We start from the raw sequence: 60948 nt of genomic DNA, 5'->3' as shown, positions 1-60948 counted from the left end.
ATCATCTCCTCAGACGCCTCTTCTTCCAATTTACCACTACAAATACGAACTAATTTAGTACAGAGTATGAAACATCACAATCAAAAACTTACTATTAGAAAAAATACAACTTACTTGAATGCCGCCCGCAAAGAAGGGATACTAATGTCATTCTTCGATGCAACCTTCGACCTCTTGAGGGACCTTTCCTTCATCAGGTTGGGTCCCAACAGTTCTTCAACGTCCTTTGTGAAGTCTCCGTACTCCACACCCGTCACAGCCCGTCCAGTAATAGGTAGTCCCCAGAGACAACTGACATCCTGCAGAGACACTGTAATCTCTCCAACGGGCAGGTGGAATGTGTGTGTCTCTGGCCGCCACCTCTCGACTAACGCAGATAGAAGAGCGACATCTGCGACAATGGGGGTTAGCTGTGAGACATGCCACAGACCTAAACTCTTCAACGCGGGAGCATAACGCTCGTCGTAGAGGATACTCATCTTATTGTTCCGCGTCCCCGTCAAGGTATGAGTTTGCATTTAATTTCAAAACATACAAACATATAACTTACCTATTTTTATCTAAATGAAAATTAAAATAATTTGCATTTCTCAAAACGTAAACTTACATATGCGTTTCTGATCTTGTGCTCCTCGAATTTATACCAGCAAAGAGGGCTGATACTCTCTTTCGTCATATTTGGAAATATGTTTCGGGCCAGTGATAAATCAAACTGTAAATCATCTTGCGTACGGTTTTCATTGGTACCGCTGGTTGACGCCATACTAATATCAAATTTATCAATTTTGTCAATTTTGGCCTCTTTATTTAATTTCAAACAGTACAAATATCTATGGTAATTCAATAGTATATCACCATTCTTGGATGAATCGGTAAAAAATCATACAATCTACGCTGATTCAGAAAAAAAAAATTCCAAATTGGTCCATTTCCACTCTACTTTTGGTCTAAATACAACACTGTAATAATAATACTAATATATTACAATTTTTGGACATTTCTAAATTTGTCGATTTCTAAATTGGTACATTTCTAAATTCTAAATTCTAAATATAATTTATAAATTCTAAATACAATTCACAATTCTAAATTGGTCTAAATACACAAATAATTTGGTATCCAACTTAACTAAACTAAACTACTATTTTGATTTAATTTACAATATACTACAACATACGATTTTGGTCTAATTTACACAAGTATCTACAAAATTTTTAAAAAAATGGTCTAATTTACAATATAATACTATTTTGGTACCTACCTAAATTATACTACTTAAACTAAACTAAACTAGTTAATTAAATTAAACTAAACTAAACTAATTAATTATACTTAAACTAAACTACTTAATTACATTAAACTACTTAATTACATTAAACTACTTAAATAAATTAAACTACTTAAAATAAAAAATAACATTTACCTTTTTTCCCGTCAGGTGCGCAGACAGAGGAGAGTTCGGCTTGGTAAAAATGCCACTGTCATTCCTTTTATCCGGATGCACCACGTTCGCCAAACCATTTTGCGAACGGGTCATCGGGAGCGGGTCGGGCGGTAGCGGGTCAGGCAGGCGGGTCATGTCGGAAACGGGTTCGCGGGTCGGTCCGCAAAATGGTTTTGTGAATGGGTCGGTCCGCAAAATGGTTTTGTGAACGGATCAGTCCGAACGGGTCAGTCGGAAACGGGTCGGTTCGCAGAATGATTTTGTGAACGGGTCTGAAAACGGGTCATTCGGGAACGGGTCGGTGCGCAAATTCAATTTGCGAACGTGGCGGAATCTTAAATTTATGAAATCCGGTGGTATTTATTTTATTTCGATTTATTTGGGTGGTATTAAAAAAAAAACAGCGAGAAGAAGATAGCAAAGGGGGAATTTCACGTATACCCCTCAAAAACTTCAAAATTACATATTTTCCCCTCTAAACTTCAAATACTCACAAATTTAGGGTTTAGGGTCTTTTATATTAAAACTCATTCTAAATTTATAAAATATCCATTTTACCCTTTTATTAAAAGCATATAAAATCCATCAAACTCAAAATTGAATATGAACAATTTTTCTACCGTCCAAACTGCTTTTAAATATGCGTACGCAAAATCAGCACGAATCCTAAATTCATACAGACAAATATAACTTGTTAAATATGCGTGCTTAATTAAGTTAACTTGCTAATATTCTCTTTCTTAACTTTTACAGCTGTCAACGGAACCATATATAAAGCAAAACCTTATATAGACCACAAGGCCCACAACTAGGGGTGGCAATGAGCTGTTAAAGAGCGAGCCAGGTCACATTTATACTCGGTTTGTTGGTGTATCAAGCTGAGCGAACGAGTTTGAATTTTAGATCCCGAGCTAAAACTATTGCTCAAGACCGACTCGTGGCTTGTCTGAGCGAGCCGAGCTAGCTTGTTACTAGGTTGGTAGATTTATAAATTTGTATATTTTCTTTCCTGCTATATCTTAAATTTTCATAACACATCTTATCAATAATTGCTAAAACAAAATAATATTTATATGACTAATTATTGAGGAATACTCTTAATTCAATTGTAATTAAACAAATCAACTACTATAAATTAACTTTACAGCGAAATTCATACAGACAAATATATCAAAATCCTAAATTCATACAAACATATTCACAGAATAAATTCATGCATATCAATCAAACAAATTCATACAAATTAACTTAATTGCTTATAATTAATTTACACATATTCCATACAAAATTACCAATCAACTTAAACACAGTCCAAAGTGCAATTACCATAACACTGCCTATAACATCCATAGACTATAATAGCCCCAATCTGAAGTGAATGGATCCGATTAAACTATGTATATTAAATAACTCGTTAACGACCGAGCTGGTTCGTACCGAGTATGTAGCGAGTATGTAGCGAGCGAGCTAATTTTAACTCGATCCACTAACGAACGAGCTGTTATTGATCGAGTCATAGACGAACACCAAGCGGGCCCCGAGCCACGAGCTTTTTTGCCAGTCCTATCCACAACCGAGTAAATTCACCATGGACGTGTTCGTTTGTTACGGACTTATACGAGATGAGATTTGATGGAATGAAAACTCATTATTGAAAAAGTGGGAACTTATAGGCACGGCGCATAGGATTGATTATGGAAATGTGCTGAAATGAGTGTTTGGTTGTACCGTGAAATTAGTTATGAAAAATCTTTATTTATTATTAAAATATATATCTATTTCAATTTCTTATTTATTGAGAAAAAAAATTGCTGACTTGTCTGTTTATTTTATTCTAATTGAAAGAATATTTAGGTAATTATATTTTTTTAATTAGTAACAAATAATTAAATAATATTTTCTTGTGCGATAATAGTGTTTCTGCATTTTTCAATCAATTAATTCTTTAACTTTATGTCTTATTAACATTTTAATGAGCAATTTTAATTAACAATAAAAATAACAGCATATTTAATGCTACATCAAATAAGAGAAGAAATTACAGGACATCAAATTTAATTAACATGTTATAATTTAGGGAAGCGCTATTTTCAGGGTTTGTTTTAAAATTTTGAGGGCACAATTTAATTTTTTTATCCTTATACCATTTTTGCTCCTAATTAATATTTTCCTGATTTTTTTGTTTTAAACTTAATTATTTGTTTCCAAAGATAACTATCTATTTAATAGAATAGCTGCCCACCGATTTAGCCCCATTTTTATGGAAATAAATAAATTGTGTCGTTTTTTTTCCAAATTTTATTTTCTATGACATTCATATGGTGTTAACTATATATAATCTATCATGAAATCTAATATAATAGGGTAAATTTCGCTGTAGGTCACTAAACTTTGTTATTTGTCACAAATTGGTCACTGAAGTTTGATTTGTCCCTTTTAAGTCACTCAACTTTGTTATTTGTCCCAATCAAGTCTCTCTATATTTTTTCATCCAAAATTTTAACGGAATATACTACTTCCGTTAGTATTTTGGATGGAATATGCTCATTCCGTTAATATTTTGGATGAAATGAGTATATTCCGTTAATTTTTTGGACGGAATATAAATATTCCGTTAAAATTTTGGATGGAAAAGTATAGAGAGACTTGATTGGAACAAATAACAAAGTTGAGTGACTCAAAAGAGACAAATCAAACTTGAGTGACCAATTCGTGACAAATAACCAAATTTAGTGACCTACAGCGAAATTTACCCAATATAATAGTACCAAATAATTCAAGAACTTTCATAACAAACAAATCATCATGCACTTGCGTACAAGAATTAAACCGAAAAAAACCAGAACCGGACACCTGTACGGTTTGATTCTTCTAAAAGATCGCTTAAGTGATTGAATCGGTAAAAAACGATTTAATCGATTGGTTTTTTATAAAACTGCCGAACAAGACCGCCGTAAAAATCCGGTTCAAAACTGATTTCACGTAACTTACAGAAATCGCGTATTTCTCCCATGATTTCCTAAATTTCTTGTCATTTCTAAAATCGTTAAGATCGAAAGCACTGAGAATTGAAATCTCCTTCCCTCTACGACCTCTGAATTCTCAATTTGGATGGGTCCTTTCTTGACCTATCTCAATTCTCAAGGATTAAGAAGTGGCGACAATTATCAAATACTGTAAGTTTATTTAATCCCTAAATTCGAATCTGTAAAATATGTGAAAGGCTTCAATTTTTGAGTTAATTTTACTGTATTGATTCGTGCCTTTTAAGTGTTCGATGAAATGCCCAAATGAAATAGAATTTTATTTTTTTGAGATCTTACTGCTTTGTGGGAACCACTATTTAGAAATTAATTGTGAATTTGATGTGCATATTTTTTACCACATACATATTGATTTGCTGAAAGTAAATGTCAATGTTATTTTGTTATATAAATGAACCTTAAATATCAACTCGATATCATTCAAGTCTAATACTAGAACGTGCAGGATCACAGTTTGTAACATATCATGGTGGTTTAGCACTAGTTAGTTAGATAACCCACATTGATTAATCATTATGTTGGTTTCTCATGGGTTAGTTTGATTAAAACTATGTTGATACATGGTGAAATAGTGCCTCCAAACTACGCTAACAAAATTTAAGAGTTCCCTCCTGCAAAACTTTGTGCTCCAAAACCTCAGCCAGTACCGTACCGCCCTTAATGGTTACATGGTTTCACTGTCTCCAAATCCACCAAGAAGTACACAACGTCATATTAACCCTAACATCAGTATTCAAACTTCCCCTTGAGCGAAACTGTCACACCCCAAATCCCCGGGGTCTGACAGCCTGCCGCGTGTATCTATCAGGTGTCACATATACACGCAAGGCAGTGGATCTTTTATATGCATTACCAATATCCTCATTCGCTGCGTCCGTGTAATGAACCTGAAAATAATCGGGAGGGTGGGGGTGAGAATAAATCCTCAGTGCGAAATTTGCCACAGTTTAGATTATTGGACTTGCAATCAAACTCTATATTCAAAGATGAAACCCAAACAATAACAGTTCAAATAGATATATATAATCATAAATAACAGAATGCCAATGCTCGACAACAGTTTAATCAACCTGAAACACAGTTTACGGAATTTCCAAGATGAATTTCCAACACAACATATATTTTGGCTTAACTCGATTCATAACTCAGTTCATTAGGGCTTGTAGCAATTACAGATGTTCTTTCGAGCTGAACCATTATCAAACCCACATCTGTAGGGTTACTGACACCTACAGATGGCCAACCGCTGGACCCTTTATCTGACACCCATCTGCAATCGCTTGGCTTAACAGTTTATTAAGGTCTGGTTTGAATCATATAAAGAAAATCCTCTCTGGAATCATTCCAATAGTCGTAATATTCAATTGACCTTTCAAATGCATTAACACGTAGGAAAATGCCACCGAGCCATAGACGTTACACATGTCACCCACGATTTCCAATCACACATCTCATAACATAACCACCCTCCCTCGTCCCAACCGGTACTGGGAATATCGAGGGCCGTTCACCTAAGGCCATTTAGGATCCTGGGAATCCAAGTCAGCATACAGCCCGACTTGGAAAATTCATTGGATCCAAGTGCTTAACTTCGTAAATCCATTCACATACATTCACATATTCAATCCAATCGTGGTGACTTTCAATCAATATCAGATCACAATAGATCAACATAACCTATAACCATACCAGCATGCAAATCATTCAATTCAGATCAATTCGAGTTTACTTTGATTGGGCTATGCAAATGCTTTACACAATTCAGTGATGCAATCAATGATATTCAACATAACAAACGAATACACAGTTTAATTCCTGAAAATAAAGTATCAAACAAGTCCAAGAATCTCGCACCTTATTATGACGAGCGTACCGCTTAATTTAAAGATCAGGCGTCTCGAATTGCCTCGCGAAATCTGGCTCGACTGAGCCTACACCTATATTATACGATTACTTGGTTTAGTTCGGTTACATTCTCAAAACTTAAATTCCAAAAGCCGTCTTTCAATTCGTCAATTCTTTTATACCTTTCGGCTCATTTATAATTATTTTAATTCAAATCCAATTTAATAAGGCCCAAAACAATCAATCATTTCAATTCGATTCAAGTATATCCCAAGGTTTGTATTTTGCACAAAACAACCCTCAATTTAATTTATTTACATTTCAGAGCCATATAGGACTTCATAATATCAAGCCATGCATATAATATGTCACACCTATAATCACCCTCAATCTGGATTTAATTTAATAACAATACATCATTATAAATAAGAACACGGTTTATCAGTTATTATTTTATTTGTTTCCTTTATATTTATTTTAATCTAATAGTCTAAAATCACGTCCAATTAATCCACTCCAATTCATATTCACTCTGACAATCCATATATGTACAGTCCAGATCATTTTAAATTAAAACAGTCCAACTCTAATCTAAATTTTGAGATGCATAATTCATTTTTGAACTATGTTATATTTCAATTTCAACAATTCAGTCCATGTAACTTCAAATAATTAATAAACTAATAACACAATTAAACTGATACCAACACTTAGAATATTTAAGGTGTTCAATACCAATTCAATATAATTTCACATATGGCCGGCCACCATTTCAAACAAATCATTTCTTACATTTTAGCCCCTTTAATTCATACAAATCACCATGGTTCTATATTTTACAATTCCGACCATTAATAAAATCATTTTACAATATAACCCCTTATACTTAATTTATTCGAGCAATTCGATCGAGTCGGGAAAATCAACAACCCGTACTCGAAAATTAACAAATTCACATCCTACGACATTAATCAATTCGTCCAGACACAATTCAAGAAGTTTATAATTTAATTTAAAATTTAACCGAAAGAGAGGATGTCAAAGGAGAACGGTCGATTTCGAGGGTTTCGTCTCGCTCCGCCTTGCAGCTGTCTCACTTGAGCACGAGCAAGCACCATAGCCGCACCAAGGGAGCACCGGGACAGCACCAAGCCGAACCCTAATTTCTAGGGTTTCGGATCCTAGGCGGGTCTGGCGGGTCGGACCGAGAAGAGAAGGAGAGGGAGATGGGGTTGGTGCGGCTCGCCGGCGACGGGAGGGGGCGGAGGGGCGGAGCCCCTCTCTTTTTTTTCCTTTCTTTGGCGTAACAGAGAGGAGGGGCGGACAGGGGGGGGGGGTCTGTTGTGGGGGGTTCGCCAACAGAGAGGGAAAGAGAGGAAGGAGAGTGGGGAGTATTAAATGGGTTGCTTTAAGATCCGTGCTGAGTTGAAATCCAAAGGCCAAATCAATTCAGAGTATAATATAGTTTATGAATTTGAATTTTAAAGGTTATGATGATCTAAATATTTGTTTTAAATCGAATCGAACGGTTCTGACAATTTCTGATTTTTAATATATGGTCTCAATTGGTTATTTTTAAGACGTTCTATGTTACAAAAATTAGAATCAAGTCTCGTAAAATTCATTATATATTCGTTATAATATTTCAGGTGTTAAATTCTAAATTTCAGATTCGAATAAATCGATTCCCTTTATATAAATTTTATATATTCCATTAAATCTCTAAAATTCCTAAATGAACAATTTTATAAATTCACAAATCCAATTGTACGAATAATTTCGTATAATTATGCTCTTATTTGGAATTCAATTTATTGATTTATTTACACGAATCTAATTAAATCAATTTCTTCTTTCCTAAAACTTAAAAAGAATTGTAACGGATTTTCTAACTTTCTAATTTACCGAATAATTATAATTTTATTCCTAGTGCTATATTTTATCTTATTTCTAAATCTCTAAATTTTATTATACATTATTTATATTACGAAATTTTAGTTTCGTTTTAGTCGGTCAGAAAATTTCTGAACGATCATTAAGTTAATTAAACTTTTTATTTAAGCCAAATGATCGATTTATCAATTTAACCAAGTTTTAAAATTTCGGAATGTAACAGAAACTCTATCAGCGAGTCTGATCAGATTTCATGTACCAACATAGTACCCGGTACCCCTGCTCGTACAAGTTCCCTTGTCAGTAGTGTAATTCCCAGCTTTAATTTTCATATGCAATAAATATAACTTTAATTTTTCTCAAGTTTCATATGCTATTGATCTCTGATTTTGCTAGTTACATACATTTTTGAAGAACCTAATCATTATGTTGTGCAGAGATCATGTCGGCAATTAATCTTGAAGTCAAAGAGAACGTTGATTTAGCAGTGTCCAAGTAAATGATTGATGCTGGGATTCCTTTCAATGCTTGTAACTCCAAGCATTATCAGCCCATGTGTGAGAGAAATTGGAGTGTGTTTGAGTTCATTCACTAAAAAAAAAGGAACAAAATTGATGCTACTGGTTTTGGATCAAAGATACTGGTATTCTCCCTTTCCGGTATTTAGCATTCATGCTACTGGTACTGAGCATGTGAAATTACATACACTTGAAAATGCTAATTCTTAATTTTTTTTAATTTGTTGATTGTGTATATTTTGAAAACAGTGCTTGGAGAGCACATATCAAGTTTTTAAATTTTTTACGTTTGGATGAAACAAGAAAGTTTTTTACGCTTGGAGAGCACAATTTCAAAAGTATATCGGATCGATTTCAAACGACATATCCAAACCGTTGAAATCCATGTACTTTATGAGTAATGCATGTATATGCAAAATTTTGAAAGTTTCGAGTTTATTTGCTACAAGGTCAAGCGGTCAAAGAAATGATAAAAATTGAATATATAAAATAACTTATAAATTAACTTATAAAAGATTTATTTCTTTGATCGCTTGATCTTGTAGAAAATAAACTCGAAACTTTTAAAATTTTGCATGTACAATATGCATTACAAATGAAGCACATGAATTTTAACGGTTTGAATTCGACATTTAAAGTCGATCCAATTTACTTTTGGAGTTGTGTTCATCAAACCCTTTTATTAATGGATGAAGGAGTTAATTAATTTTGAACCGCTTCCAACTCAGTTAAACAATGTACTTACAATTTATAATTTAATTTAGTAATATAATTTTCAGTTAGGAATAAAATTCATTTTATTTAAATGATCTAGATTGAAGAAACAGTTCTAATCAATAAATAGTGAAAATGATGATGATAGTTACAATAAAACAAAAGAAGTATGAACATTTTTATTTGAGAAAATATTGACGAGACAGACAGAAAACAAAAGCCATAAATGTTGGCATGTTCCTGAGCAGTTACAAAACAAAAAAGATCAATCATGACAGTGTATTTCGGACGGAAATAAATCTGCTGCAATCTGAATTTCAAGAATAGTAATTATGAAATTTCTGTTTTTTCAAATCCAACCATTCAACTTTTTTTGTACACGTATTTCTAAACAACTGATTTTTCTGTGCATGCATCTCAAATCAAATAAACAATTAAATTTGAACAAGCAGAAATTGCAGGCTATTATTCATATGTAAGGATCGCAATAGATTCGGATCCTTGTCCGAAATGGATCTGAATCTGCTGCCATCCTTACATATGAACAGTAGCAATTAATGTAGAGTAACAATTAAAAAAAAAGAAAGTGATAGATTTTGACTAGCAATTAATACAGAGTAACAACTAAGAAACGTTGCCTCAACGGAACTAACGTTGTGGGTCTATATATAAATGACAATAGGTGGAGGTGGATCGGAGAGGTGAGGGGGAGGGGCGTGGAAGAAGTAGATCGGAGAGGAAATGTTACTCTAGTGGTTAACTGTTTTTCTTCGTAAGTTCAAGAGAACAACTACGGGTGCATATTCTCTTACACCCCTACCAATTAATGCACTCAACTACGGGTGCGTATTCTCTGAGATATCTCAACTTTTGCGTGACCGACGTGTCCGGTGCCTATTCAGGGTGATGTAGGGGTCAGTATTATGTGTGCTTTGAGATTCGTGCATAGAGTATTTAAAGTTTTAAACGGTTGGGATTTTCCAAAAAGTCACGCAAAGTTTGAGATATCTCAGAGGATACGAATTCCTCAACTACTAACCCCAAATATATTACTATATATACTAAATAAGTCCTTAAACGGCCAAAATATATATATCCACCGATACTGAGCTGGTCCCTTACCACTCTTAACATATGGATTATTGTCCTTCGTTTCCTCTTCTGCTATTCTCTCTTTTTTCCTGTGTCCTCATTCTTCTCCTTTTCAAGTCCAAAACAAACTACTCAAAACCTAGTCTAAGGTTCCCTCCAGGTCCATGGCCTCTCCCTATTATTGGGAACATCCACAATATTATCGGGTCACTCCCCCATCGTGCCATGCGAGACTTATCAAGGCAGTTCGGACCACTTATGCTACTTCACCTCGGGGAGACCCTGACCATTGTAGTCTCTTCACGAGATGCCGCCAGAGAAATCATGAAAACCCATGACATCAATTTTGCATCACGTCCGATCGGCGCTACCATGGATATCCTAACTTTTGGTGGGAAGGGTGTTATTTTTCCTCCGTATGGGGAATACTGGCGACAGGTGCGCAAAATATGTGTTCTGGAGTTACTAAGCACAAGACGGGTCCAGTCATACAAGTCAATACGGGAAGAAGAAGTTTGCAATCTGATAAAATATATCTTTTCATGTTCATCTCCTTGCGAACCTGTCAACCTTAGCAAGAGGCTAGCATCACTGTTAAATGATATTATTACAAGGGCCATTATTGGAAGCAAGTGCACGAATAAAGATGTGTTTTTGCGAGAGCTTGACAACTTAGTGAAGCTTGCCTCAGGCTTCAATTTAAATGATTTGTTTCCGTCATCTTTGCTAGCAAGATTGGTAAGCACAGCAGCAAAAAAGGCAGAGAGGTCCCAACAGACAAAAAGTCGCTTCTTAGATGAGATAATTGAGCAGCGCAGAGAGAGAAAGACTGCCAGAGAGGGAGAGGTGGAGGATTTGCTAGATGTGTTGCTGAGGTTGCATGATGAGGACACGCCTACTAATCATCTTGACATGGAAACTGTCAAAGCTGTGATCCTGGTGAGCCCTATATATTACTCGTCTAAAAGCATGCATACAGCATACATAGAATAAACCTGATTTAAATTAATTCAATACTAACATTTATTTGCATATATACAAACTTCTACTCAAATAAAATATTCATATGCAAACTGGAGTTGGCTATTTTCAAATTTGGTACTTTTACAATACTTTGTGAAAACCGCATAATGAAATAAAATTGATTTTTTAATACTAAAACTTCGGGTAAATTAGGCAAGAATATTTAATTTAGGAATCACTTGATCAGGAAGTTTATTTTAGTATATCACAAATACTATGGTAAACAAGATCCAAGTCCGGAAATTTCTTCGATGGTTCAGAGTGGTAGTATTGAAAATTTTAGCTGACATAACTGAAATTGACCGAAATTGTATGCATCGTAATTAAACTTTGCAGGTACATGTACCAGATCACCAGTAGGTCATCCTATCTATCACATTTGTTAACATTTTTCTTCAATTTTCAGGATCTTTTTGCAGCAGGTACTGAGACTTCATCAACAACAATAGAATGGGCAATGTCAGAGCTCCTTAGGAATCCCACAACTATGAAAAAGGCACAGTTGGAAGTACGCGAACTTCTCAAGGGAAGCACACAAGTATCTGAGGCAGATCTAGACAACCTAAATTATTTGCATTTAGTTATCAAAGAAACACTAAGGCTGCACCCACCTGCTCCTCTTCTTCTCCCAAGACAGTGCCGAGAGGCATGTCGCATCTTTGATTATGATATAGCCGAGGGAATGACCGTGTTAATAAATGTTTGGGCAATAGGTATGTTTGTTATAAAGTACTGTGCAACCAATACATTTTTCAAAAAGGCCTTAATTACCAGACCATATATAAGTCTTCTAGCAATTATTTAGCTGATATGGTAGGCACCCTCATAATGTCATACTCAATTCTTTACTTGTGATGCCTCAATTTAGAGATTGTAAACAATTTCCAAAGTACTTTAAACATATTGGAAAGTATTAAAGGTAATGTAATCAAAATCTTATATTATATTTATACACTTCTTACAGGCCGAGATCCAAAATACTGGGAAGATCCAGAGGAATTTAAACCAGAAAGATTTATGAACAGCAGCACCGATTTTAAAGGAAATGATTTCGAGTTTTTACCTTTTGGATCAGGCCGAAGGATGTGTGCCGGTGTATCCTTAGGCCTTGTCAGTACAGCATTGCCTCTTGCTAGCCTCCTTTATCATTTTGATTGGAAACTTCCTGATGGATTGAAACCAGATGAAATTAACATGTCAGAGTCATTTGGTATCACCGCTAGAAGGAAAACACCACTTCTGTTGTATGCAGTGCCGCACAAAACAAATATTGGGATACACGGGTTAGGGTCAGCTCGTTAGATGGAACGAGAGCTCTTTTCTTTTGGTTGTTTCACGATGTGTTTTAAGCGGCGCACACAACGTGGTTGATGAAATGTTGAACGAAATTTTTGTTTTCTAAAGTTGTACTTGTACGAAAGTATAATTATCATTGCTCACTGCAAATATTTGCTACCAGACGCCATGACGTATGGTTTATTATGAAATAAGAGTTCTTTTAAAGAAATTGTCGAACAGCTCTTGGCAAAAGCTAATTATGACAATGAATTCACTCATAAAACACTTAACTAAAATAACCAATGAAAGAGATATGAAATCTATACAGAACATGCACAAAAACATGGTGCTTTCAAGTGTTTTTTCATAACAAATTTGGGTTTGATGCGCTTTTATATTTGTGAACACGACTCTTAGAACAGAGCACGCACAAATTTGCTTCCTATGGGAATCCGACCCAAACTTTTCTCTTATGTTGCATTCACGTACCTTTGAGTTGAAGCAAAATAACTAGATATCTGACAATGGTGGCATGGTTTGATTAATTATTGGATTTAAAATGCTCCGTCCAGTTGAGAAATAATTCCTTGTGGTAAATTAAAAGTCTTTGTCAATCTCTCAAATCTCGTTTGGAAATCCTTCAGAAAGTGGCCTTTCGAGTTTCGACCGAAGCAATTGACGGGTCCGGATCCCCTAAAGCAACCCAACTTTGAGTTTTGAATCAAGACCGTCTGATTAAAATCCATCGTTTGAGATCTTCTCGGGATTCGGATTCATTTCTTGGGATGTGTGCGCTCCACTTCGGATGAATTATCACTAGAGTTTGGTAAATACCCCCGGGGACCCAACCCGGACCGGTCCGCCCGTGCCCGTGCCCGGACCGGACCGTGCCCGTGCCACGGGTATGCACGGGTACACGGGCACACGGGCACGGGTATTAAACGGGCCGGACCCGGTTTTTTCGAAAAATGCCCGTGAGAACCCGGACCCCCGTACCCGTAACCCGTACCCGTGACGCCCGTGCCCGTGAGACCGTGCGCCCGTGCCCGTGAGCCCGTGGCAGAATTTTTTTTTTTTTTTTTTTTTTTTTTTTGGGTCTAAATTTCGAAATTTGAACTCAAATTCTCCCCCCATTCCTCCCATGCCCCACATCCCCACTTTCTACCCGGACCCCTACCCATTTTTTTTTTTTTTTTTTTTTTTAAAATTCAAATTTTAATCCCTCCAAACAAAATTCTATAAATATACACTCATTCCTTACAAATTTTCACATCTCTCTCAATATTTTCATCTCTCATTCGCTCAATCTCAATCTCAATATTTTTATTATTCTCCAATTTTAATTTTATTGTTAAAAAAAATAGTTGTTAATTTAACAAATACGCAAACACAAACACGCAAACGGAAAGGGAATTCGAAGGTATTCTCGAAGATTTTCCCACGAAATTAAAAAGGTAACATTAACTTTTGTTAGATTACATTTTGTTAGATTAAATTTTGCTAGATTAAATTTTGTTAGATTGAAATATTGAATGTTAGATTTTTTTTTGTAGAAAAAATTTAGAATTTAAATTGAATGTTAGATTTAGTTTATGTTAGATTTATTGAATGTTAAGTAATTAGATTTGTTATATTTATTGAATGTTAGATTTATTAAATTTGTTAAGTAATTAGATTTATAAGATTTATTTTATGTTAGATTTGTTAGATTTATTTAGTTTATATTAGATTTGTTAGATGTGTAGTAATTATATTTGTTTTGAATATGTGATGTTAGATTTTATTTTTGAAATTCGGATTTATTTTTAATAGGTTAATAAAAGATGTTAGATTTATTTTGTTGAATATGTGAAGTAATTAGATTTGTTTTGAATAGGTTAGATTTTATTTTTGAAATTCGGATTTATTTTTAATAGGTTAAATAAAGATGTTAGATTTGTTTTTTTGAATATGTGAAGTAATTACACTTGTTTTGAATAGGTTATATTTTATATTTTGAAATTCGAATTTATTTTTAATAGGTTAAATAAAGATGTTAGATTTATTTTTTTGAATATATGAAGTAATTTGATTTGTTTTGAATAGGTTAGATTTTATTTTTGAAATTCGGATTTATTTTTAATAGGTTAATAAAAGATGTTAGATTTATTTTGTTGAATATGTGAAGTAATTAGATTTGTTTTGAATAGGTTAGATTTTATTTTTGAAATTCGGATTTATTTTTAATAGGTCAAATAAAGATGTTAGATTTGTTTTTTTGAATATGTGAAGTAATTACACTTGTTTTGAATAGGTTATATTTTATATTTTGAAATTCGGATTTATTTTTAATAGGTTAAATAAAGATGTTAGATTTGTTTTTTTGAATATGTGAAGTAATTACACTTGTTTTGAATAGGTTATATTTTATATTTTGAAATTCGGATTTATTTTTAATAGGTTAAATAAAGATGTTAGATTTATTTTTTTGAATATGTGAAGTAATTTGATTTGTTTTGAATAGGTTAGATTTTATTTTTGAAATTCGGATTTATTTTTAATAGGTTAAATAAAGATGTTAGATTTTTTTTTTTTTAATATGTGAAGTAATTAGACTTGTTTTGAATAGGTTATATTTTATATTTTGAAATTCGGATTTATTTTTAATAGGTTAAATAAAGATGTTAGATTTAATTTTTATGGTTATTTTTTAAATTATAAATTTCTAAATATTTCAATTAGTTTTTAAATTGTTCATTTTTACGAAAAATTACTAACAAAAAAAAAGTTAGAACTCTGCCTATGTTATTTTACATAGCCGGTCCCAAGCCCGAAATAAAAGAGGAGGGTAACTTTCATTTTTTAATCTATTGTTTTAAAATAAGAGCTTAATTATTTTTAAAATAATTGATTTAAGAAATTTTTGATTTATATTTTATTATAACAAAAATTATTGAGTTCAAATATACAACCATGTCAAATGAGTTTAAATTGGTATGAATTTATATTTATAATTTATTGGTTTTCAAAAAAAAAAAAACAGAAAAAAAAAACAGCAAAAAAAAAAAGCAAAATAAAACAGAAAAAAAAGCAAAAAAAACAGCAAAATAAAACAGAAAAAACAGAACAAAAAAAAAAAAAAAACGAAAAAACAGAACAAAAAAACAGAACGAAAAAAAAAACAGAACAAAAAAAAATAGAACCGAAAAATCGAACAGAAAAACTGAAAAAAAACAGAAACAAAAAACAGAAAAAAAAAACAGAACCAAAAAAACAGAACCAAAAAAACAGAACAAAAAAACCGAAAAAAAAACCAAAAGAAAAAAACCAGAACAGAAAAACAGAAACAAAAAACAGAAAAAAAAAAAAAAAAAAACCGGTCCGGACCCGGACCGGACCGGACCGCCCGGCCCCCGGTACCCGGACCGTCCTGCCCCCGAACCCGTGACGGGCACGGGTATTAAACGGGCAGGGCAGAATTTTTGAAAAAAAAACCCGTGACGCCCGGCCCGTTGTACCCGTGTGCCCGTGACGCCCGTGACCGTGGCTACCCGTGCCCGTGCCCGGGTTTTGCCCGGACCGCCCGGCCCGGCCCGTTTACCAATCACTAATTATCACTGATTCGAATAGGACGGTCCTGATCTAAAACCCAACTTTTGAGTTACTTCACTGAATCTGAATCCCAGGATTGAGTGCTTGTCAAACTTCCAACTGAGCGATCAAAACTCAGTTGCCTATATAGATATACAGATATGTTTTAATATTTGTGTCAGATTAAAACTGACGACTCAGATTTTATTCTACTCAGGTATTGCACTGGTCTGAATTCCATAAAAACAGATGTTATAAAAACAAAAGTATTTCTAAAATGATGTTAAATTGTTAAACATGAGGGTTTCAATACCTCATATCTTTCATATCATATTATACATCTTTTTTTATATCTTTGTTTTCAAAGTTATAACTGTCGATACAAACAGCTCAATATGATATTCATATTAAAATATACTGGGATGAAATTTCTAATTTTTGAAACAAATAAATTAAGATAGGTACAAATCACCATTTCTAAACCGTTCAAAAACAATGATTTTCTATCTATTTTTAAAAAATAACTTCAAAAATTAAAAATTTCATTACCGAATATATTTTTAATATGGATATCATGTTGAGTGATCCGGATTGACAGTTAGAATTTTGAATACAAAATATAGAAAATGAGTTATATGATAAAGTATGAAAGACATAAGGTACTGGAACCACTTCACTGTCAAAATATATTTTTTGTATAATTTTAATTTCATTTTTTTCTTTTCTATTTTTATTGAAAGATCCTCATATTATGAAAGTGGATCTTTTTAAAGGAACTTTGTAAAGAGGTGGTTGGGACTTGCGTGATATTTCATCTTTTGTACAGGAAAACTATGCATACACATAACATAATCAAAAGTTGAGTTAATTTACTATTTCAAATTTGAATTAGTTTACTTTTCTCACTAATTCAAGTCTTTTATACAAACACACCCATAAAAAACATCAATTGTAATACAATGCAACGGAGTATGCTACATAGTATAGTAACAAATGAATTATTCATATTCGATTCCGCAAAAAAAAAAAATTTGTGATTTAGAAATAATTCGAGTATAATTAAGGAAAGATTCGAAATTATTTTAATCAGAGATCTCAGTTTTACAAGGAAGCAAAAAAAAAAAAGAACCAAGAAAAGATTATGGAAGAAATTCAGAAAAAAATTGGTAAATCACAAATTATTGCAAATAATTTGGTTAAAATTCGGTCAACCAAATAATTCGGTGTTCGATTTTCCATTACCCAAAAAACAAATTATTCGTGAATAATTTGCATATCTTGGGACTATGCTATATTGAGCAATATGAAGATAACAAGACAAAGAGATGAAGATAGTAACACATTGTGTAGATTTTTTCTCAAAAAGTTTTATCTCATTTGAATTTCGAAAATATTACCTCTTATGTTAGAGACAATGTGTCTTTACTATTAGATCAAATACTAGTTCTTGACACAATGTGGAGATGAATACAAAAATAATTGTAATATTCTAACAAATATATGTAGCAGCGCAGGAAATGTTAAAATTCAGAGTTAAGGAGAGAGGATTTAGAGATAAGACAGTTTTTTAATCGGTACTAAGAAGGTTCTGTTCCGCAGAATTAGTGAAGATTAGAAGACAAAGGAGACTAAATGAGCTCCATCCAACCGGTACATTGAAAATACAAATGAAATTAATAGAGCCATGAGTTGCAAAGGCCCAACTATGACCCATTAATAATCTTAAAACAAAATGACTCTGCCACATGAGTCCATATTTAATAAAACGGATCAAAAATCAGGAATTGGACTCCTGGACTCTGGAAGGAAGGCTTATCCAAACATTGTGTTGTATGGGTTAGGTGGAATTTTCAAAAAGTTGAAATTTTGTTCCTATTACGTGTTCGGCTGCATGGGTTTGTACCCAAATTATTTTCTTGAGCAGGACAAACACAGTGTTGTCAATTGCTTCCGTCGAAAGGGGCACTTTCTCCATGATTTCCATACAAGATTTGAGAGATTCACAAAGATTATTCCCACAATGAATTACTTCTCAACTGCACGGAGCATTTGAATTCCCGTAATTAATAAAAAAATGTCACCTTTGTTAGATAGCCAGGTATTTTGCTTCATCTCAAGGTACGGGAATGCAACTCAAAATTGGGAAACCCAAGAAAGTACCATGTTTTTCTGTATATACTATATTGATTTCATCTCTCTTTCATTGGTTATTTTAGTTGGCACCGGGTGAGTGCTTAAAGTCATGTTATGAGTGAATTCATTGTCATAATTTGCTTTTGCCCAGAAGCTGTTCGACAATTTCCTTATGAGAACTCTTATTTCATAACAAACCAAATGGCACTCCTAGGAAAATCATCAACAAATATTACTCCTGCTATTTTTTTTTTTTTTTTTTTTTTTAGGAATTTAAGTTAACTTTAGAAACAAAAATATCATTTAAACATTTCATCAAACATGTTGTGTGCGCCACTTAAAACACATCGAGAAACAACCAAACGAAAAGATCTCTAGTTCTATCTAATGAGCCGGCGTAACTCATGTATCCCCAATATTTGTTTTGTCTGGCACTGCATACAATAGAAGTGGCGTTTTCCTTCTAGTGGTCACACCAAATGACTCTGACATGTCAATTTCTTCTGGTTTCAATCCATCGGGAAGTTTCCAATCAAAATGATAAAGGAGGCTAGCAAGAGGCAATGCTGTATTGACAAGGCCTAAGGACACACCGGCACACATCCTTCGGCCTGATCCAAAAGGTAAAAACTCGAAATCATTTCCTTTAAAATCGGTGCCGTTGTTCATAAATCTTTCTGGCTTAAATTCCTCAGGATCTTCCCAGTATTTTGGATCTCGGCCTGTAAGAAGTGTATAAATATAATATAAGATTTTAGTTACATTACCTTTAATACTTTCCAATTTGTTTAAATTACTTTGGAAATTGTTTACAACCTCTAAATTGAGGCATTACAAGTAAAGAATTAAGTATGACATCATGAGGGTTCCTACCATATCAGCTAAATAATTGCTAGAAAACTTATATATGGTCTGGTAATTAAGGCCTTTTTGAAAAATGTATTGGTTGCACAGTACTTTAAAAACAAACATACCTATTGCCCAAACATTTATTAACACAGTCATTCCCTCGGCTATATCATAATCAAGGATGCGACATGCCTCTCGGCACTGTCTTGGGAGAAGAAGAGGAACAGGTGGGTGCAGCCTCAGTGTTTCTTTGATGACTAAATGCAAGTAATTTAGGTTGTCTAGATCTGCCTCAGATACTTGTGTGCTTCCCTTGAGAAGTTCGCGTACTTCCGACTGTACCTTTTTCATAGTTGTGGGATTCCTAAGGAGCTCTGACATTGCCCATTCTATTGTTGTTGATGAAGTCTCAGTACCTGCTCCAAAAAGATTCTGAAAATTGAACAAAAATGTTAACAAATGTGATATATAGGATGACCTACTGGTGATTTTGTACATGTACCTGCAAAGTTTAATTTCCATGCATACAATTTTGGTCAATTTCAGTTATGTCAGCTGAAATTTTCAATATTTCCACTCTGAACCATCGCAGAAATTTCAGGACTTTGATCTTGTTTACCATAGTAACTGTGATAAACTAAAATAAACTTCTTGATCAAGTGATTCCTAAATTAAATATTTTTTCCTAATTTACCCGAAGTTTTAGTATTAAAAAATCAATTTTATATCATTATGCGGTTTTCACAAAGTATTGTAAAAATACTAAATTTGAAAATAGCCAACTCCAGTTTGCATATGAAAATTTTATTTGAGTAAAAGTTTGTATATATGCAAATAAATGTCAGTATTGAATTAATTTAAATCAGGTTTATTATATGTATGCTGTATGCATGCTTTTAGACGAGTAATATATATATAGCTCTCACCAGGATCACAGCTTTGACAGTTTCCATGTCAAGAGGATTAGTTGCCGTGTCTTCATCGTGCAACCTCAGCAAAACACCTAGCAAATCCTCCACCTCTCCCTCTCTGGTAATCTTTCTCTCTCTGTGCTGCTCAATTATCTCATCTAAGAAGCGATATCTTGCCTGGTTGGACCTCTCAGCCTTTTTCGCTGCTGTGCTTACCAATCTTGCTAGCAACGATGATGGAAACAAATCATTTAAATTGAAGCCTGCGGCAAGCTTCACTACATTGTCAATCTCTCGCAAAAACACATCTTGATTCTTGCACTTGCTTCCAATAATGGCCCTTGTAATAATATCATTTAACAGTGATGCTAGCCTCTTGCTAAAGTTGACAGGTTCGCAATGAGCTGAACATGAAAAGATATACTTTATCAGATTGGAAACTTCTTCCTCCCGTATTAACTTGTATGACTGGACCCGTCTTGTGCTTAGTAACTCCAGAACACATATTTTGCGCACCTGTCGCCAGTATTCCCCATAGGGAGCAAAAACAACACCCTTCCCACCAAAACTTAGGATATCCATGGTAGGGGTGATAGCACGTGACGCAAAATTGATGTCATGGGTTTTCATGATTTCTCTGGCGGCATCTCGTGAAGAGACTACAATGGTCAGGGTCTCCCCGAGGTGAAGTAGCATAAGTTGTCCGAACTGCCTTGATAAGTCTCGCATCGCACGATGCGGGAGTGACCCGATAATATTGTGGATGTTCCCAATAATAGGGAGAGGCCATGGCCCTGGAGGGAACCTTAGACTAGGTTTTGAGTGGTTTGTTTTGGACTTGAAAAGGAGAAGAATGAAGACACAGAGAAAAAGAGAGAATAGCAGAAGAGGAAACGAAGGATAATAATCCATATGTTAAGAGTGGTAAGAGACCAGCTCAGTATCGGTGGATATATGTTAATAGTGTGGCCGTTTAAGGATCTATTTAGTATACTAGTATCATATCCGTGCGTTGCAACGGGGACATATTATAAGAAACAAATATATCAATAAAAATAATAATTATCTAAAAATTAAAACACATGTTAATAGAAAATTTATATGATTATGTATTTTTAATTAATTTTAATCGTAATCTTTGATAACAATTTGATGATGTGATGATTCTTTATTTTTAAGTATCAATTAACAAATAATAGCTCGGTTCGAATCTAATATCAAATATCATACAACAATTCAATATCAACATATAATATGATATAAAAAAACATATATAAAAAGTGTTATCGTTTGTATGTATAGGATATATATACACACACACATATTATAAGAAAAATATATATTCACACACACATTTCAATTTATATTTTTCTTTATTTCCAATTTAGAATACACACACGCACACACACATACACACATTGATATATTATATATTGGAGATATATTCTAAATTGCCCACACCAATATGTATAGAAACAAAGAAAGAAAAATAAGGAAATTAAAAAAATATATGATTTTCATTGTGATTCATATAAAAACGAAGAAGTAAGGAAACAATAAATAAGAAAATGAAAGGTTTGAGTCTTCTCAATTGAAGAGGAGAAATATGGAAATAAAGGAATAAGGAAACAAATAAATATATCGCTAAATTTCAGAATTTGTTCATTTTAAATTGTAACGTATTGTGTGGCAGCACATGTGGTGGGTATGTTTTTAACTAAATTTAGACTTCTATACATAAAAGAGATACATTTAATCAAAAGAAGACAAATTATATAATTGGAGAGTTGAGATCAAATCCGAAGTTTCATCTCTCAATCGTAGCCGTTGGCGGATCGGACACCCAACGTGCTTAATAATAGAATGGAGATATAGAAATATATTTGGAGATAGTAGTTGAGTGCATTAATTGGTAGGGGTATTAGAGCATCTACATCCATGAAACTCTTGGAGTTTCTAAATAACTGTTAACTAATTTTTAAAAATTTTGTCTCTGAAAGTTTCTAAACCTCCACATCCCTGAAACTAAAATTAGAGTTTCTTAATTGCCACATCAGCAAATAAATTACAAGAGAAAAGAATTTCAGCCAATTATTTGGCCACGTCATAGTTTATAAACAGTTTCTTATTAAGAAACTTTGGAGCAAAGTTGCTAAATAAGAAACTCATCTGCATCTCTAAAACTAGTTTAGAAACTGCCACATCAGATTAGAAACTCCAAGAGTTTCAGGGATGTAGATGCTCTTAGACTGTCCGTGAAATGTTTTACCTGATCTCTATTAACACCGTATACACTAAAAATGGATATGAGGAAGTTCTCTAGCTAACTTATCTAGAAAAGCAGTTGTTCCATTTATGTTAACCACTAGAGTAATATTTTCTCTCCGATCGACCTCTTCCACCCCTCCCGGTCCCCACCTCTCCAATCCACCTCCACCTATTATCATTTATATATAGACCCACAACGTTTTTGGTCCGTCCGAAATACACTCATGATTGATCTTTTTTGTTTTGTAACTGCTCATAAACATGCCAACATTTATGGCTTTCGTTTTCTGTCTGTTTCGTCATTATTTTCTCAAAGAAAAATGTTCATACTTATTTTGTTTTATTATAACTATCATCATCATTTGTACTATTTTTTTATTGGAACTGTCTTCATCAATCTAGATCATTTAAAAAGGCATTATTATGACGTTAAAGCGTATATATTTAGGATATACATCAATCTAGATTATTTTTGACGTATTTTTTATGGGATAACTCTTATATCAGAAATTTACTGAAATCAGCGGTTTTCAAACTAGCTTAATATATAGTAAAAAAATTCCAAAAAATGTAAAATTTGGTCTCCAAGTAGATTATAATATAGATTAAACATCTAACAGTTTGGATTTGTTGTTTGGACATCACACGGCTAAATATAGCCCCGGCAGCACCTCTGCTGAAATGCTGTCAGCAGCAATTTAGACAAACCCTATATATACACACACACATGTGTACAGTAGCTCAATGATCTCTTTCATCACCCTATATATCTATGTCCGGAAGACGGGAACTTTAAAACTTCCTTCAATATCTAGTGTTATTAATATTAAACTTGTATGTCATGTTATATATATATATGAGGAGTGTTCAAATGCCTCCATGTTTTTGTGCCTCCATCATGCCTCCATCTCTCTCCATTATTTTCAAAGTTCAAACAGTCGATCCGAACCGCTCAACCTAACCTCCATACTAAAATATGTTTGGAGACCAAATTTTATAGTTTTAGGATATTTTTTACTATTTTCTTATATAGGTACAAAATCAGTAAATTTGAACCATCTAAAAACAATATTTTTTTACCTATCTAAAAAAAATAGTAAAAAAATTCCTAAAAATATAAAATTTGGTTTCCAAACATATTTTAGTATGGAGGTTAGATTGAGCGGTTCGGATCGACTGTTTGAACTTTGAAAATGATGGAGAGAGATGGAGGCACAAAAACATGGAGGCATTTGAACCCTCCTCTCTCTCTCTATATATATATAGAGATATATATAGAGAGAGAGAGAGAGAGAGAGAGAGAGATGAGCTATGGTACATTGCAATGTATAACCACTTTTGTACATTGGACTATAAATCACGTGATTCAAAGTCCAAATAACCGATCCAAACCGTTCATCTTGTTTTTCATATTAATATATGTTTGGAGACCAAATTTTACATATTTTGGAATTTGTTTACTATTTTTTTAGATTTATTGAAAATCGCTGTTTTTAGACAGATCTGGACCATAAAAAAAACGACAATTTTCAATAAATCTAAAACAATAGTAAAAAAATTCAAAAAAAAATGTAAAATTTGGTTTCCAAACACATATTAATATGGACAACAAGATGAACGGTTTGAATCGGTTATTTGAACTTTGAAACACGTGATTTATAGTTCAATGTATAAAAATGACTATGCATTGCAATGTACCATAGCCCATCTCTCTTTCTCTCTATATATAGAGTGAGTCTATGGTACTATGCATATCACGGGTTGTTACCGTGCTACGGCTCTATATTCGAGTTTTCAAATCCTAACGGTCGATCCGAACCGTTCATCTTGTTCTCCATATTAATATGTGTTTGGAGACCAAATTTTACACTTTTTGAAAAAATTTTACTATTTTTTTAGATATTTAGAAAATCACTTGATCTGAAAATTCTGGAGGTCTCCAAACACATATTAATATGGAGAACAAGATGAACGGTTCGGATCGACCGTTAAAATTTGAAAATTCAAATATAGAGCCATAGCACGGTAACAAATCGTAATATGCATAGTACCATAGACTCACTCCTATATATATATATATATATATATGAGTAAGGCTTGGGTGCTATGGATAACATAGAGGTCTCTATGCTACAGCTCAATATTCGAGTTTTCAAAATCCAAACGGTCGATCCGAACCGTTCATCTTATTCTCCATATTAATATCTGCTTGGAGACCAAATTTTATAATTTTCTGAAATTTTTTACTATTTATTAAGCCACTTTGAAAATCGCTAATCCAACGGTTTTACTGTTTTGTGCAGCCACCGTTGGATCAACAATTTTGTAAAATACTTAATAAATAGTAAAAAAATTCAGAAAAATGTAAAATTTGGTCTCCAAGCAGATATTAATATGGAGAATAAGATGAACGGTTCGGATCGACCGTTTGGATTTTGAAAACTCGAATATTGAGCCGTAGCATAGAGGCCTCTATGCTATCCATAGCACCCAAGCCTTACTCTATATATATATATATATATATATATATATTATCTCTTTGATGTTATTTTGTTCATCACAACCTATATATGCTTCTTTTTTTTTTAGACTATGATAGTGGCTATCAGATTGACACAAATCTATATATATCAAAGTTGAATACTTTCTTCAAACTTCATAATTATGACGTTACTTGTATTTTTATCTTTCGACCTAATTTTTGTTGATTTATTTTTTATCGGATAACTCTTATATCATATTTCCTTTTCTCGTTTAAAATATATGTGTTTAATATGGTTAAAGTATAATATAACTCTTAAAAACATTTTTGTCATTTTTTCCCTTTTGTTAAATACTGCGCAGTTATCATTATATTTTGAAAAAAAAAAAACTATGTATTTGTATTCAGAATATACTGTAACAAATTTTTTTTTTTTTATTTAACTAAAAGTTGGATAAAGATCAATCTTGGTTGGACAGATCTATTAGATAGGGTCCATTAAAGGAGATTCAAATGAAACTTGGCAGCCATTGCAAAGCTTTAATTATTAAAAAAAACAAGAAGAAGATTAAAATGAAATCACGACACGTATGGTTATCCTTGTTATATGTAGTGTAGTTGCCGAGATTTTTGACTTGGATAAAATTCTTATTTGGATGTACTTGAGAAAAATTCAATCTTCGAAAGGGACATCAATCGAAGTGGGAAAAAAGAAACAAAATGCTGTGACCTTTTGGCTCTTTCGCCCAGCGAGAAAAAAAGGGCGATAGAGTAACCTATCTGCCATGCCTCCCACACCACCCCTCTCCACCTCCTCTACCCCTCCATTTCAATCCTTTCATATTCTTCTAGAGCTCAATCCGATACATGGGTATAGTCTCTACCCATTTCGATCGGAGCTAGGCGGTGAGTTGATCTGGCTGTTGGAGCATCGTGGTGAGTAGATCCGACCGTAGAAGCGCTACGGTGAGTAGATCGGATCTTCGGAGTGTGGCGGTGAGTAGATAGGATAGTATGAGCACCGTGGTGAGTAGATCGGACCTTCGGAATGTGGTGGTGAGTAGATAAGACCGTCGGAGTGCGGCGGCTATCGGACAAAAATAAATCCAACGTGAAGAGGGTTAGATAATTATGTATTAGAATATTTAAGAGTGTACATAAGTAGGATTAAATGATTAGAGTAATTTAAGTAAATTAATGAGAATAAAGAAGTTTAGATTTAGAAATTAGAGTTATTTGACTCGTTGGAAATACATCTTTTATCAATTAATTTATTAGCTGGCATCTAAAGTCACTAACCTTAAAAAAAAAAAAAACATCAATCGAAATGTTTGCATACAGGTTATATATTCTCATAGAAATAATAAAATTAAAGTGAGGGAGACTGCATGACGTTAATATGTATATTACGTATTGTTTAGTGTTTAAGTTTCGAAAATGTTAAATCACGTTATTTAAAACACTGAAAAATATTATTTTTTATTTATTTAAAAAATAATAAGAAAATCGATAAAAACATAAAATTTGATAAATATGTTTTAAGATTATGTTTAATATTCCAAACTACTGCATATTTAAACTTTAAAAATAAAGATATAAACTCACGACATGAATCGATCCATAATATGCATATTATATATATAGTTTCAGTCATAGAAAGTTTACCTGCATATACTTGTGGCCCATCCCTTGCTGCTGCTAGATCTCCCAAGAAATAACCTCTGCCTCGTCCGAAATATGTATATATCTAGTATCTTTTGCAGGGGCGGTTGGGTGGAGCTCATTTAGCCTCCTTAATTTGTCCTCTAATCTTCACTAATTTTGCGGAACAGAACCTTTCTAGTATGGATTAAATAACTTTCTTATCTCTAAATCCTCTCCCCTTCCTTAACTCCGAATCTTAATATTTTCTGCGCTGCTACATGTATTTATTAGAATATTATAATTATTTTTGTATTCATTTTCAAATTATGTTAAGAACTAGTATTTTCAAAATTCGAATGAGATAAATCTTTTTGAGAAAAAAACCTACACAATGTGTTACTATATATCTTCATCTCTTTGTCTTTGATATCTTCGCATTGCTCATGTAGCATAGTCACAAGATTTGCAAATAATTCATTTTTTTATGATGGCGAACCGAACGCCAAATTGTTCGGTTGATTGAATAATTCGCGATTTCGAATTTGTTTTTTATTATCTTTTTTGGGAGCAGTACTGAAAACTTTGATTCGGATAATTCTAAATCATTTCCGAATTATTTTTGAATCACAGATTTTTAATCCTGAATAATTCATTTGTCACTATGTTATGTAGCATGCTCCGTTGCATTGTATTACAATTGCTGTTTTTTTATGGGTGTGTTTGGATAAAGAGAATAGAACTAATTCAAATTTAAAATAGTGAGTTAACTTAACTTTTGGTCATATTAAGTTAATTATGCATATTTTTCCTGTACAAAAGATGAAATATCACGCAACCACCTCTTTACAAAGTTCCATAAGAAATATCCACTTTCATAATATGAGGATCTTTCATCTAAAATAGAAAAGAAAAAAAAATGAAATTAAAATTATACAAAAAAATATTTTGACAATGTAACATCATTTTACAAATACTTTTGTTTTTATAACATCTGTTTTTAGGGAATTCAGACCAGTACAATATCTGACTGAGTATAATGAAATCTTAGTTGTCAATTTTAATCTGACACGAATATCAAAACAGATCTGCATATCGGATCCGTATCCTCCCAGGTACCTGACTCAACACAATTGAAACGGACGGCTCAGATTTACTATCAGCCGGTCGAGATTCAGAATGACAGTGGGTGCAGGATTATTTGTTCTTTGAGATGCGTGCCAATCCATTTTCGGACCGTCCGATTCAATTCTACTCAGGGGATACGAATTCCTGTATATCTATATAGGCAACTGCGTTCTGATCGCTCGGTTGGAAGTTTGACAAGCACTCAATCCGGTACCTGGGACTGGGTGGATACGGATTCCACTTGATGATGCTGGAATTTTGTTGCGCATGACAAACAGAGTGCTGTCAATTAATTGCAAGTTGGAATTTTGTTGCGCAGGACAAACATAGTGATGTCAATTAATTGCTGCGGTCAAAAGGTCACTTTCTCAAGGATTTCCAAACGAGATTTGAGAGATTGACAAAGACTTTTTTCCACAAGGAATTATTTCTCAACTGCACCTGCACGGAGCATTTTAAATCCAATAATTAATCAAACAATGCCACCATTGTCCGATAGCTAGTTAATTATTTTGCTTCAACTCAAAGGTACGTGAATGCAACATAAGAGAAAAGTTTGGGTCGGATGTCCATAGGAAGCAAATTTGTGGGTGATCTGTTCTAAGAGTCGTGTTCACAAATATTAAAGCGCATCATCGAACCCAAATTTGTTATGAAAAAACACTTGAAAGTACCATGATTAGGTGCGCTTTCTGTATAGATTTCATCTCTCTTTCATTGGTTATTTTAGTTAAGTGTTTTATGAGTGAATTCATTGTCATAATTAGCTTTTAACCAGAGCTGTTCGATAATATGCTTAAAAGAACTCTTATTTCATAATAAACCATACGTCATGGCATCTAGTAGCAAATTGCACTGAGCAATGATAATTATACTTTTGTACAAGCACTCCTATATATTGCAAATTTCTAAGAAAATAGATACCCGTCCTGCTCTATTTAATTTTAAGAGGACAAGTAAACTTTAGAAAACAAAAATTTCGTTCAGCGTTTCATCAACCACGTTGTGTGCGCCGCTTAAAACACATCGTGAAACAACCAAAAGAGAAGAGCTCTTGTCCTATCTAATGAGCCAACGCTAACTCATGTATCCCCAATATCTGTTTTGTGTGGCACTGCATACAACACAAGCGGCGTTTTCCTTCTAGCGGTGATACCAAATGACTCTGACATGTCGATTTCATCTGGTTTCAATCCATTAGGAAGTTTCCAATCAAAATGATAAAGGAGACTAGCAAGAGGCAATGCTGTATTGACAAGGCCCAAGGACACACCAGCACACATCCTTCGGCCTGATCCAAAAGGTAAAAACTCGAAATCATTTCCTTTAAAATCAGTGCCGCTGTTCATAAATCTTTCTGGCTTAAATTCCTCTGGATCTTCCCAGTATTTTGGATCTCGGCCTGTAAGAAGTGTATAAATATAATATAAGTTTTTGATTACATTACATTTAATACTTTCCAATTTTTTTGAAGTACTTTGGAAATTGTTTACAATCTCTAAATTGAGGCATCACAAGTAAAGAATTAAGTATGACATCATGAGGGTCCCTACCATATCAGCTAAATAATTGCTAGAAAACTTATACATGGTCTGGTAATTAAGGGCTTTTTGAAAAATGTATTGGTTGCACAGTACTTTAAAACAAACATACCTATTGCCCAAACATTTATTAACACAGTCATTCCCTCGGCTATATCATAATTAAAGATGCGACATGCCTCTCGGCACTGTCTTGGGAGAAGAAGAGGAAAAGGTGGGTGCAGCCTCAGTGTTTCTTTGATGACTAAATGCAAGTAATTTATGTTATCTAGATCTGCCTCAGATACTTGTGTGCTTCCCTTGAGAAGTTCACGTACTTCGGACTGTGCCTTTTTCATAGATGTGGGATTCCTAAGGAGCTCTGACATTGCCCATTCTATTGTTGTTGATGAAGTCTCAGTACCTCCTCCAAAAAGATCCTGAAAATTGAAGAAAAATGTTAACCAATGACCTACTGGTGATTTTGTACATGTACCTGCAAAGTTTAGCATGCATACAATTTCGGTCAATTTCAGTTATGTCATCTGAAATTTTCAATACTACCACTCTGAACCATCGCAGAAATTTCAGGACATGGATCTTGTTCATAGTATTTGTGATATACTAAAATAAACTTCTTGATCAAGTGATTCCTAAATTAAATATTGTTGCCGAATTTACCCGAAAGTTTTAGTATTAAAAAATCAATTTTATTTTATTATGCGGTTTTCACCGCTTGGGTGCGTTTGGTTGGAGCAAGAATAGCACTAATCCGAGAATATAGCACTATTCTTTCAAGCTATTCGACATTTGGATGGAGCAAGAATAGCACTAATCCGAGAATATAGCACTAACCCACTATTCTTTGTTTGTCTTATATGGATTAGCTCACTATTCTACTAACCCAACCAAAAGTTGAGTTAGCTACTATTCTCAAATTTGCAATCAGCTCTATTCTTGCACTATTCCTAGTTTCACCCAAACGCACATAAAAGTACGAAATTTGAAAATAGCCAACTCCAGTTTGCATATGAATATTTTATTTGAGTAAAAGTTTGTATATATGCAAATAAATGTTAGTATTGAATTAATTTAAATCAGGTTTATTATATGTATGCTGTATGCATGCTTTTAGATGAGTAATATATAGGGCTCACCAGGATCACAGCTTTGATGGTTTCCATGTCAAGAGGATTCGTAGGCCTGTCCTCGTCATGTAACCTCAGCAAAACACCCAGCAAATCCTCCACCTCACCCTCTCCCATGGCAATCTTTCTCTCTCTGCGATGCTCAATTACCTCATCTAAGAAGCTACATCTTGCCTGTTGGCACCTCTCTGCCTTTTTCACTGCTGTGCTTACCAATCTTGCTAAGAAAGATGATGGAAACAAATCATTTAAATTGAAGCCTGAGGCAAGCTTCACTAGGTTGTCAAGCTCTCGCAAAAACACATCTTGATTCTTGCACTTGCTTCCAATAATGGCCCTTGTAATAATATCATTTAACAGTGATGCTAGCCTCTTGCTAAGGTTGACAGGTTCGCAATGAGATGAACATGAAAAGATATATTTTATCAGATTGCAAACTTCTTCCTCCCGTATTGACTTGTATGACTGGACCCGTCTTGTGCTTAGTAATTCCAGAACACATATTTTGCGCACCTGTCGCCAGTATTCCCCGTAGGGAGTAATAACAACACCCTTCCCACCAAAAGTTAGGATATCATTGGTAGGGGTGATAGCACGTGATGCAAAATTGATGTCATGGGTTTTCATGATTTCTCTGGCGGCATCTTGTGAAGAGACTACAATGGTCAGGGTCTCCCCGAGGTGAAGTAGCATAAGTTTTCCAAACTGCCTTGATAAGTCTCGCATCGCACGATGCGGGAGTGACCCAATAATATTGTGGATGTTCCCAATAATAGGGAGAGGCCATGGCCCTGGAGGGAACCTTAGACTAGGTTTTGAGTGGTTTGTTTTGGATTTTGAAAGGAGAAGAATGAGGACACAGAGAAAAAGAGAGAATAGCAGAAGAGGAAACGAAGGATAATAATCCATATGTGAAGAGTGGTAAGAGACCAGCTCAGTATCGGTGGATATATATAGTTTGGCCGTTTAAGGACCTATTTAGTATATATAGAAATATATTTGGACATAGTAGTTGAGTGCATTATTTGGTAGGGGTGTCAGACTGTCAGCGGAATGTTTTACCTGATCTCTATTAACTCATGGTTTGGAAACTCGGCCGAGTCAACTCGGAATCGGATGGGACCGGGCCGAGTTTTACCCGAGTCTCGCGCCTATGCGTGTTTTTCAGCAAAACTCGGATGAACAGTGCTTGACTCGGCCGAATCTAGCCGAGTTACACCGAATTTACTCCGAGTTGAGCCAATTCTCACTAACCTGGACTGAGTCTCAGCCGGCGGCTGTACTGTCGTAGGTCGAGAAGTGATTGAAGCTGTGCTGTCGCAGGAGAAGTGATTGAAGAAGACGAAGGCGCAGGAGAAGTGATTGAAGAAGGCGCGGCGCAGGCGCTGTAAGAGGAAGACGGGGCGGAGGGTTTGGGGGGTGGGGTTACGCTGTAAGTGAGAGGGACGGAGGGGGGTGGACTGGAGAGGAAGGTGAAAGAGGGCTGGACCCGAAATTTTGATTAAATAGAGTTAATTGCCTTCCCTCCTTGCTCAATCAAATGGATCACAGGGTTCCAATTTTCGTGCTAGATGCATATCAAACGGATGAAACAATTCCAAAATATTATAGAGGTTCTAATTGATATGAATTGGGTGAGTTAATTGGATTTCAATTGAAATTGATTTGAAAATTCGTTACTAACTATTCGAACTTTATCATTTTAATTTATAATCCAATTAATTCAATATTAAATTATATATATCCAATTAATTATTTATTAATCAATCTAACCGACTAAATTTGAAATTTATTTTTTTATAATACGAATTTTTGCAAATGACCTGCGTGAGTATTCTAAATTATAGTTCTTAGATCTTTATAACTCGTAAAATTCTAATTATAATCACATCATAATAATTCATCATTTAATTATAGATTTAATATTTGTTTCAAACAGACGTTTCGATCCTATTTAGATTTTTTTTAAAAATTATTTGTGATGTATACTTAGTTAGTACATTGATCAATTATTATCTAATTAATAAAATTTTAATTAGTCGTAATTTGCAAATCGTTCGTTAATTATTTGTTTAAATTTTTCAGGTTATAACAGTATTTATTTTAATAGGTCGTAATTTGCAAATCATTCGTTAATTGGGGGTCTCAATCGGAGCAAGAGTCCCATTCGAATTTTACAATCCGCCCCTCCTCATGTTTGCTAAATGTTTTACTCAATTTTACTGTGTAATATTTTGTCTTAATTAACATAGTTTTTTTTTACAAATTATTTTTATTAATTTTTTCCTACTATTTGGCTACAAAACAAGCTTCTATCAAAAAAACCCGACTTACTGATCCGATTCTTCCGATTCCAAGTTTCAGAACCATGCTATTAACACCATATACACTAAAATGGATATGAGCAAGTTCTCTTGCTAACTTATCAAGAAAAAGAGTTGTTCCATTTATGTTAACCACTAGAATAATATTTCCTCTCCGATCCACCTCATCCACCTCTTATAAGTCTTTATCTTCGATACAACAATACTCTTTTCTTTCGTCTCTACCGACTCAAGCAGAGAGGAGACTGAGGGAGAGGGGAGGGAGTAAAGCCGATTGGAGCTAATGTGAGCACGGTATCATCGGAACTCGGAGTGTGCAGTTCACCATTGCGGTCGAAGCACGGCCGTGAACAAATTTGGTAGTCAGAGTGTGGTAGCTCGGACGAAAACGGATCAGGTCATGAAGAGAGATGGAGAATAAGGTAATAGAGTGATTAAGAGTGTAAATAAGTAGGAATAGATAAATATGATAGTTTAGAGGGATTGATGAGAATAAATTAGTAGATCTAGAAATTAGAATCATTTGATCCGTTGTAATAATGTTTTTTTTATTAATGTAATTATTAGTAAGTATTTAAAGTCACTAACTTTAAAAAAAAAATCTTTTATTTGTACATAGCTTTTTGTATCATTAATCATTTACAACTTTAATTGATCAAAAGTTCTATCAGTAGTTATTTAATGATATTTTAGTTTCATGGTTAACTGTTTGTAAAAGTAAATTACAGGGAGGTTTGGGTTTAATTGATATAAAACGTCTTAACCAGTCTTTGCTTGCTAAATGGTGAGTGAGGTTTAAAGATCCTAATATTACTTGTAAATGGAAATCAATAGTTCTGACTAAGTATGGCCACATAGGTTTTTCTTCCACTTGCTCTCCTTTTTGGAGGGGTATCTTAAAGGGTGCCCATGTAGTCAATACTGGGCTAGCCAGATCTTTGGATAATGGTCTTACCATTTTATTTTGGAAAGATCGATGGTGTTCCGAACATATTTTAGCTTGTTTATATCCAACTCTCTTTCTTATAGCTCAAGATCCTGATTTATTGGTTAGTGAGGCTTTAGAACATGATTTCTTAGATATCTCTTTCACACGCCAACTAACAGGTGTCACTTTTCATGAGTGGCATAATCTGCTTTCTCATTTAAATAATTGTAGACTTAACCCCCTTTTAAATGACACTTTATTATGGAGGTGGTCTTCTATAGGTAAGTTCACAGTTCATTCTTATTATATGTGGCTTGAATATGGAGGTATTCCCAATTTTGAATTTACATCTATTTAGTCATCTAAAATTCCTCTGAAGATCAAAATTTTTCTCTATCTTCTCAAAAGAAATAAACTGCTGACCAAAGAAAATCTTACTCATAGAGGTTGGATAGGTAATACATCATGTCATTTTTGTGGTTCGTTCGAATCTACTGATAATTTATTTGTGCATTGCCCCTTCTCTTTTCAAATATGGAGTTGGATTGCTCAACATAATAACTTTCTGTTTGAGGGTTCGACTATGGATGATATATGGTTTCTGAATGCCTCTATTCCCCTTAAGGATAAACCTTTGGTAGAGCTTGTTCGAGGAGCTGTGCTTTGGTGTTTATGGCTTATAAGAAATAAGCTTTGTTTCCAACAATCTCGTATGCCTACTTTAAAGGCCGTTGGCTCCAAAATTATTACTTTAGCTACATTATGGTGTAAGACCTTAAATAATGGTTCTTTGCTTAACCTATCTTTAATTATGCCTTTCGACACTAATGACTTGCCTTCTCAGGATTTGATTATAGTAGGCCCAAGGTCAACGGTTCAAGAGGGGGATCCAACGCTAGAGGTAGAGCACCCTATGCTGGCACAGGAAGATTTAATCCATATGCTTAGGTTAGAGTTCCTCAATGATTAGTTTGTGATTTTTTTTTCCGATCTCTTGCTATTAGATGCTTACATTAGCATGGTTTTGTTGTGTTGAATATTTGGCTAGGCATGATACTGTGTATTGCCTATGTCGTTTTTTTTCATATTGTATGCGTTTCTCTCTCCAGTTTGGTTGGAGATTGAAGCCAAAACAATTTTATGATTTCTAATGAAATCGGTGGCTCACCACTTTTTCAAAAAAAAAAAAAAAATCATGTTAAAATAGATATCTGACTTTATTCATTTTGATAAGTATTATTTTATCATCCTCTCTGTTACTTTTTTTTATGATGCATGATCGACGCTATAAATTTGTTTGTGTATATACAAACTAATATTTCTAATTTGGGAACTATTAATTGTGCGCTTAATACATGAAATATAAATTAAGCTTATCTTCAGCGGATGATAACAAAAGTTTCTTGGTGTGATATATCAATGTAAGAATTTCTACAGAAAAAAGTGATGAACCATACGATCGACAAACCTTTCAACAAGCGTATCACCAGGTGTTCATTCTTTTGGTATTAATTTATTAATTCGTACTTTTTGGACCATTATCAGACAAAAACAATAGTAGCTCGATCTCTTTCGTGAAACTTCCTTCAATATCTAGTGTTATTAATATTAAACTTGTATGTCACGTTATCTATATATATATTATCTCTTTGACGTAATTTTGTTCATATCACAATATATATATATATAGATGGGCTATGGTGCATTGCAATGCATGGATGAATTTGTGCATTTGATCATAAATCTAAAATTTAAATGACCGATTCAAACCGTTCATCTTGTTCTCCATATTAATATGTGCTTGGAGACCAAATTTTATATTTTTCTGAATTTTTTTACTATTTATTAAGTATTTTACAAAATTGTTGATCCAACGGTGGCTGCTGATTTTACTGTTTTGTTAAGCCACCGTTGGATCAACAATTTTGTAAAATACTTAATAAATAGTAAAAAAATTCAGAAAAATGTAAAATTTGGTGTCCAAGCATATATTAATATGGAGAACAAAATGAACGTTTTGGTTCGGTCATTTGAATTTTGAATTTTAGATTTATGATCCAATGCACAAACCCCTCCATGCATTGCAATGCACCATAGCTCATCTCTCTCTCTCTCTCTCTCTATATATATATATATATATAGTTAGGCTGGGTGCTATGGATAGCATAGTGGCCTCTATGCTACGGCTCAATATTCGAGTTTTCAAAATCCAAACAGTCGATCCGAACCGTTCATCTTATTCTCCATATTAATATCTGCTTGGAGACCAAATTTTATAATTTTCTGAATTTTTTTACTATTTATTAAGCCACTTTGAAAATCGCTAATCCAACGGTTTTACTGTTTTGTGCAGCCACCGTTGGATCAAAAAATTTGTAAAATACTTAATAAATAGTAAAAAAATTCAGAAAAATGTAAAATTTGGTCTCCAAGCAGATATTAATATGGAGAATAAGATGAACGGTTCGGATCAACCGTTTGGATTTTGAAAACTCGAATATTGAGCCGTAGCATAGAGGCCACTATGCTATCCATAACACTCCAGCCTAACTCTCTCTCTCTCTATATATATATATATATATATTTTTTTTTTTTGAAATCTGATAGTGGCTATCAGACACAATTAATCTATATATGTCGAAGTTGAAAACTTCCTTCAAACTTCATAATTATGACGTTACTGTATTTTTATCTTTCGACTTAATTTTTGTTGATTTATTTTTTATCGCATAACTCTTATATCATATTTTCCTTTTCTCATTCAAAATATCTGTGTTTAATATGTTTAAAGTATAATATAACTCTTAAATACTTTTTTGTCTTTTTCTTTTTCTTTATGTTAAATACTGGGCAATTATCATTGTATATATTTTTTATATTTTAAAAAAAAACTATTTATTTGTGTTCAGAATATACTGTAACAATTTTTTTTATTTATTTAACTTAAAATTGGATAAAGATCAATCTTGCTTGGACTGATCTATTAGGGTCTATTAAAAGAGATTAAAATGAAATCACGACACGTGTGGTTATCCTTATTACATGTAGTGTAGTCGCCGAGATTTTTGACTTGGAAAAATTCTTATTTGGATGTACTTGAGAGAAATTTTATCTTCGATCGAAAGGGACATCAATCGAAGTGTTTGCTTACAGGTTATATATTCTCATAGGAATAATAAAAAGTGAGGGAAACTCTATGACGTTAATACGTATTACGTATTGTTTAGTGTTTAAGGTCCAAAAATATTTAAGCTATGAAAAATAACAATTTTTTATTTATTTAAAAAATAATAAAAAAAATATATATATAAAAACATAAAATTTGATAAATATATTTTAAGATCATGTTTAATATTCCGATCTACTACATGTTTAAACTTTAAAAATAAAGATATAAACTCATGAGTCGATCCATAATATGCATATTAATTACCATAGTTTCACTCATAAAAAGTTTACCTGAATACACTTGTGGCCCATCCTTGCTGCTGCTAGCTAGATCTCCCAAGAAATAACCTCTGCCTAGTCCGAAATATATCTAGTATCTTTTGCGGCCATTTTTATTAATAACCCAAAAAAAAAGGTTTTTTACAAAAGTAACCCCAAAATCTGAGTTTTTCCAAATATAACCAAACCGCCAGGAATGCTGGCGGTCCACTTCTATAGCAGACCGCCAGGGACATGGGCGGTCTGCTAGGGACCAAACCGCCAGTGTTCTGGGCGGTCCGCTTTTTTTTTTTTTTTTTTTTTTTAGAGATCTGATTTTTTTTCTTAATATTTTCATTTGTGAAGTTTTAGTTTTTTTTTGCTTAGAGTATTTGCCAAAAAATAAAACATTTGATATATTTATAAGTGATGTCGTAACTCTTTATAACTTTCAATTGATTTGTCAGTTGGATATCACGAGTCTAAAGATAACACTAATTAAGGACTTGGCCTTGATTCAAAAAATTTCAAGCTCTGACAGCTTGTTGATCTTCTTCTCTATATTTATGGTACTAAAACAATAGTTTAGAGATACCGAGGCGTGTGCAGCCGGACAGGGAGCTCAAAGGCAAAGCAGCTGCTAGGTTCAGTCCCTCGGGGAAGAAGCATAAGAGATGATTGCAGTTTTTTTATGATGTATTTATTATGATTGCATTTTATGATGTATTTTGGACTGTAGTATTATTATGATTGCAGTTTTATTTTATATTTCATGTTGGTTTTATGTTTTTTCTGCTTTACATTGAAACGGTCTTATGAAATTACAACGTATCTGTTTCGTCAAATTATAACTAATCAAGTGTTAAAACTAAGCAATTCCATCGAAACGGTCTTATACCTGTAGCAATCACCTCAAAATCGTCCAAAATTATCCAAAATTGAAACAGTCTGCTATTTTTTTTTGACAAATCAAATCAAATTACATCAAAGTTATAAAGAGTTATGACATCACTTATAAATATAGTCTAACATAGTTTAACAAGTGAAGTTCACGAATACAAAATCAGCTGCTAGGGACCAGACCGCTGGTATCCCTGGCGGTCCACTAGCTGTCTAAAATAAGCATTTTCTCTCTCCAGCACACACTGCAAAGAAGGAGAAAGAGAGAGCGTAGGCGATTGTTTGGGCGATTTCAGACGATTTTCTAGGCTACTAGATCTACAGGTAATTTTTTTTTTCATTCCTTTGTAATTATTTTATAATTAGTATATGTTTACTGTACAATTAGTCTATGTTTGTGGTTCTGTTGAACAGGATGGACAATAGCGAAAAAGGCACCCATGCTGCCAAATGTCACTGTAATGCAGTACTTCTTTTGAAAAGAGTTGGTGTCAAATGTCCCATTGAAAATCCACCCCTTTCAGACGATGACTTTGTTGAAAATCCATATGGATATGGTCTGAAAAAAAAAATTCATGAAGACCCTCCAACCCCAGACTTTGTTCCATGTACTCATACTAGTAAGGCGAGCACATCGTCAGGTGTCACGAATCAGAAGCCGGCGGCTAAGAATACTGCTGTTAAGAATCCGGCTCCTAAGAAGTCAGTTGGTAAGAAGCCGACTGCTAAGAAATAGGATTTTAAATTCGTCAATTTAGTTTTTCCGTTGTGAGATGTTTCTTAATGTATTTTATCATCTTGTCAGACAATTTATCATTTATCTCTGAATTAATTATTGAATATGCTAGATAATATAACTGTAGTTCTAAAGTAGTCTAACATAGTCTAACAAGTAAAGTTCACGGATACAATTAAAGTTCAATTATACAACTGAAGTTCACCAATATTCATAACTTAGTTCAAACCAAACAGAATAAGTTCACCCAAGCAAAATAATAAGTTCATCTTTCACGACATCGGAATAAACCCAATAGACGAGAAGATTTTCTGGTGCCAGCTGCAGGTGCTGCAGTACTTGTAGACCCTTGGCTACTAGATGATTGGGTCGCAAGAGGTGGTTGTGGTCTACCAGTTGCTTCAGCAACAACTCTCGCATTTTCTCTTTCATTGTGTTTGTTTATGGCATCTGAACATAACAACAAAATCCAGTTATTAATATAATAAAATCATAAATTAATTCCGAAAAATGCTACATACCTGCCCTGCGCCTGTTAGAAACGGAACGGCGAGCCTGATTTCCCGATGGCCTCCTACCACCCATCTCGTCTATGGTCATTATAGCACGTTTGTGTCTCCTCCTCCCCTTCCTTATCCATCCTTTTGAAGGGAGTATTCTATCACCGACATACGCAGGTCACTCATGCTGGTTGGGATAAGAATGGAAAGATCCACCCCAAGTAGAAGCAAGGTAATCGTTACGATACATGTCAGCGACATAGTGATCCTCGCAGAAGTTTCTCACTCGGCATACCGCCATCACGTGACTACAAGGTATTCCAGATAGTTGGGGTCCTTGGCATGTACAGGTCACTGTTCGCTTCTCAGAGTGTGCTTACAAAGTTTCAGGTACAACAAGTTGTACCAGTTTAAACCTTGAATTTACTCTCGTCTAAGGTTGCAAGTGCACAACCCTATCCGTGTAGTATATTAAGGTATCGATCCTCAGGGACAGTTTAATTCGATTCTAAATTTCTACAAATCCGAGTTAAGTACTAGAAGTGTGAAGGGTTTGGTTTGAATTCGTTTCAATTTCCTAATTTCGGGTGTCAATTCAATTAACAGTAAATGAAAGCAATTAAAAGTTTTGGTTTTGAACAATGATAAAAGGCGTTCCTAGGGTTTCAGGTTTCATCCCAAACTTTGCCTTCTCTGGACCTATCATGCGACTCGCATCATCTCTGATGCGACCCGTATGATGCGACTCGCATCATCTCTGATGCGGGTCGCATGGCCCTCGAGCAGAGCTGACATGTGTTCGTATCTAAGTTGATTTCTTGTGCGAGGCTTCAACCTGTGGCTCTCGCCTACTGGTATCTAACCTAAATTGATTGTCTGGTTAACTAGAGGTATCTACAACCTTTCGATAATAGAAATTTCACCTCTCGGCTACTATTGATCTTAGATCTACCTCAAATGCTCAATCACAATTACAAGATACATCAAGGCCAAATTACTAGAATAGATGCTATAGACATCTAACAGTAGACAATCAAGAATCAATCAAGAAATCACAATCAAGCAAACAATGAATACTCAAACAACAATCACACAAGTTCAAACTTAGATCAAAACATCATTCAACTCAAAGACAAGGTTTAGAGACTACATCCTAACCCTAAGAACTAGAGATCTACTCAAGCATAGCAAAAGAAAGCATAAAAGAGAGAGAGAATAGGCAGATCATGATGAAGCTCAAAGATCCAAGGTGGATTGGAGAGGATCTTGCAATCTTCTCTTCTTCTCCAAGCGATCTCCAATCTCTCTCTTCTCTCTTGATCTTTTCTCTCTCCTTGAGGCTTTGAATCTTTAAATTTCGGAACTCCCTCTCTGGTAGCAGGGGTGGCCTATTTATAGGCTTTTTAAAACGAGTGCTTCAATTCTGGGCCTTTGCTGTCTGCTCTGGAAACTCGCGATGCGACCTGCATCAGGTCTGATGCAACCTGCATCAGGTATGACGCAACCTGCATCGACTCTGATGAGGGTCGCATCGGCTCTGATGAGGGTCGCATCGGCTCTGATGAGGGTCGCATCGGATGTGATGAGGGTCGCATCGGATGTCTCAGATTTCAGTAACTTCCCTGATTTTGCCCGTTTTCGCCTGATTCCTGCAAAGTAAGAACCAAAACATAGCAGTACCACATTCTATGGATATTCAATGTAAAAGGCACCATTTGTTGGTTCAAAACATAGATTTTTGTATGGAAACAAGTCGAAATAATAGGTCTAATAAAGTGATATCAAATTCCCCCAAGCTTAACCTTTGCTTGTCCTCAAGCAGAGATCTGTTCTTTGTTACCGGGTTGGACTCTAAATGCAAGTTAAGTTCCTAAATGTGAAAATTTACATGAATTGCTTAAATCAAGAACCTCGAGAATCTTTATGGTATGATTTGGATTTTCCTTGATCAATTTTGATTCACCCCACAAATTGACTAATCAAACTTCAAGTTCTAGAATGTTTTAATACTTGCAAAGCTGAATACTCGAATTGATCAATCTATCATTCTTTTACTAAAATCAAGCTCTCATTTGTGGAGATTTTCCCTTTTTCTCCCCCAAGCTTGGAACAAGCTTAGGTTAGCAAGTCGCGGACTTCGTGTGTTGATATATGCAAGAGTTATTTTTCTTTTCTAAATTTGGGAGACGAGCTCAAAGGCGCCCAACAGGACTTATTGCCAGTACTCTTATTTTCTCCATCTTTTCTTTCTTTTCTTTTTTTTTTTTTAATTTGGGAGACGAGCTCAAAGGCGCCCAATAGGACTTATTGCCAGTACTCTTATTTTCTCCATCTTTTTATTATTTTTTTATTCTTTTGCTTTTGCACATACCATGAATACACACATCCATTGGTATTCATTCATACCAATGAATATCCAAATTTTTCTTTATTTAAAATCCCCATTGTCCTATTTAAAAGGCACAGTTCAGTTTCAAAAATTGATTTTTGATACAATTCAAGTTTTCATCCTTTCAAGTTCTCAAAACATCCCTTCCTAATCAGTTCTTTGATCAATTATGAGGTTAGTTCTAATTTTTCAAAGTCATCCAAATCACAACCAAAATTGTTCAAACAAGTCCTTAACCCAAGCAATCACACAAATTTATCACCTAAAAATGCAAATTTTGGAAAAATAAACATGACTTAAATGCAGATACAGTTTTCTTCTATTCACCCCCCCAAGCTTGAATGAAGCATTGTCCTCAATGCTTGAATTCACACAAGAAAAGGTAAATAGAAGAAAATATGGAAACTAACCAGACATGGAGTGGGGGGTGAGGCGGGGGCGTCTCACTGATTGGTGGGAGGTGGATCGGGTGGTTTTTGGTGGAGCGCCTTGTCGAATGTGTCGGAGGGATACACCATTCTTTCCTCATAAGGGTCGGGTGGTTTTTTCTTTCTAACACACCAAGGAACATAATGCATCGACCAGGTTGGTTGTGCATGGCCCGTATGATGGTCTGCATGGTCCGTGTGTCTGTGATCATCCGCTGGTAAGGTCTTGTGCATGCATGTGGCTAGGTTCGTGCCCATCAGCTTCTCGATAAAGTTCGCGATCACATTTTGCTGAGTTTGGAAATCCTCAAAGTGTCCAGCAGTGCAATACGGTGGCAAATCTGAGTGGAGCGTCGTGTTCTCAAACATTTGCAAAAGAAAAATCCACCCCATATCTTTCAAATCTTTGATCGACCACCCGATCGCGCTTATGTGAGCTTTCAATTTCCCCAAGAGTGTGGCAGTCCGATCAGGGTTGAGATCTGCATTTAAGATCACAGGACAACTTTTATCTGGATCTAGGAACTCATACCTGAAATTTACTGGAAGAGGCTTGAGTTCAGGAGTGAGTTTCTCTGTTTGGTCCTTGACGCGGGTCGCATCATGGTCTAAGCGGGTCGCATCGGGTGTACTCGACTCACATTCTGACCTTGCATCTGCTCCATCCGACTCGCTTCGACCAGCTTCAAGGCCTTCAGACCATGGCATGCGACTCGCATGAGGTTGATGCGGGTCGCATCCAAGTTGTCCCAGGTCAGCTGCTTTCACATCTGCTCCATACACTGATTCCAACTCGCTTGTTTTAACCTGCAACTCAGATAGATAATCAGGGTAATTTTTAATTGAGCTCCCGTATCCCTCGCGAAGTTGTCCCTTAGCCAATTGATCCTCCATGTTGATTGTGCAGCATGCTTCTGGTTCAGCTAATCGTCGGGGAAAGGGTACCGGTGGTCTGTAAGGTGCAGGTTTCTCAACCCCTTTCCCTTTCTCTTTGTCAGACTCTTTTGATGCGGGTCGCGTGGTACCATTGCAGGTCGCGTCCACAGGTTCTTCAGGTGGTGTTCCTGGTCGCATTGGCTCGATGCGACCAGGATTCACAGGTTCCTCCGAGGTTGATGCGGGTCGCATGGTGGTGGTGCGGGTCGCATCAGTTGGGATCTGATCAGTTGGGAAAGCTGGTTCATCGTACTGGGTCCCACTCCTCAGTGTGATCGCCTTAGCTTCTCCTCTGGGGTTTGGTTATGGCTGCGCGGGCAGCTTTCCAAGTTGTGGTTGGCTCGAGGTGACGATGTGACTCAGTTGCTCCAACAATTTGCTTTGGGCGGCCATTTGAGTTGCCATCGATTGCATTTGCTCCCACATCATTTGGTTCATCTTCCCTTGCTCATGTGTGAAGTTGCTCACAACGGGATCAATGTACGGCTCGGGTGGATCGGATTGGAATGAGCAGTTGTTTGAGTTGTCGAATGGTGCATTGTTGTAGAAGTTGACCTGTTCGGGTTCCTCATCCCATTCCGCCAGTGGGCAATACTCGTAAGAGTGCCTCCCATCCCCACATATGACACATGGCTGTGGTTGATGGTTACCGACTGCCTTCATGCTCATTTTGATTAAAGCCTCCTCCAGCTCGGCAGCTCTAGCAGATAGAGCTGCGATCTGATCAACCCTGTATCGACCACCTCCTCCTCCTCGAGAATTGTCGTGGCCGGACCACTGTTGGTATGTTGCCATAGCGTCTTGAACTTCTCTGTCTCTTCCACGCGAGTCGCGTCGGTCGTGATGCGGGGCGCGTCGAGAGGTGGTTGTGCAAGAAGAGCTGTGTTCCTGTGGTAAGAGAAAAATAAAAGAAAAAGATACAAATTAAAATCTAGATTAACTTGGATAAGCAAAAATCTAGAAAAGAATTGATAGCCGTCCCCGGCAACGGCGCCAAAAACTTGTTCGCTTCTCAGAGTGTGCTTACAAAGTTTCAGGTACAACAAGTTGTACCAGTTTAAACCTTGAATTTACTCTCGTCTAAGGTTGCAAGTGCACAACCCTATCCGTGTAGTATATTAAGGTATCGATCCTCAGGGACAGTTTAATTCGATTCTAAATTTCTACAAATCCGAGTTAAGTACTAGAAGTGTGAAGGGTTTGGTTTGAATTCGTTTCAATTTCCTAATTTCGGGTGTCAATTCAATTAACAGTAAATGAAAGCAATTAAAAGTTTTGGTTTTGAACAATGATAAAAGGCGTTCCTAGGGTTTCAGGTTTCATCCCAAACTTTGCCTTCTCTGGACCTATCATGCGACTCGCATCATCTCTGATGCGACCCGTATGATGCGACTCGCATCATCTCTGATGCGGGTCGCATGGCCCTCGAGCAGAGCTGACATGTGTTCGTATCTAAGTTGATTTCTTGTGCGAGGCTTCAACCTGTGGCTCTCGCCTACTGGTATCTAACCTAAATTGATTGTCTGGTTAACTAGAGGTATCTACAACCTTTCGATAATAGAAATTTCACCTCTCGGCTACTATTGATCTTAGATCTACCTCAAATGCTCAATCACAATTACAAGATACATCAAGGCCAAATTACTAGAATAGATGCTATAGACATCTAACAGTAGACAATCAAGAATCAATCAAGAAATCACAATCAAGCAAACAATGAATACTCAAACAACAATCACACAAGTTCAAACTTAGATCAAAACATCATTCAACTCAAAGACAAGGTTTAGAGACTACATCCTAACCCTAAGAACTAGAGATCTACTCAAGCATAGCAAAAGAAAGCATAAAAGAGAGAGAGAATAGGCAGATCATGATGAAGCTCAAAGATCCAAGGTGGATTGGAGAGGATCTTGCAATCTTCTCTTCTTCTCCAAGCGATCTCCAATCTCTCTCTTCTCTCTTGATCTTTTCTCTCTCCTTGAGGCTTTGAATCTTTAAATTTCGGAACTCCCTCTCTGGTAGCAGGGGTGGCCTATTTATAGGCTTTTTAAAACGAGTGCTTCAATTCTGGGCCTTTGCTGTCTGCTCTGGAAACTCGCGATGCGACCTGCATCAGGTCTGATGCAACCTGCATCAGGTCTGACGCAACCTGCATCGACTCTGATGAGGGTCGCATCGGCTCTGATGAGGGTCGCATCGGCTCTGATGAGGGTCGCATCGGATGTGATGAGGGTCGCATCGGATGTCTCAGATTTCAGTAACTTCCCTGATTTTGCCCGTTTTCGCCTGATTCCTGCAAAGTAAGAACCAAAACATAGCAGTACCACATTCTATGGATATTCAATGTAAAAGGCACCATTTGTTGGTTCAAAACATAGATTTTTGTATGGAAACAAGTCGAAATAATAGGTCTAATAAAGTGATATCAAATTCCCCCAAGCTTAACCTTTGCTTGTCCTCAAGCAGAGATCTGTTCTTTGTTACCGGGTTGGACTCTAAATGCAAGTTAAGTTCCTAAATGTGAAAATTTACATGAATTGCTTAAATCAAGAACCTCGAGAATCTTTATGGTATGATTTGGATTTTCCTTGATCAATTTTGATTCACCCCACAAATTGACTAATCAAACTTCAAGTTCTAGAATGTTTTAATACTTGCAAAGCTGAATACTCGAATTGATCAATCTATCATTCTTTTACTAAAATCAAGCTCTCATTTGTGGAGATTTTCCCTTTTTCTCCCCCAAGCTTGGAACAAGCTTAGGTTAGCAAGTCGCGGACTTCGTGTGTTGATATATGCAAGAGTTATTTTTCTTTTCTAAATTTGGGAGACGAGCTCAAAGGCGCCCAACAGGACTTATTGCCAGTACTCTTATTTTCTCCATCTTTTCTTTCTTTTCTTTTTTTTTTTTTAATTTGGGAGACGAGCTCAAAGGCGCCCAATAGGACTTATTGCCAGTACTCTTATTTTCTCCATCTTTTTATTATTTTTTTATTCTTTTGCTTTTGCACATACCATGAATACACACATCCATTGGTATTCATTCATACCAATGAATATCCAAATTTTTCTTTATTTAAAATCCCCATTGTCCTATTTAAAAGGCACAGTTCAGTTTCAAAAATTGATTTTTGATACAATTCAAGTTTTCATCCTTTCAAGTTCTCAAAACATCCCTTCCTAATCAGTTCTTTGATCAATTATGAGGTTAGTTCTAATTTTTCAAAGTCATCCAAATCACAACCAAAATTGTTCAAACAAGTCCTTAACCCAAGCAATCACACAAATTTATCACCTAAAAATGCAAATTTTGGAAAAATAAACATGACTTAAATGCAGATACAGTTTTCTTCTATTCACCCCCCCAAGCTTGAATGAAGCATTGTCCTCAATGCTTGAATTCACACAAGAAAAGGTAAATAGAAGAAAATATGGAAACTAACCAGACATGGAGTGGGGGGTGAGGCGGGGGCGTCTCACTGATTGGTGGGAGGTGGATCGGGTGGTTTTTGGTGGAGCGCCTTGTCGAATGTGTCGGAGGGATACACCATTCTTTCCTCATAAGGGTCGGGTGGTTTTTTCTTTCTAACACACCAAGGAACATAATGCATCGACCAGGTTGGTTGTGCATGGCCCGTATGATGGTCTGCATGGTCCGTGTGTCTGTGATCATCCGCTGGTAAGGTCTTGTGCATGCATGTGGCTAGGTTCGTGCCCATCAGCTTCTCGATAAAGTTCGCGATCACATTTTGCTGAGTTTGGAAATCCTCAAAGTGTCCAGCAGTGCAATACGGTGGCAAATCTGAGTGGAGCGTCGTGTTCTCAAACATTTGCAAAAGAAAAATCCACCCCATATCTTTCAAATCTTTGATCGACCACCCGATCGCGCTTATGTGAGCTTTCAATTTCCCCAAGAGTGTGGCAGTCCGATCAGGGTTGAGATCTGCATTTAAGATCACAGGACAACTTTTATCTGGATCTAGGAACTCATACCTGAAATTTACTGGAAGAGGCTTGAGTTCAGGAGTGAGTTTCTCTGTTTGGTCCTTGACGCGGGTCGCATCATGGTCTAAGCGGGTCGCATCGGGTGTACTCGACTCACATTCTGACCTTGCATCTGCTCCATCCGACTCGCTTCGACCAGCTTCAAGGCCTTCAGACCATGGCATGCGACTCGCATGAGGTTGATGCGGGTCGCATCCAAGTTGTCCCAGGTCAGCTGCTTTCACATCTGCTCCATACACTGATTCCAACTCGCTTGTTTTAACCTGCAACTCAGATAGATAATCAGGGTAATTTTTAATTGAGCTCCCGTATCCCTCGCGAAGTTGTCCCTTAGCCAATTGATCCTCCATGTTGATTGTGCAGCATGCTTCTGGTTCAGCTAATCGTCGGGGAAAGGGTACCGGTGGTCTGTAAGGTGCAGGTTTCTCAACCCCTTTCCCTTTCTCTTTGTCAGACTCTTTTGATGCGGGTCGCGTGGTACCATTGCAGGTCGCGTCCACAGGTTCTTCAGGTGGTGTTCCTGGTCGCATTGGCTCGATGCGACCAGGATTCACAGGTTCCTCCGAGGTTGATGCGGGTCGCATGGTGGTGGTGCGGGTCGCATCAGTTGGGATCTGATCAGTTGGGAAAGCTGGTTCATCGTACTGGGTCCCACTCCTCAGTGTGATCGCCTTAGCTTCTCCTCTGGGGTTTGGTTCTGGCTGCGCGGGCAGCTTTCCAAGTTGTGGTTGGCTCGAGGTGACGATGTGACTCAGTTGCTCCAACAATTTGCTTTGGGCGGCCATTTGAGTTGCCATCGATTGCATTTGCTCCCACATCATTTGGTTCATCTTCCCTTGCTCATGTGTGAAGTTGCTCACAACGGGATCAATGTACGGCTCGGGTGGATCGGATTGGAATGAGCAGTTGTTTGAGTTGTCGAATGGTGCATTGTTGTAGAAGTTGACCTGTTCGGGTTCCTCATCCCATTCCGCCAGTGGGCAATACTCGTAAGAGTGCCTCCCATCCCCACATATGACACATGGCTGTGGTTGATGGTTACCGACTGCCTTCATGCTCATTTTGATTAAAGCCTCCTCCAGCTCGGCAGCTCTAGCAGATAGAGCTGCGATCTGATCAACCCTGTATCGACCACCTCCTCCTCCTCGAGAATTGTCGTGGCCGGACCACTGTTGGTATGTTGCCATAGCGTCTTGAACTTCTCTGTCTCTTCCACGCGAGTCGCGTCGGTCGTGATGCGGGGCGCGTCGAGAGGTGGTTGTGCAAGAAGAGCTGTGTTCCTGTGGTAAGAGAAAAATAAAAGAAAAAGATACAAATTAAAATCTAGATTAACTTGGATAAGCAAAAATCTAGAAAAGAATTGATAGCCGTCCCCGGCAACGGCGCCAAAAACTTGTTCGCTTCTCAGAGTGTGCTTACAAAGTTTCAGGTACAACAAGTTGTACCAATTTAAACCTTGAATTTACTCTCGTCTAAGGTTGCAAGTGCACAACCCTATCCGTGTAGTATATTAAGGTATCGATCCTCAGGGACGGTTTAATTCGATTCTAAATTTCTACAAATCCGAGTTAAGTACTAGAAGTGTGAAGGGTTTGGTTTGAATTCGTTTCAATTTCCTAATTTCGGGTGTCAATTCAATTAACAGTAAATGAAAGCAATTAAAAGTTTTGGTTTTGAACAATGATAAAAGGCGTTCCTAGGGTTTCAGGTTTCATCCCAAACTTTGCCTTCTCTGGACCTATCATGCGACTCGCATCATCTCTGATGCGACCCGTATGATGCGACTCGCATCATCTCTGATGCGGGTCGCATGGCCCTCGAGCAGAGCTGACATGTGTTCGTATCTAAGTTGATTTCTTGTGCGAGGCTTCAACCTGTGGCTCTCGCCTACTGGTATCTAACCTAAATTGATTGTCTGGTTAACTAGAGGTATCTACAACCTTTCGATAATAGAAATTTCACCTCTCGGCTACTATTGATCTTAGATCTACCTCAAATGCTCAATCACAATTACAAGATACATCAAGGCCAAATTACTAGAATAGATGCTATAGACATCTAACAGTAGACAATCAAGAATCAATCAAGAAATCACAATCAAGCAAACAATGAATACTCAAACAACAATCACACAAGTTCAAACTTAGATCAAAACATCATTCAACTCAAAGACAAGGTTTAGAGACTACATCCTAACCCTAAGAACTAGAGATCTACTCAAGCATAGCAAAAGAAAGCATAAAAGAGAGAGAGAATAGGCAGATCATGATGAAGCTCAAAGATCCAAGGTGGATTGGAGAGGATCTTGCAATCTTCTCTTCTTCTCCAAGCGATCTCCAATCTCTCTCTTCTCTCTTGATCTTTTCTCTCTCCTTGAGGCTTTGAATCTTTAAATTTCGGAACTCCCTCTCTGGTAGCAGGGGTGGCCTATTTATAGGCTTTTTAAAACGAGTGCTTCAATTCTGGGCCTTTGCTGTCTGCTCTGGAAACTCGCGATGCGACCTGCATCAGGTCTGATGCAACCTGCATCAGGTATGACGCAACCTGCATCGACTCTGATGAGGGTCGCATCGGCTCTGATGAGGGTCGCATCGGATGTGATGAGGGTCGCATCGGATGTCTCAGATTTCAGTAACTTCCCTGATTTTGCCCGTTTTCGCCTGATTCCTGCAAAGTAAGAACCAAAACATAGCAGTACCACATTTTATGGATATTCAATGTAAAAGGCACCATTTGTTGGTTCAAAACATAGATTTTTGTATGGAAACAAGTCGAAATAATAGGTCTAATAAAGTGATATCAGTCACCTCTCTTGCCTCTCGGAATTGCACTACGTACTTGAAAGCCCTCTTCACAAACTCCATAGTGCCATCTGGTCTACAGCTGGAAGGAACGTACTCATTTGGATTGTGCACTTCGAATTCTGTACCATCATTACCCATCGGGATCACGGTCATAGTTGCACCTTTGTTCCTGTGTTTTCTGAGTTTCTCCTCCACCCTTGTTGAAAATGACTGGTTCATCCTTATTAATTCTGCGGCCTTAGCACGCCGTTCCTGAAACCAGATATTTAACTTGTAGAAAGTGTCTTCTACAACTGCAGCCACAGGCAACGTTCGGCTCTCCTTGAAGACTGCATTCAGTGATTCAGAACCGTTGGTGGTCATAATTCCCCAACGGTAACCTCCATCACGTGCTTGAAATATTTTCTCATATGCTGGTGGCTCTTGGACATCTCTGGGGTTATTTTTGCCCACCTTCATTAAGTAGAGATTTGCTTTCGGCATATACTACATATAAATAAGGAAATAAAATAATATAAGTAAACAATTAAAATAAAAATATGTCCACAAAGTACAATAAGACATGTAAACAATCAACAAACACATACCTTTGCAAATTCTCTACTCATCTCTTCCACCCTTCTCGGCTTCTTCTTTTTGCAATTACGTCTGAATATTTCTAGGACCCATGTATCGTGTCCGGTTGCCTTGCTAAGGTTCTCCGCAACGTGTTGCATACACAACCTGTGCACACACTCGCCAGTGTGTGTTGACCAACCGTATTCTTCACGATCAAAAACATATTTTATTCCTTTGTGCTGGTCTGATATTACAGAGAAAAACTTTGTTGGCCCAACCACCCGTCTTCTTAAAAACTGCATAAAGAATCCCCAGTTCTCACCATCCTCTTTCTGAACAATTGCAAACGCCAAAGGCAACAGCTGGTTCTCAGCATCATATGCACATGCTATCAGTAGCCTCCCCTCGTAACGGCCAGACATGAAGCATGCATCAATGCTGATAACGGGTCTAATGAATGGCACAGCTTGGATACAAGGACCAAAAGCCCATGCTATGCCCTTGAATTGTTGAACTCCCTCTATTAGTACTCCATTCTTGTCATAAATGGGGCCATGCCACCGCTGAAATACAGTGCCGGGATTTGTACTTGCCATAGCCTGGAGCAATGGTGCCAGATAGTCGTATGAATCCTTCCAACTACCGAATATTCTGCAAATCGCAAGTTCACGACCTCTCCACAACCTATTATATTTTGGGATTACATGTATGTATTTGTGTCTGACGGCCATAGCCACCGCCTTGATGCTCATCGATGGGTCCAACTTAATGTCTGCCTCAATTGCATCGGCAATTAGTGATGCTGTCAGATTTGAATGGTCTGTCCTTATGGACGCAGACTTGCATGTATGAGGTGGTTCACACTTTTTAATTATCCATGCTTCCCCCGAACCCGCAGGGGTTGCATAAAGGCGAAACTCGCAACGAGGGGCATTTTTGCATATCACAACCAATCTTTTTGATTCCCTTTTTTGTAATATACATTCCCAGTTGCCGTGAAAATGAGTCTCATAGATTTTCTTTACAAGTTCATCTATGTTGGTATAGACTTGCCCTGGGGCAAGTTCATGATTGTATACAACACGAGGACCAAAGAAACTAATGTCAGCCTCTTCAAAAGCTGTGGTATCGTTGAATGTGGTGACAGGATGCCTATTCCCCCGACCCCTGATTGGGAATTTTTCTTTCCTGGACAAACCTGGCACATTTGCATCACCATCTGATAAGTCATCAGATTCCCAAATTCCTTGGTATTCATCTCCAGTTTTCATTTCTCTTTCCGGTATGGCATCAATAGCATCAACATCAATATTAGTATCATTTCGATTAACAGATAACTGTATCGGTACTGACTCTGGTATAGCTGGAAATGTAGGGATTATGGGTGCCTGTCTGGGTGGTGGTGGTGGTGGTACAACTTCAGTAAACTCACGGGAGTTATGGTACCCCGGGTTGTCATAACAGGGACTGTGGTACCCCTGGCTGTCATGAGGGGAGTGGTGGTACCCCTGGCTGTCATGAGGGGAGTGGTGGTACCCCTGGTTGTCATGAGGGGAGTGGTGGTACCCCTGGCTGTCATAAGCCGAATTGTCATAACCTGAAGGTCCAGCAGGGGGAGCCCTAGAAGGTCCAGCCCCAGCCGCACTAAAAGGTCTATCCCCGGCCTGGGGAACCCTCATGGAATATAAGTCTATCATCGCGACCCCCTAGACTCAAATTGTTGGTACACAGCCTTCCACAACTCCTCATCTGTTATAGGAAAACTCACAAAGTAAGGTCTACCCGCCCCAGCCCGTTGTGTGTCAATTCGGGTAGCCAATTCTAAGTCATACCGGTTGGGGTTTACACCAGTCTTTTCGTATACTAGTTGCTTAAGTTCAATAAATGTGGTTCTTTCATTAACCTGCAAGCCGAATGAGGCATCTTTCGAGTAATACACGCCCTCTACACCCTTAGTTAGCTTACCGCCCATGTACAGTGCAACCAGCATTTTTTCCTTAACAAACTACATTTAAAAAAAAAATCATAAGAATTACAGTATAATAGATTCATTATTTTTTTCAATTTAAAAGTTAATTATAATATTAATTAAAGACTAATTTATAGTATTTACATACTGCGGGTATAATAATTATTAATTAAAAATTAAACAGAAAATAATTAAATAAAAATAAAATACCTGTAGCAATCGCCTATAAATCGCCTAAAACCGCTTCAAAATCGCCAAAATCGCTATCTCTTTCTTCTCTGTGGTTTAACAAATGAGACTGTGTGCTGGAGAGAGAGAGAAAGCGTGCTTATAAGACAGCTAGCGGACCGCCAGGGATACTGGCGGTCTGGTCCCTAGTGGACTGCCCAGGTGCCTAGAGGTCTGCTATGGAAGTGGTTCCTTAAAAAACCAACATGAAATATAAAATAAAACTGCAATCATAATAATACTACAGTCCAAAATACATCATAAAAAAACTGCAATCATAATAAATACATCATAAAAAAACTGCAATCATTTCTTATGCTTCTTCCCCGAGGGACTGAACCTAGCAGCTGCTTTGCCTTTGAGCTCCCTGTTCGGCTGCACACGCCTCGGTATCTCTAAACTATTGTTTTAGTACCATAAATATAGAGAAGAAGATCAACAAGCTGTCAGAGCTTGAAATTTTTTGAATCAAGGCCAAGTCCTTAATTAGTGTTATCTTTAGACTCGTGATATCCAACTGACAAATCAATTGAAAGTTATAAAGAGTTACGACATCACTTATAAATATATCAAATGTTTTATTTTTTGGCAAATACTCTAAGCAAAAAAAACTAAAACTTCACAAATGAAAATATTAAGAAAAAAAATCAGATCTCTAAAAAAAAAAAAAAAAAAAAAAAAAAAAAGCGGACCGCCCAGAACACTGGCGGTCTGGTCCCTAGCAGACCGCCCATGTCCCTGGCGGTCTGCTATAGAAGTGGACCGCCAGCATTCCTAGCGGTTTGGTTATATTTGGAAAAACTCAGATTTTGGGGTTACTTTTGTAAAAAACTTTTTTTTTTTGGGTTATTAATAAAAATGGCTGTATCTTTTGTGTTGTGGTTTTGCTCCACTGCTATTGTTGTTGATGAAATATATTTATCTAATTTATATTGTATTTAGTAAGATGTGAACATAAATAAATTTTTGGTTCGAATAAGAAGATTTTTATTTTTTTTCTCTTATTAGTTAAGAATATAGATAAAGAGTAGAACTACCAAGGCTCTTTGTGAACTCAATTTTAAAACTAATCAAATTGATTTCAAACGATGAATCTGAACTGTTGAAACCTATCTACCTTATGAATAATGTGTTTGCGTGCGAAAATTTTAAATTTCGAATAAATTAATTTTTTGAACGTGTTTTTTACTACTTGCTATACAAAATTATTTTAAAATTTTCACATGTAGACGCAACACTCATAAGGTAGATGGATTTTGACATTTTGAATTTGTCGTTTGAGACAATCCGATAGATTTTAGAGTTGAGTTCACAAAAAAACTTAGTGAACTTAAAAACACCCTAGTTCTACTCATCTGTATTTTATATACTACCTTATTCTTTCTTTGAGTTAAATTAGAGTCATGTCTCTTTTTTGTACTGTGGCTCTATTAATTGTAACCTTAATTCATGGAACTGAATTGAGAAAGGAATTTGATAATGAATGGTATCTGTATTAGAAAATCCTTGATTTTTATTTTAAATCTCAATTTTTCCTTATGAGGTTTAAAATACCAATTTACAAAGCTTTGTTCCGGTGTTCTGTTACCTCTGTTAGAGTTGTAAATTGATTCTGATATTGGTACCAGTGCATTTTTTATTTTGAGTTATTGGCAAATTGTCCTTGCAGTGGGACTAATGCGTAAATCTTACTGAAATTTCTGAATCCGATTTTGGGTCTGGTTCTCTTTTGAATTCACTGCTTAAACTGAGCAGCCCTTGTGACCTTCTATTGGTCTTATTTCCTTAACGATGAAACTGAGAATGTAAAGGAAAAATAGCAAGAATTGGGTTGAACCTTTGAGCTTTTTTTCAAATTTGTCACTAATTCCTGGACTGGTATGTATCAGCTGGTATAAAATATTAATTGACCAAAAATATCAGAGTTTCTAATTTCCGAACCTTGCTGTCACAAATACGTTAGCAACATTTTTTTATACTTTCAAATTTGCTTGTACTTAGACTGAGAATTATAATAACTATTATTATAATTCCTTGTCTGTAATTTGGTCACCAAAAATCTACACGAGCATCACTTCGTCTTCCCTCTGCACTGTAACCATTCTCCTCCATTTTCTCTCTGATTCTTCCTTTCTGGAGCAGGAGTAGGTAAAGGTGCACCTCACCAGACGGGATCTTCCCACCGCACAGTGATTTCTCCTTCCCCTTCCTCCGCATACCCTCTTCTGGAGCTGAGCCTAAAAGAAATGAGAAGTAATTGCATGGATGCAGGAGCTGGGAAATTAAAATGAAGTTAATTTCTAATTTAAATTTGACTGCTGTAATTATTTTTTTATAGAATTTTAGGGATGGATATGCTCTGAGGTCCAAGCTTGATGATGCTGGATGTTGCACAGAACAAACAGAGTGCTGTCAATTGCTTCCCTCGAAAGAGGCACTTTCTCAATGATTTCCATACAAGATTTGAGAGATTCACAAAGATTATTCCAACAATGAATTATTTCTCAACTGCACGGAGCATTTAAATTCCCGTAATTAATATAAAAATGTCACCATTGTTAGATTGCCAGGTATTTTGCTTCATCTCAAGGTACAGGAATGCAACTCAAACCCTGGAAAACCCTTGAAAGTTCCATGTTTTTCTGTATATGCTATATTGATTTCATCTCCCTTTCATTGGTTATTTTAGTTGGCACCGGGTGAGTGCTAAAAGTCATGTTATAACTTATGAGTGAATTCATTGTCGTAATTTGCTTTTGCCCAGAAGCTGTTCGTCGATTTCCTTATGAGAACTCTTATTTCATTACAAACCAAATGTCATGGCGTCTGGGCAATGATAATTATACTTTTGTACAGGCACTCCTAGGACTCCTGCTTTTTTTTTTAAGGAATTCAAACATTTCATCTAATACGCGCGTTGTGTGCGCCACTTAAAACACATCGAGAAACAACCCAAAGAAAAAATATCTGGTTCTATCTAATGAGACACGCTAACTCATGTATCCCCAATATTTGTTTTGTGCGGCACCGCATACAACAGAAGTGGCGTTTTCCTTCTAGCGGTGATACCAAATGACTCTGACATGTCGATTTCATCTGGTTTCAATCCATCAGGAAGTTTCCAATCAAAATGATAAAGGAGGCTAGCAAGTGGCAATGCTGTATTGACAAGGCCTAAGGACACACCGGCACACATCCTTCGGCCTGATCCAAAAGGTAAAAACTCGAAATCATTTCCTTTAAAATCGGTGCCGCTGTTCATAAATCTTTCTGGCTTAAATTCCTCTGGATCTTCCCAGTATTTTGGATCTCGACCTGTAAGAAGTGTATAAATATAATATAAGATTTTTATTACATTACCTTTAAGACTTTCCAATTTGTTTAGAGTACTTTGAAAATTGTTTACAATCTCTAAATTGAGGCATCACAAATAAAGTATTAAGTGTGACATCATGAGGGTCCCTACCGTATCAGCTAAATAATTACTAGAAAACTTATATATGGTATAATAATTAAGGCCTTTTTGAAAAATGTATTGGTTGCACAGTACTTTAAAACAAACATACCTATTGCCCAAACATTTATTAACACAGTCATTCCCTCGGCTATATCATAATCAAAGATGCGACATGCCTCTCGGCACTGTCTTGGAAGAAGAAGAGGAACAGGTGGGTGTAGCCTCAGTGTTTCTTTGATGACTAAATGCAAGTAATTTAGGTTGTCTAGATCTGCCTCAGATACTTGTGTGCTTCCCTTGAGAAGTTCGCGTACTTCCGACTGTGCCTTTTTCATAGTTGTGGGATTCCTAAGGAGCTCTGACATTGCCCATTCTATTGTTGTTGATGAAGTCTCAGTACCTGCTCCAAAAAGATCCTGAAAATTGAAGAAAAATGCTAACAAATGTGATAGATAGGATGACGTACTGGTGATTTGGTACATGTACCTGCAAAGTTTAATTAACATGCATACAATTTCGGTCAATTTCAGCTATGTCAGTTGAAATTTTCAATACTTCCACTCTGAACCATCGCAGAAATTTCAGGACTTGGATCTTGTTTACCATAGTATTTGTGATATACTAAAATAAACTTCTTGATCAAGTGATTCCTAAATTAAATATTGTTGCCTAATTTAGATCAATATTATATATTTCATTATGCGGTTTTCAGTTTTCACAAAGTATTGTATAAGTACCAAATTTGAAAATAGCCAACTCCAGTTTGCATATGAATATTTTATTTGAGTAAAAGTTTGTATATATGCAAATAAATGCTAGTATTGAATTAATTTAAATCAGGTTTATTATATGTATGCTGTATGCATGCTTTTAGACGAGTAATAGATAGTGCTCACCAGGATCACAGCTTTGACAGTTTCCATGTCAAGAGGATTAGTAGGCGTGTCCTCATCATGCAACCTCAGCAAAACATCTAGCAAATCCTCCACCTCTCCCTCTCTGGCAGTCTTTCTCTCTATGCGCTGCTCAATTATATCATCTAAGAAGCGACTTCTTATCTGTTGGGACCTCTCTGCCTTTTTCGCTGCTGTGCTTACCAATCTTGCTAGCAAAGATGACGGAAACAAATCATTTAAATTGAAGCCTGAGGCAAGCTGCACTAAGTTGTCAAGCTCTCGCAAAAACACATCTTGATTCTTGCACTTGCTTCCAATAATGGCCCTTGTAATAATATCATTTACCAGTGATGCTAGCCTCTTGCTAAGGTTGACAGGTTCGCAATGAGATGAACATGAAAAGATATATTTTATCAGATTGCAAACTTCTTCCTCCCGTATTGACTTGTATGATTGGACCCGTCTTGTGCTTAGTAACTCCAGAACACATATTTTGCGCACCTGTCGCCAGTATTCCCCGTAGGGAGGAAAACCAATACCCTTCCCACCAAAAGTTAGGATATCCATGGTAGGGGTGATAGGACGTGACGCAAAATTGATGTCATGGTTTTTCATGATTTCTCTGGCGGCATCGGGCGAGGAGACTACAATGGTCAGGGTCTCCCCGAGGTGAAGTAGCATAAGTGGTCCAAACTGCCTTGATAAGTTTCGCATCGTACGATGCGGGAGTGACCCGATAATATTGTGGATGTTTCCAATAATAGGTAGAGGCCATGGTCCTGGAGGGAACCTTAGAATAGGTTTTGAGTGATTTGTTTTGGACTTGAAAATAAGAAGAATGAGGAGACAGAGAAAAATAGAGAATAGCAGAAGAGGGAAAGAAGGATTAGAGTCCATATAGTAAAGAGTGGCAGGAGATCAGCTCAGTAGCGGTGGATATATATATAGTGGTTAAGGGATCCGTATCCTCCCAGGTACCCGACGACTCAACACAATTGAAATGGACGACCCAGATTTAATTTCAGCCAGTGTGTGATCGGAATGGCAGTAGGGGACAGTATTATTTGAGCTTTGAGATGCGTGCCAAGTTAAAAATTCCTTTTTCAGACTGTCCGATTCAATTCTACTCGGTCAGGTAAAATTTCAATATACATTATCAAATTTTAGATTATAAGGATGGCTAAGCACCCCTAATTAAGCTATACATAGATACGCTGCTGCATATACAATAACATGGATATGAGGAAGTTATCTTGCTAACTTATGAAGAAAAAGAGTTGTTCCATTTATGCTAACCACTAGAGTAATTGAATTTTTTTTATTAGTATATAATAACTTTTTGTATCGTTAATCCTACACAATTTTACACTTTTACTTGATCAAAAGTTTTAATAGTAATTAATTAATGATATTTTTTATATTAAGTTGATTTTAACATAGATATATATATCTGACTTTATCAATATGAAATAGCACTCTGATCTGGTGTTATTTTTGGGTTAGTGCTAACCCAAACACATCCGAACGTACCCTAATTTCAAATATTAAGCCTTCAAACTTTAATTTTGTCACGTTATTTATTTATCTTTCGAAAATATATATTTATTTATGTTCAAAATAAACTGAAACAAATTTTGTTTTTATTTGACTAAAGAACGGCCTTGCTTAGACTGATTGGGTCCAGAAAGAAGATTGAAACGAAATGACGTGTGTTTAATATATTTTTTTAAGTATAATATAACTCTTAAATACATTTTTGTGATTGTTTTCTTTTTGTTAACTTACAGCTGCAATCGTAATTATCATTATACATATTTTTTATAGTTCGAAAAGATATTTATTTCTGTTCAAAATATACTAAAACAAAAGAATATATTTTTTTTAAAGTATAATATAACTCTTAAATGCATTTTTGTGATTGTTTTCTTTTTGTTAACTTACAGCTGCAATCGTAATTATCATTATACATATTTTTTATAGTTCGAAAAGATATTTATTTCTGTTCAAAATATACTAAAACAAAAGAATATATTTGACTAAAGATTGACTACTAGAGAGCGATCTTGCTTGGACTGATCTATTAGGGTCCAATAAGAGGTTCAAATTAAATGACGGTTATTCTTTATGTAGTGTAGTTGCCGAATCTTTTTGCGATAAAAATCTTATTTGGATGTACTTGGAGAAATTCTATCTTTGAAAAGGACATCGATATTATCGTAGGAATAAAAAAAAATAGTTAGACTACATGATAAATATTTGGTATCAATTTGTGCTATGAATTTCTAATTTTATTTTTTAAATTTTAATATCTGATCTGAATTGTTAAATTTTATTTTCATATAAAAATATATTTCGAGATAAATATTAAAATTATTTTACTATTGAGAATAGTTCAAATGCATCATGGTTTTGTATTTCAATTATTGTCACATTCTTATCTTTGTTTTTCAAAGTCCAAAAAGTCGATCCAAACCGTTCAACATGATATTCATAATAGAATATACTTAGAGACTAAATTTTATATTTTTTAGAATTTTTTTACTATTTAAAATAGGTACAATATCACTTTTTTTGGATGGTCCAGAATCTCCTGACATTACTAGAATTCTCACTTTTTCCATGGATCAAAATATGACTTTTTTCGTCGGCTTACCCTTGACAAAAGCCCCAAAATCGTCATTTCCGTGCGCTACCCTCAGAAATACTACCATCAAAAATAGCCTCGATGGAAATACCATTTTCCTAACTTTTTCCGTCGGGTTACCCTTCGAAATTGTAACACCAAGTAAATTGAGTTGGAATCTAATTAAATAACTATATTTTAAATATAGTGCAACGTAATTGAAATACTAAAATAGAAGTATGACATAAACATTTATATATTTTTCTTCTTATTTTCTTTCATGTAAATAGATTAATTTAACAATAATAATTAATCCAAAAATAACATAATAGAATAAATATATTCCGATTAATGATATTCGTATATATAAGTTAGCATATATTTAAACGAACTGATTTAGCGTAGGGTTGCGTAGGGTCGGCAGTTTAAAAAGTCCTTATTAATAAAATTAAAATGATAACTCTCTGTTGTATATACCCTGATAGCTTCTGTCGGATTTTCAAAAAAAAAAAAAAATGATAACTCTCTAACATAACTACCTACAATTAATTAGCATAACCTCCTGTAATTGACAACCTTTCAATACAAAACCGCTCTTATTATTAAAGTTTAAAACTACTCAATATATAAATTCAGTACATTCTCTCTCTCTCTCGCATCCTTCACAGGAAGTAAAAGAAAAAAAAAAGGGAATCTATATTTTATTTCCTCTTTCACTCATAACCCCCATGGAATATCTCAAGCCGCACCTTTGTCACAATCAAGTTAATTAAGGTATTCCAATTCTATATCTAATTTATGATTAGATATATTTTATTTAAACAATCTCTTATATTTTTATTTATAAAGATTCTAGTAACTATATTTTTCTGAAAAGTATTTATTTGATAAAATTTGTTTATATTTATTATTTGATATGGTCTCTAGGTTATATTTATCTATTTTATAGGAATTCTAATAGTTTTATAATTTCTGAAAATTTCTCAATTGATAATATGTTTTATATTTATTATTTGATATAATCTCATGTAAACGGTGGAATTGAAGAATTATTTCAATAGTCAGAGGACTCTGGAATTGTATCAAATTATTTGTTAAACGATAATCATATATATATATATATATATATGAGGAGGGATCAAGTTACAACATTTTTTTCGTTACAACAAGCTTTTTTTACATTTTGAAAGTCCAAATTGTCGATCCAAACCGTTAGATGTGATCTCTACAATAAATGTGCTTGGAGACCAAATTTTATATTTTTGGAATTTTTTTACTATTTATTAAGATGGGTACAAAATTCAATGGTCTGAATTTGACTAGTTTTTGTACCCATC

The 60948-nt window shown here is 35.7% G+C and overlaps 4 protein-coding genes and 1 long non-coding RNA gene across 5 annotated transcripts; 1 reads left to right on the top strand and 4 right to left on the bottom strand.

Moving 5' to 3' along the window:
* Positions 1-5279: 5279 nt before the first annotated feature.
* On the bottom strand, positions 5280-7454 carry LOC144566160 (uncharacterized). Its single transcript, XR_013515149.1, has 3 exons — positions 7358-7454; positions 6343-6425; positions 5280-5375 (listed from the first exon to the last, which is right to left on the bottom strand). It is a non-coding gene; the product is annotated as an uncharacterized LOC144566160 (long non-coding RNA).
* Positions 7455-10577: 3123 nt separating this feature from the next.
* Positions 10578-13108, top strand: LOC144566406 (desmethyl-deoxy-podophyllotoxin synthase-like). The gene is made up of 3 exons (XM_078316422.1): positions 10578-11489; positions 11980-12286; positions 12538-13108. The coding sequence occupies exons 1-3, from the start codon at positions 10593-10595 to the stop codon at positions 12873-12875; spliced, it is 1542 nt and encodes a 513-aa protein (XP_078172548.1). The 5' UTR covers positions 10578-10592; the 3' UTR covers positions 12876-13108.
* A 5724-nt stretch (positions 13109-18832) lies between these two features.
* On the bottom strand, positions 18833-21264 carry LOC144565941 (desmethyl-deoxy-podophyllotoxin synthase-like). Its single transcript, XM_078315788.1, has 3 exons — positions 20330-21264; positions 19529-19835; positions 18833-19276 (listed from the first exon to the last, which is right to left on the bottom strand). The coding sequence occupies exons 1-3, from the start codon at positions 21224-21226 to the stop codon at positions 18957-18959; spliced, it is 1524 nt and encodes a 507-aa protein (XP_078171914.1). The 5' UTR covers positions 21227-21264; the 3' UTR covers positions 18833-18956.
* A 7365-nt stretch (positions 21265-28629) lies between these two features.
* On the bottom strand, positions 28630-31910 carry LOC144565937 (zealexin A1 synthase-like). The gene is made up of 3 exons (XM_078315783.1): positions 30511-31910; positions 29487-29793; positions 28630-29235 (listed from the first exon to the last, which is right to left on the bottom strand). The coding sequence occupies exons 1-3, from the start codon at positions 31408-31410 to the stop codon at positions 28916-28918; spliced, it is 1527 nt and encodes a 508-aa protein (XP_078171909.1). The 5' UTR covers positions 31411-31910; the 3' UTR covers positions 28630-28915.
* A 23549-nt stretch (positions 31911-55459) lies between these two features.
* On the bottom strand, positions 55460-57938 carry LOC144565940 (desmethyl-deoxy-podophyllotoxin synthase-like). The gene is made up of 3 exons (XM_078315787.1): positions 56989-57938; positions 56202-56508; positions 55460-55950 (listed from the first exon to the last, which is right to left on the bottom strand). Exons 1-3 carry the CDS (start codon positions 57883-57885, stop codon positions 55631-55633), a joined length of 1524 nt encoding a protein of 507 aa, XP_078171913.1. The 5' UTR covers positions 57886-57938; the 3' UTR covers positions 55460-55630.
* Positions 57939-60948: the final 3010 nt, after the last annotated feature.

The sequence above is a fragment of the Carex rostrata genome, chromosome 15, assembly GCF_964058835.1.
Source record: "Carex rostrata chromosome 15, lpCarRost1.2, whole genome shotgun sequence".
NCBI lineage: Eukaryota > Viridiplantae > Streptophyta > Magnoliopsida > Poales > Cyperaceae > Carex > Carex rostrata.
Note: the sequence above shows the minus strand (reverse complement) of the source record. Positions and strands in the feature narration are given on the sequence as shown.

Excerpts from the sequence above, each read along its gene's own strand:
- LOC144566406 (XM_078316422.1), top strand. The coding sequence starts at position 10,593 with ATGGATTATTGTCCTTCGTTTCCTCTTCTGCTATTCTCTCTTTTTTCC. Across the intron at positions 11,490-11,979 it reads CTGTCAAAGCTGTGATCCTG|GATCTTTTTGCAGCAGGTAC; the intron begins GTGAGCCCTATA and ends TTCAATTTTCAG. Across the intron at positions 12,287-12,537 it reads AATAAATGTTTGGGCAATAG|GCCGAGATCCAAAATACTGG; the intron begins GTATGTTTGTTA and ends CACTTCTTACAG.
- LOC144565941 (XM_078315788.1), bottom strand. The coding sequence starts at position 21,226 with ATGGATTATTATCCTTCGTTTCCTCTTCTGCTATTCTCTCTTTTTCTC. Across the intron at positions 19,836-20,329 it reads CTGTCAAAGCTGTGATCCTG|AATCTTTTTGGAGCAGGTAC; the intron begins GTGAGAGCTATA and ends TTCAATTTTCAG. Across the intron at positions 19,277-19,528 it reads AATAAATGTTTGGGCAATAG|GCCGAGATCCAAAATACTGG; the intron begins GTATGTTTGTTT and ends CACTTCTTACAG.
- LOC144565937 (XM_078315783.1), bottom strand. The coding sequence starts at position 31,410 with ATGGATTATTATCCTTCGTTTCCTCTTCTGCTATTCTCTCTTTTTCTC. Across the intron at positions 29,794-30,510 it reads CCATCAAAGCTGTGATCCTG|GATCTTTTTGGAGGAGGTAC; the intron begins GTGAGCCCTATA and ends TTCAATTTTCAG. Across the intron at positions 29,236-29,486 it reads AATAAATGTTTGGGCAATAG|GCCGAGATCCAAAATACTGG; the intron begins GTATGTTTGTTT and ends CACTTCTTACAG.
- LOC144565940 (XM_078315787.1), bottom strand. The coding sequence starts at position 57,885 with ATGGACTCTAATCCTTCTTTCCCTCTTCTGCTATTCTCTATTTTTCTC. Across the intron at positions 56,509-56,988 it reads CTGTCAAAGCTGTGATCCTG|GATCTTTTTGGAGCAGGTAC; the intron begins GTGAGCACTATC and ends TTCAATTTTCAG. Across the intron at positions 55,951-56,201 it reads AATAAATGTTTGGGCAATAG|GTCGAGATCCAAAATACTGG; the intron begins GTATGTTTGTTT and ends CACTTCTTACAG.